Below are 72,089 nucleotides of genomic sequence, written 5' to 3'. Positions count from 1 at the left end.
TAGATTATTATGATGGTTTTTTTTAAAACGTTCTGAAAGAATTCTAGATACTGATGGATCCAGTCATCATCAGTATGCTTAAAAATAGCTCCTGGACAAACTCCGAATCTGTTAGGCATTAGTTTTCAAGTGGATTTCTTCCTTGTGGACAAAGTCGGGAATTCTAAATACCTAGCTCAGATAAAAAGGGAAAAAAGATGGTGTAAGAGGGTTTTGCCCTTCTTAACAGAGAGGTTATCTCTGTTGCACATGTTCGTATTCTGTGGGTTTGTCATATCTTGGGTATTATTTTCAAATTAATACTACACTGATAGGTCTCCTATAGTGATGAGCAAAGATATGCACTAAAATACCAATGAAATGGCATGTAGAATGTAATGATACTGAAAAAACATGTTATTACATTATGCTGGTATTACTGCCCTACTATCTTCATTACACCAAATACTTACAGATTGACACACAATTTTTGATTATTTTCTTTATTTCTTGTTCATATCTGTATCACTTTTTATCCTGCCATGAAGAAATCATGGAGGAGAGGGATTTCTAATAATTTAAAAATTTTAAGCACAGTGTTATATCCAAAGCACAAAGTTGATAATAAAATTAAAAATTCAATTACAAAATCCCTGTTTTTCTGAATAGTAGGTTATAACACTCAATTGAGATTATACTATGTATATACTGATTCTAATTCTGAACTGAGAGTAAATTATCTTCACTAACAATAAGAATGCCACCATTTATCTATGGTAAAACAATAAAACTAGTATAACTAAGCTTATCACACCTCTTTTTATAACACTTCAGATGTTTGAGAAATACGAAGTTACAGTTTAAAAAGTTACAATATTAATTATAATATTTTTTCTCATTAATGTCAGCTTTATTGCCATTAAGGCTTAAGTATATTTAAAAAGTTGAACTTCTAAAATTAAATTTTTGCAGGATTTTTAAAAATGTAAAAGTAGATAAGAATTTTTTTCTCAAGTATTATTAATAAAAGTATTTTCACAAATGATTTCCCAATATGTGATGAGATTATAATAACTGATATTTTATTATCTTCTGCCATATACAGAATGCACATTTATTATTTAATTTTCAATATTGTAAGATGCATGTATTAATTTTATCCATATGTCTCAGAAAATGAAATAATATAGAACTGCTAAGTCTCAACACACTAAGATAAAATTAATAAATTGAGAATTTATCCCACTTTACTGAGGACATAAAGATTTCAAATTTATAAATTAAAATTATAAATGTATTAGAATATTTTAAATAGTAAGCAACTATAAAGCAAGTTGTGTTTTTGCTTCCAAAAAGTTTATATAGTCTGAAACTTTTAGAATCATAGCTGTCAAATAAAGCAAAATACACTAGTAAGCATGTTTCCTTAAATTTTACATGTTATCTCCTTATGGATACCTTGGTAAGTGCAGAAATAAAGCCATAACCTTTATGAGAAGTCAGGCATTCTGTGGGAATAACATGTTCAAGCAATTGGAATAACATGGTAGGGATATATGGAATTACTTGGAATAAATGTGTATCTCTTCATCTGTCCAGTGCATGGTTAGGTATGTGGCCCTAGAGAAAACTTTTATTTCATTTTGAGTGCTCACAAGATGCAACGTACTACAGACTTTCAAAGCTATTTTCTAAGTGCTATTGTTGGTCAAGTTTGCTTTAGGAGTGAATAAGGAAAGTCCTGCCACTTTGTAGATTTTTTTAAAATTAAGCAATGTACATTTTCTCAAACTACCAAAGAATGCACATGATATAGAAGAATCAAATGTTGGAAAGTTTGCTAACTTTTACGTGGATAGTTTATCTTCCAAGTAAGAAAAACTTGGGGGAGTGAATTAATAATACATATTCAGGAGGTGTTTAAATTTTATTTAGGAAATGCACATTTCAAAACCAAAGGAAAATTAGTTCACATCGATTTTAATTTGAATAAATAGCATATTTTTGGAAAAATAAATGACCTTATATGGAAGTTATATGAAATGGATGTCAATTTCTTTCAATATACATGAGAGTACTAATACATTGTTTCTTGGCTGTTCTTTTGGGCATCTACATTTTCAAGTATTCATAAGAGGCATTTGGTTGTATTTTTAAAAATTTATTGAATCTTTAAGTGTACTAAATTATAAAGATTATTGTATAAAAAGAAATCAAAATATTCATGTGTTATTTTAAAGTTGTAAAAAAGTTCAGAAATGACATATTTTGAGAGACCAGTTTTAAAATATGAATAAGATCTAAAGGAAATTTTTAAAAATTCTGTAAAAATAATTCTTTGCCTATTCACTGTTCTTTTTCTGAGAGGCAGGAAATTTAAAATGTGTGGACAAGCTCCATATCTGGTGTAAATTGCTCTTCATATGGTTTATAATTATTTTTCAGTCTCCTTAATGGTCAAATGCACTCCTTATGTATTTCATCTTTCCTTATTTATTTGATTATCAAAATAGTTGTGAGAATCTAATTAACTCATATCGAATTTAACCATCACATTTAACATATCTAAAGGTTCTTATTTTTTTTTAAGTATAATTATAACACTTAAAATTTTAAGTCCTAGAAGTGACTCAGTTGTTTTAACGGAGTGTTTTGATCTCCCATTCCTTGTACTTAGTGGTTTTTTTAAATTTCCAAAATTGTGTTAAATTGTATTTTATATATATATATATATATATATATATATTTCTATTCCTTTAATATATATATTTTCTAACTCTTTCATCAAATGATGCTATTTTCCAGTTGGGAAGTAGCCTTTGCATATTCACTGTTAATAATATATTTGTCTTTATTTTTATAGGCCTATAGGAAAAGCAAAAGTACATAATCACTGCAAATACTCTTTATAAAACATCCTGTTTGCCTTACATTTTAGAGTGATGGCAAAAATTTTAGGACTAGTGTGTCCATTCCATAGTAGGAAATTTATTTTTTTCTAAAATAATAATTATCAATCAATAACATGACCTGGTGAGAAAAAAATACAACTATATTAATCTCAACTGCTTTAAAATTATTACCTGTACCTTGCTTTCTAAATGAAGAAACATTTAAACCATTTGAGTTTATTAGATTTTCCAATTTGTATTCTACCCTAAAGCAGAATCTAGGCAAGAAGTATAATTCATCTAGCCCAGAATCTATTGAAGTTAATTCTCTAGATAAATGATATCCAAAATAAAGCATCCAACATAAAGAATTTAAGTTATAGGTATGATTTCTGTAATATCAAAATAAAAGCAGTAAATATCAGGGTGCTTGTTGTAAATAATCAGAAAAAAGATTTTGTGACTCCTCTTAAGTAGTTAGGTTCATTAACAGAAAATTTAAAGAACATCAGCTAGAAAATATAAATCCCACAGACAAAGCATGACATGAGGAAAAAAGTGGACCTTGGAGCAAAGAGGGATTTGAATCTCAGTGTCACTCCTACTGTTAGTAAGGACTTCCAGTATCATGTGTAGAATATGGGCATCACAATTACCTCAGCATATAAGAATTAAGTGAGAATGTTTGTTTTAAATTCCTAATTTTCAGTACCTAAATTCAAACTCAAGGAGACAAGAGATTTTCAATAAATATCAATTGCCTCTAAAAATGAAAGGAAACAAATTCATAAACTGTATTTAACCAGAGTCTAGTAAAGTTTGTGAATACACTTTACAAAATGTATGCACCTGAAGGAGTCAAAGATAAAGATCTAAATTTGAAAACCTTAGACCTCACAGAAAAGTACCTACATACAATACAAACACAAGAGACGTTATATATTTTCTCATACCCATTTTTATTACATTTCCTTCTGGGTGACCCCCATAAAGATATTACAACAGATTTTTACTAACTAATCAATAGAATTCCTCATATTGACTAAAAGCAAACAGCAGCAATTCCCTAAATTAATCAAAGAGTAGAAAAAGTGATTAAACAAAGATGTGGCTTTTTAATCCTTGTTTATTAATTCAACAAAATTAAAATTCTAATTACAGGTACAAGAGGATATTTATGAACACTCAAAAAAAACACACTTTTTAAATATATTTTCCTGTGCCCATAAACTTCAATGAATAAATGAGAAAAACAGAAAACTTGTAATATTATGAATGTTTATAATAGAAAAACTTGCAATTAATAAAAAGAACTTCAGATTAAATAAACATTAACAATTGATGACTTTATTTGAGAAAATAAGTTCAGTGAACTGACAGGTTTATCAGATTGTCCATTAATTAGTCTTATTTCAATTTAAATCTTCCATAAACCCCTCCAAAAAACAAAACGAAACCCTGCTGCTGCTTTATCATGTAAATAAAAGAATAAACAATAAATAACTGGAAATTCACCAATAATTGTACTATGTTGAACATTAATAAAATCTGACATAATATCTCAGCAAAATTTTGTGTTTAGTGCTTAGCATTCTACATCTCAAATAAATAATTTCCCTGTATATTATTTTTAAATTTATTTTTACTTATTTAATCTTTAGTAAAGTTAGTATATAATAAAATTTTAAAAATACCACATACCACTATATTTAAAAGGTCTAGTGCACATACTTTTTTAAAAGTAAAAGGAAATTTGATTTGAAATTTTTAAAGGTAATAAAAATCTACTTCTAAGAAAAAACTCTTGAAAGCTAATGAAAAGATTCTGGGATATGACTGTATTTCTTAATGGAAGAATTGTAGGATAACAGATAAATATTCAGGTCATTAAAGAACTGCAATGATCAAAGATAAGTTTATACAATAAGGAAAACGAGAGGAAATTTGGCAGTCTTTGTGGAGTGTATTTTGTGGAATAATTTTAGCCATACCACATTACAGAGTGTATTTGCAGCTTGCATAGCAAATTTAAGGTTTAAATAAATCAGCAGATCCCTACATTTTTACAATAAGATCATAATTATACCCTAAAGTTTTCAAAATGCTTTGACACTGAATCAATTTAAATTGTTTTCTTCACAACAATCCCTTGAAAATGGCAGAACTAGTATAAAATGTTTTTTCCTTAAGCCATGATAAATTTTTTCCTTAGGCCATGAAAATAATTTACCCAATTTCAATACTGGGGAGAAGGGCAAGACATAACTATTTAGTCGTAGTGGGAACTTTAACACACACCACATTGTACTACAAAAGGTAGCTCTTGGGCAGTTAAAGATCTCATATTAGAATTTAAAAGTTATGGTCAGTGTTTCACCAGAATAGAAACAGAAAACAAAAGGTAATTTGGACAATCCCATGGGAAAAATTGACACTTCAATTAATATTAAGTGGGTCTTTGAATCCTTGAAATATCTGTCATTTTAGTAATAGCTATTGGTTGTGGGATATTTAAAACTCTAATGAGAGTATATTTTAGAACACTCATTCCCCTACATAATTTGAACAATCAATACCTTTGCCGAAATTGGCTCTTAAGCTCAGCTCCCATATTTGGCTAAGAAGCAATCATCATCATGCATCAGATTTAGTATACAGGCAAAGACTTAAAACATGGTTCAGTGCTTTTTTTCTACTAAAATGTGTTTAACTTTATTATGGACATAATAAATTACTAGCTTCTTAGAAGGATAATTACAAAAGTTACATGCTCTGAAGATATTTTTGAAAGGAATACAAAATGGAAACTCAAGGACACAATTGCTTTTTGAATGTGGGCAAGAGTTATTCACTGTAAAGGATGTATTTAAGCACTTTATAGAGGTTAACCAAATGATATTCAGTGTAACATATTACATAAGAGCCTAGATCTCTAGGATAAAAGTATATTTGCTACCTTTAAAATGTTTCCTAAGACCAACTATAATGGAAAAGAAGCAAATATATGCGAGCAGGAGGAAAGTACAAGATGGATATCCAAACTAAGCTAAGGCAGTGTTAAGAACTCTCGTTATTTGAAAACAAGAGGATTTTAAGAATTAAGTAGTTTTTTCATTTTTATTAAATTGAAATATTGGCAATGGTAATCTCAGAAAATTTTTCTTGAAAGCATTAAATTGAATACTGTGATTAATGTTCAAAATACAGTATTTTTCAAATGGTAAGAAAAGTTCTTTGAATTTAAAAAGTCTATGAAGATTCAGTTAATAGGGGAAAAAAGGGAAATTAATCATTCTCAAATTGAACTTTGAAGTCTAGTTTATTTGGGCATATTAATATTTCTAGTGTCTAATAAGCAATGGTAATCATCTTAATCATTTTTGGTAGGTGAATATATTCATTAAGAAGATAGAATAAGATAATGAATATCCTAGAACCTAGATATTTTAAATCAACAGTCTAAAATTATTTCTTAATGCCATGAATGTAATATAGTGACCAATTCTTGTTATCATGGCCAACAAAGATAGTTCTGAAACATAATTTAAAGAGTGAATTATGGAATAGTGTATGAAATTCTAAACAGTCTATAGTAAGTGCAGTAAAAATGAATTACAAATAGTGACCCTAAATAAAGGAAGGCTTATTTTATCAGAATTGATCAATAGTCTACAGACTTTACCCAGTGCCATAGGATTATCATACCAAATATTTTTAAGAACTAACTCTAAAGGGAAAACATATTTTTTAACTCTACTGAAATTTTAACTATGATTTTTAAAGGGTGAGGTGATTTTGATGTTTTTGAGGGAATTTATTTGTGATTCAGAACCCTTTTCTAACTTGGTCTTTGTGTGTTTAAAATTACTTCTAAGGCTTAGGAGGGATTGCATTTCATTCCAAAAGCCTATGTTTACTGGTGTAACTAACTAGCGAAAATGTTTTATTTTTATTTGAGAAATATATCAAAGTTATATGTAAAGTTGGTTACTATACAATCTTAGGAAACACCTTTTGTGTGTTAATAAGAGAAAAGCCATAGCATAGAAATGTACATGAAAAAATGATCCAGCTTTATTTTTCTTGCTGTCTAGTTTTCTCTAACTTCTCTGTCTGAAAATGATGTGAACATTATTCACTAGGGAAAATTACATACATGCAAAATATGAAGTATGGGCCTGGCATATTGAGAGAAACAGCAGCTCTACACTGTGGGCAGTGAGAAGACTGAAGATGATCCTGTGGGCTGCAGACAACAAAGATGAAGATGACAGTATCAACTTACATTTGCATTTTACTGTACAAAGTTCAAAACACTCCCAAGTACTTATCTCATTTGATTCCTCATAACCCGCCCTTTTTTTTTTTTTTTGGTACGCGGGCCTCTCACTGTTGTGGCCTCTCCCGTTGTGGAGCGCAGGCTCCGGACGCGCAGGCTCAGCGGCCATGGCTCACGGGCCCAGCCGCTCCGCGGCATGCGGGATTCTCCCGGACCGGGGCACGAACCCGCGTCCCCTGCATCGGCAGGCAGACTTCCAACCACTGCACCACCAGGGAAGTCCAAACCCTCCCTTTAAAATAGCAAAACTCATGTAAATTCAACAATAGGAAATTTTAAAATATACATCACACATAACAGGCTTTTAAAGCATCAATCAAAAAGATGATCATATACTTTCAAAATCTAGTCCATAAATTTGGTTCTCTCAAATTTATGCACTGTTCTCAGTTTTATACTGTTTTTAGTATAACCTTGAATTAGAAAAGAACAAAATTTTCTTTTGTTTATGAATTGACTTGTAGTATTGAACTTAAAAATATCAGAGGGGCAAAATTAATAGATATGAATGTTTTATGGGGACTAGCCTCTTCTCTTAGTATAAAAATCAAAGAAAGTATCTGGAAAATAAATGCAAATAATCCCATAGAGCCCACCTTTTCCCCCAACATTTAAGCCTAAAATTAATGGGTTTCTGTAGTGATGGAATTCAAAGGATAATAGGTAACCTTGTTTTACTTTTGTCATTCCCAAATTTAGAAAACAGAACATTTCTCCTGACCTATTCACAAATTTCATTTCTAAACTGATAAAGTTATTTCAGTTTCTGAATATTAGGAATTTTTACATCCTGGCTTTTAGCATAACCAAGAAAGATAATAAAAACTGCTTCTCACCACTTTTATCTTTTAAAAATTATCATAAATTTTATTTTGAAATGACTTTGAAATGAAAAGTAAAAACAAATTACATTGCATATATTCATAATGTGAATATCAACTAATTTAAATTATACCGATACCTATACATACCCTCGCATTCTATTATATAGTATATCTCAAAAAGAATTTTCCTTTATTTCTCTAAAAAGGCAAAAGAGTAATTTTAAATATGAACCCTTATATATATTTTACCTGAAGTTTTGACCGCATATATGCTGAATACCTGACAATTAAGGCCAGACCTATGAGGGTCAGTTAACTTTTATTGTGTATGAAGAATACGCCACATGATTCAGCAACGGTGGCAATAATGATATTTAAATGTGTAATGTGTTAAAATTTTAACCTGTTTAGTGTCTACCCAGACCCGCAGCTCTCAAAAATAATCCAGATTCTGAGAAGGTAAGTTAAAGTGTGCTTGGATTACACCCTTTATGTACTAAAATATTACTCATTATAGAGACCTGACTTTCAAGAAATGAGTAAATATCCACTCTTGACATAATAAAATTTTAATGGCCACTTGATGTTACATATTTCAAATAGCTCAATTAAGTAAATTGAGACATAGAAGGTGGGAAATTAAGTCTATGTAACACCTATTGTAGACTCTTTTATTAAATGTCTATTTAAGATTTTTTGCTTTTTGCATTAAACAAGCCCAGATCTGGGGACAATGCAGCTGACTCCAAGAAGTATGACTGGTTGAGGCCTGACTTTCCCCTTTTTTCCCTCAGTTTGGTCTTAAATGTTTGGTTTTTTGTTTTGTTTTTTGGTATTTTTCTGAATGATGTGGTAAAGCACGATAGGATAAATTTCCCTGATCGAATTTTAAAAACTGCCTCCAAATCAAATGCATAATTAAAAGCTTTGTAACAGCTCTTATTTTCAGGGAGGAGACACTGGAAGTTGCTTATTTTTAACAGCCTATAAAATTACTATATAAAATTAAATAATGCAGCAAAATTAAATAATGCAAAACTTCTGCCCCCTGTAGACATTGTTCACAGTCCACATTATACACAAATAGATATGGTGGTTCTGTTCCTAAGTACGAAGATGATCAACTCTCTTACAAAACTATGTGGATATAATTGTGATCTTCATGTTCATATATTTCTCAGCAACATCCTTGTTGGTCAGGTGTGAAAATAAACATGAGAAATGACTGGGGCAAGCACTACCTGATGGCAGCATCAAATCAATGCATATCTAGGATGGTAAGTTTTTACACTAATGGCCCAATACTGAACATCTCCTTTTAGGAACAAAGTACACAATTATGATTCTCCAGATCATGTGGAAGTTCACATTCAGATTCACAAAACATCAACCTTAAAGGAACAGAAAATCACCAACACCTAAGTGTTATTCCCTATGCTACCTTCACACTACAATGCACATTACACTTGTGTCACGTTGAGATCGTCATACTGAATAAAAATGAACATATGTTTAATTCCTGAAATTCAAACTTATATTTTTCCATATTAAATACCATCTTCCAACTTTGAAAAAATATGATTCAAGAAATACTCCCTAGTCCTTGGAGAAAGGATCTGAGTGAGAAATTTCAAGAAAATAAGAAGTTGCATTTTAAAAGGCTCATGTATTTATAATCCTTCCAAAGAAAGAATAGTTACAAAGCTAAATACGATAAAAATTAGCATCAAATAAGGTTCTTTTTTCGTTTAGTATATACTCTCTTGTTATAAATAAGGGAGAAATCTCAGAGTAGGGTAATGATGATAAAGCATCTTATATTTTCATAGTAATTTTGTCACATAAAAATACAGAGCATTTACTTTTATCATCTTAGAGTCTCACCAGTGCCACACATACAAGTTCATTGTTTACTCAAGTATTTATTGAGCACCTACTATGTGTCTTTCTAAAAGGCACAATAGATTCTAAATGGAACAAGAAAGATAAGGTACCTGCCTGATAGAGCTAACATTACAGTGCAGAGTAAAAAAAAACAAAGAAAACCCATAAACTATGGAGCAAATAAAACAGGGTAAAGAAATAGAGAGTGACATGGAACAAAGGTGGAGAGGAGTAACTTTAGAGAGAGGAGTTAGAGAAGGCCACTTAAAGAAGGCAAGACCTCCTGTACAGAGTCACTCAATCTGCCCTGTGAGTTAGAAAGAACCAGAGGTTAGTTATTCCCTAGCTGTAGATGAGGACAGAAATGAATAGCAGAAACTGCTTATTTTTGTCTGTGATTTTCATTCTTTAATTCAATAAACATTACATGCCTGCAATATGCTTGGAATTGGGATAAGTCTTGGGTTTATTAAAATAAAAAAGAAACAGATCTTGCTCTGACTCTGGAGGAAACATAAAAAGAAACCAAGGATTATAATATACTGTGGTACTTGATATAATAGCAGTTATCTATAGGATAATCACGAAATGCATAGGAAAATGCAAAGGAGATGCTGTTAGTAGATGGGGTAGTGACCAGGTAAAGTAGGCATTTTTTTTTTCAGATCAGTTAGTATTCATCACATGCCAAACACATGACAGAGTTGTGTGACTAGAAATCAAACCTCCTGATCTTCAGCCAAGTTTGCTTCCCAGTAATCCATACCACATCCATAAATCTAATTGGGGAAAAGTTCACTTTGATATAATGCTTCTATAAAAAGGAAACTGTATTTTGGGTTTTTTGTTTTTTTGTTTTTGGCTGTGTTGGGTGTTCGTTTCTGTGCGAGGGCTTTCTCCAGTTGCAGCGAGCGGGGGGGCCACTCTTCATCGCGGTGCGCGGGCCTCTCACTGTCGCGGCCTCTCTTGTTGCGGAGCACAGGCTCCAGATGCGCTGGCTCAGTAGTTGTGGCTCATGGGCTTAGTTGCTCCGCAGCATGTGGGATCTTCCCAGACCAGGTCTCGAACCCGTGTCCCCTGCATTGGCAGGCAGATTCCCAACCACTGCGCCACCAGGGAAGCCCAGGAACATGTTTTTAAGACCCATTAAAGCATATTATAATCCAGGAAAGAAATGACTGATAGTCTGAAAAGAAAAATACACATTTAGTGTTCTTATGTTCAGAGACCAGAATTTAAAAAGAGAAAGTTCATGGACATGAATATATAAACCCCTATATTAAGATCACTTCACAATCAGCCTTACAATGGTACAAGCTGAGCTGTACTCCCTTCTAATATTCGCAAGACCCAGGTACACATTGAGAAGAGTAATTGCATTTTCCAAAGCTAAACATACTGGACAGTGGGAATGGCCTTCACACTTTGAAACAGAGATAGTAACAATTTGAATTATCTATGCTTTTAGGAAGAAACATTCTACTTTCAAAAGCCAGCAATAACTTGAAGCACCAGTCACAACACGGTGAACATAGACTCAGGGCTAGGAGGGGCCGTGCGTAAGAGGTGATCCTATGAGTATGTGGAGCAGGCAGAGGCCTTTGGGTGTGAATTAAAGAGTCCACTGACCCAGAAGATCTCTTCCCTTTTTTTTCTGCCCATGTAACACACTCTTGACATTAACGGTCTCTGTCAAAAATGCAAGTTTATTGGAAAAGCCACAGTAAGCCATTCTCTTCATGCAAATTAATTTATTCTACTGACCTTAATGAAGGTAGAGATTTGAGTGAATAGAATCTGAAGAAGAATGTAAAACAAGAGAAAGGACCAAAAGTAAATAAGCATCCTAGCCCCAAAGACTTCGCAGAAGGATACAAAATGTTGGGGCAGGTGATAACCTGTTTATATCTGATTGGGGAAGTGTGAGGAGGGATGTCCTTAGAGAAATGACAGTGAAGAGACATTGGAGAAGCAACAATATTTTTCACCTTCTTCATAGGGTGCCTACTCATATAACTCTTGAGTGTTCTTACTTCACATCCTCTTTCAGATCTTTCCACCACCCGCCCCCTTCCCACTTTCTCTACCTTCCACTTACCAACTTTGTGTTCTAACTTTATCTCTTTCCACTCTCTTCAATTAAGAACACAGACAGAGTAGAGAACCAATCCCAAGCGTGTGTCCTGTATCAGGACGCAGTTTACCCTGATGACAGGCAAAGAGGAGAAGAAAGCTGGTTGCCAGAACCTACTCAAATAATCAGACTACCTATAATGAACCTTCCCTTCCGCCTTCAGTCATAGATCTGGCCTCCACAGGAGGCCATCACACTGCAGAGGAGGAAAGAGACCATGTTAATCAATGACTGTATATTTTATTGTCCAAACCAGTCCACTTTCACAAGTCAAAGTGTGGGCTATGAGTAATTAACAGTGCTACAAAACACATGGCCAGCATTTTCCCAGCAAACCAGAACATCTCGTCACACTAGTCAGTAGCTTTGAACCACACTCGCAGTGACAATATAAACAATTACTCTAGTCACTGATGTGAAGGCCTGAGAATATAAAACAGGCCACTGAAGTCAAGTAAAAGAACTGACGGAAGATGCCTGCTTTTTCTTCATTGTGGTGACACCAGGTTGCCTTTCTGAATACAGTGTTTAATAACAGTATAAGGATTTGGACAAATAAACCTTGAAAACACTGGTATGAAATATTTCTACTTCATAAGAACATCCCCAAATGTAATAACCGTCAAATTCTGGGTTTTAAAAATGATGTTTATTGTTTTGATAGGTAAGTCCTAAAATAAGGAACTCTCTTCCAGCATCCATTTGTCTTAGGCTGCAGTGAAGATTCAAATTTGGGAACAAAAGGAAATTGGGTTGGAATTCTACAGTGTTCCATTTTACTGCATTCCTGTTGTCTTTGGACCAGTTGATGAGGGAACCCTATGTAAAAATATATCCCCAGTGAGTTACTGTCATGAGTGTGATGTTGATACACAATAAGGAATTTACTCATCCCAATGAGCTTGCACACAGCCTCTGGAGCTTAGACAAATATCCAACACATGTGGGCCCAGTGGCTCCATTTGCCTCCTGAACTACCTCAGTCCAGCCATTTCCAGTGATGCACCCAGTCTCTTTTCTAGCACTTGACTCTGGAATATCTTGTGAATGAATTGCCTTTCTTTCTCTGTCCTACTACAGCACCTACCTTTATTTATTTATGTTGTCTTTAAATGACATATTAAAAAAAACCTCATCAGCATTGAAGTGTGATATAGAAAAGTTCCAAAGAGGTTTTTCATCAGAACTGGTTAATTATTCACAACCAAAATCCTAGTTACGAAAAGTAAAGAGACACAACTTGGAGAAGACATGACTGACAATAATTACATTTAGAAGGCCATGGTGGGTGAGTTACTAAACAATTGTATCCGATTTCTACTAGACTGGAACAAGTTGGAATAAGCTTAAATTTTAAAGAGAAGTTTTCAGGTCGAAGGAAGTAATTTGTTGCCTGAAATATATAAAACTATAATATTTTACCATAAATGGCTTCTCTTGGAACATTTCAAGAACAGAGTAGTCATATTTTCTTCATTCATTTCTGAGTTACCAAGAGGACAGACTTTCTATGGCAGTGAAATGCTGTAGTGGCTTTTAAAATTTTATTCTCAAGCAGATCTTCTCACACTCTGATAATTTTTCAGTCTCCTCTTACTGAATTTAACACAAAATTTAGAAATTTAAAGTATCTGAAGAAGTCACTTCCAAACAAGTTTTCTTCTAATGAATGGTTTCCAATCGTCAGCAAATATGCTCTAATAAACACATAATATAGCAATAATTCTTCTTAAAGATGGCATCCATGTCTCTGAACCTTGTACATGAGTATTCTGCTAATATTTGATAAGTACTGAGAAATGTGAAGATATACCTAGGAAGGAGAAAAAAAGATATTCATCCTAGGAGAGATTAGAATCCATTGTGTATTTATAATCTTGGATTAAGTTTATACATGTGAGGATTTTCTACAGTTGACATTTCTTGCTGGCTTACACCTTATATTATAATAATTCATTTGTATTCACAACAAATCCTCTACTTAAAGCACAAATAATCCTAAAATAATGAATGACTCTGATTTCCTACAGAAGTCAGAGTTAAAAGAGTTTTTTTTAATGTTCTAATTATATAATCTTAAGATTCTTGGCAAACACCACAGGAGAATTTCAGACTCACTATTCTACTATTGCTGATAAGTATACTCTCACTCTGTCCCATCAAGGTTTTCTTGATGGTTTTCTTGGTCCCTAAATTGCCATTCTTTTATTAAAGAATTTTTTAACTGGAAAAATTTTGTTATAATATAGGTCCACATAACTTTAGAGTTAGAAAAGAACATTTTAAAACCTCGTTAGAAGAACAGATGTTGAAGAAATGAATGACTTGCTGATGAGGAAACTGATAGCAAATTGAGGTAATGTAATTTGCCCAAGGTGACACAGCTTGTTCTAGAAGTAGAAAAAAGGCAGATTTCCTCTAGTATAGGGGTTGATACATAGTCTGGTAGTTCTTTCGACCATTCTACTTTGTCCAAACTTGATTTTCAATTTCTATGATGTGACTTGGGTCTTAGAACTAGGAAAAAACTTCAGGACAGCCCCTTATTATATATTACTGGGAGAAGTCACCGAAATTTTGATTTATCTTCAAATGAGTGATAATATACACAATCTAGCTAACTTTCAGAGATTGCTAAAATAAATGAGGTAGAATTAGAAATATTTAATCTGTGCTAGTTGTAAGGAGGCCAAGGAAACAAAACAATAGCCAATCCAACGTTGTATACTGTCATGTTTGCCTTCCATAACATTACATTTCTCTTTACATTGTGTTTAGGATGATAACATTTTCTTGCAACTGATAGTAATAGAGCCCAAGAAGCCAGGCAGAAATTAAGCTGTTACTACAAACAATTCAAGAACAGCCAAGATGTGCACACACAGATTTTCAGAAGAGTGAATAGGCTGCTTCTGAATGTGTTTTTCAATGAACTCCAAGGCACTGATGTTGTGAGTAGTAACTACAGGTACCTGTCTGACCTACGCACAAAAGTGGATCAGATTTGGGTACTCATAGGGAACTGCCTGGCATTTAAATTTAACTCCCAGGTTCATCAGATGTGATTGATTTCTTGTCAGCCTAATGAAGTATAAGCTTTCATTTTCCTTATTCATTAGCTTATGTAAATTCCTGCCAAAGTCCACTTATAGGCTTTACTTTGCTAACACATGAAACTAAGAGGCCTCCTGATGCATTTTTGCTTTGCAAGAGAGATTCCATTCCTTGGTATTACAGTTCATTATCTCTTCAATCATATTGACTTGTCTAGAATGCATGGTACACAGTGCAGGATCCAACATTTGGTGCAGAGTTAGTATATATATATTTATTGTGAAGACTTGTTTTCTGGGGAATCATACATAAAAATTATATGTTTAAACTCCTTTCATAGTTGTTGAATTTCAAACCAAATTTTACATAAAGTCTCTCATTTTACTCCCTGCCTCCTTGAAATCCTTAACCCTTGAAACCCTTGATAAGGAGTTTATTTCAAACCAAATTTTACATAAAGTCTCTCATTTTACTCCCTGCCTCCTTGAAATTATAAACCCTTGATAAGGAGTTTCTTCTCTCAATATCTTTTTTTTTTTTGGGGGGGGGTACTCGGGCCTCTCACTGCTGTGGCCTCTCCCGTTGCGGAGCACAGGCTCCGGACGCACAGGCTCAGCGGCCATGGCTCAAGGGCCCAACCGCTCCGCGGCATGTGGGATCTTCCCGGACCGGGGCACGAACCCGTGTCCCCTGCACCGGCAGACGGATTCTCAACCACTGCGCCACCAGGGAAGCTCCTCTCAATATCTTAATTCCTGTGTTTCCTCAGTCTTATTTAGAATATGAATTATTATTAAACCTTCCTAGATTGCCCTTAATGTTTTTTTCCTTTTTCTTCATATGTTTTAATCCTTTAGATACAGAATTTAATTATTAAGAAATCTCCTTCTTAAGTAAATGACCACATGTTGTAGGAATTGCCTTTCTTTTTTCTGTCCTTTCATGAATGCTGAAAGGAAATTCAAATCTCATTGTAGATAACAACTGCTTTATCCAGTTGGTTGTCTGTTGGAAAATCTTATGTTGCCACTCTATTTCAATCAATGGAAAACTCTTTCTTTTCATTGCATATACATTGTCAGGATGGCACATCTCAGACAGGAAGTAAACCCTCACAGAGCAGCAGCGCTTACTGTGAGTTATTTTGAACTTCTCCCTACCCTTGGTCCCCTCAGTTTTGTCTGGTTGGGATCTATTACAAAGAATAAAATGTATAAGAAAACTTATTTTTTTAAATCCTTTTTCTCGACAAAATGAATTTCTTATCCAGAATACATCATGAATACATTAACACCATAGCAAAATGGAGTTAAGGGAAGTCTCACCAAATGAGACCTTCATAGTGTAATCAAATCAGTATCATGAATTTTCTTCTCATGTATGGGTGACCTGGACCAATGCTCTGTGGACCTTGGGCTTCTTTCTTGAGGAAGCATAGATATATTTTTCTAAGGCTAAGTAGCAAACTAGTGAAAGAGCCTCTATTCTGAGGAGTTACAGGTTAGAAATAAAAATAGGTTAAGAAGTCCACAAGAAAATCATGATTGTTAAATCCTAATGACTGAGGGATACTTAATCATTATAAGCATAATGTACTTGTCGTATATGTCAGACCTTATGAAGTAAATCATATGGAGAATATTTACACCCTCCATTGAAATGACCTTTTGTGCTGCTGACTTTTGAAACTCCTGTCCTATTGTCCTCACAGCCCCAGAGATAACACTGGTCCTTACATAGAGCTAATGCTTAAATTAGTAATAAACAATCAAATAAATGAGTGAATGAATGAATGAAACATATTTCCTGAGGTTAAAAAATAATAATAAAAGAATTTTACAGACTCTAGCCAGATGGAAAATTGGTCTGACAACAGTGACAGTTATTTTGTTCTGAGGCCAAGAGCATGGAGGATAAAAGAAAAAGAACAAGTATGTTTAGAAAAGAGACACAAACCTAGAAACAAAAACCACTTAAAGGCATTTAAACTAATTATGTCATTTCAAAAGAGAAATTAACATATTCAAATTCACACTGACTACATGAGAATCTTCCACTGTGGGTGAGGAAACAGGTCCGGGTTTTAAAATTCATGCTGGAGTAATGTGACTCAAACAAAAACCGCAAGGGGACCTACAGACTTTTTTCCATCCCTATATGTGGCTGGCAGAAAGCAAGTCACCAAAAGAGAGAAAATAATTTGCTCTGAAAATAAAGTTTAACTGCAGTTTTCAACTCCAGTTAGTGGTTTGGCTTGATTATATAACCTTTCAGGAAAACAAATGGTATCATTTATAAAATGTTTAGCATTCTCCAAGCAGCACAAAAACAATGAGTAAAAAAGAAGAGACGTCAACAAGTAAATGTTAAACCTTACACCATATAACATCTCAATAATTGCACATGTTGGTGGGAGCTGCAATAAACACAGTCCATCTGTCACATTCCACTTAATCTACTCACAGAGGTGAAGCCTCTGTGAAAACCCACATTCCTCTCAAAGCTGTCAGAGGGGAATTAGGATGCTTATATTCCTGTCCCAACTCTGCCAGTGAGCATATGACAGTCATCAAGCTATTTAACTTCTCCGAGCTTTAAAGCCTGGTCTCTGTAAAATGAGAGAGTCCGAATGATTTCTAAGATGCCTTCCATCGCTAGACAGTATTTCGTTTTAGTTACAGAAATTAATTAAAAGGCCAGAATGCTTACCTACAGATTCACAAATAGTCAACAAAAATGATTAGTCTTTTCTCTTCATTCTAGATGCCATGATGTAAATTTGTCATTAATTCATCAGAATCAGATGAAGTAGTCCAAACTCACCATTCACATCTCTCTTTCTGGCTTTTTCGTCTTCGATGAAGTGACCTATCATTTATTCACTCTACCCTTAACTTTTCCCTCCTTTCCTGATTCCAAGCTTAGCTCCCCAAAGGAAAGTAAAAAACAGCTGGAATATATTGAATTCCTTACTAGTAAATTTTTATTAAACTTGCCCTAATAGCATGTTTGTTGTTGCTTTCGGTAATAGCTTTCGGTAATAGCATGTCCCAGAGACATAAGAATTTAAGATTCATATGATAGAGAACATAGCTGTTGGAATTCTGTTTAATTGATATTGACTTCCCAGTAGTAAACATTATTTTCATCATAGATATTATCTTCACTGTCATCATCTTTGCCATTAATCTCTGCACATCCTGTTTTTTTTCTATGATGTCTAAAAAGATATTATGCAGATTAGGCAAAAGCCAGGGCTTTTTTCTTGGCAACATAATTCCCTTCTTGGGAACCAACTGTCTGCTGAAAACTGAGTGGGAAATCAAATGATCATTTGCCTTTGGATTTTGCATATGAATGCTCTTGAGCTGCTATGATGCAAATGTAGAAAAATGACCCATCTCAAACAAGTCAGGTCACATTATCCCACTCTTAAGACTGAACCCCAGATGTTTTCTTAAGTGTCTGAACCTGAGAGTATACAACTGTTCTCTTTCTACTAAGGAAAGTGCAGTAAGAAATGAGATTGGTCTGTATTAGGTTTCATCTAAGTGCTTCCTGATTAAAAAGGGTTAGGCAAGTTAAGAAAAAGAATGAAAAGGTTATTGACACATCTCATTCTCTCCCTCGCCTTTCCAACTGTACTAGCCATATTTTAGAATGGGGAACACACCAAATTTAAACTTCATCTGATTCAGTTCATCAAGGCCGGTCTTGGTTGAATTTTTCCAAAACCTTCTCAAAAGCCATCTTTTGAATTCACACCCCAAGCTGCTGATCTGACTTCCAGTCTCAATCATTTTACCAAGGAGTTGTGACTGCCTGAGTGACAAGATTTCAGGAGCTCCAGGAAAACCAGCTGTTCCAAATGATATTTTAGCCCCAGCTGATGTATGGGTGATACTGTATAGAGCTCCACTTCTTTAATAAGATTTTTTATCTTTATGAAAATACAGTCACCCAGCCAGTGAAATAAGGTGAAACAAAGAAATAAAAGTCATAAAGGATTGAAAGGGAACAATAATGAGGCCTCCTTTCTTCACTCTCCTTAGTCTCCCAGGGGTTAACAACCCCAGATGTCGTCAGTTAGTTCATCCTTAGTGTATATGTTTGTTTCCCTAACTAGACAGGCACTTTTTTGGCCAAGAAACAAATATTTATTGAATGAATTTATAACCAATTCTGTTGAATTAACTCACACATTAGGCTCACACAAACATCCAAATTAATACATACAGACATATTCTGATAGACACTCTAACATAAAATAAACTCTTGTGACGGGTATTTTCCTAGTTTTCTCCCCATAGCTTTTCTCCTTAAAATAGAGCTTAATTTCCAACCCCTACCCCCTTGGGGAAGTAGTACATTAGTTAATAATACTATTTTCCTAGACTCTTTGCAGCTGAGGTGGAAATGTGACCCAGTTCTGGCCGGTAGATACTAGTAAAAGTTGCTGGTAGAGCATCTGTGAACCCTTGGTGAAGGGGACAGATGTAGACAGGCAAAATTCTTAAGCATAGAGAACATGTCTTAATTGTACCAACCCCTGACCCTTTCTTTCTAACTCTCCTTTCCTCCACTGACCAAGAAGTGTACCTGGCATACACTAAGTGCTCTACAAATGTACACAATTGAATCAAATTTAATGGAGTTCAGTTTTTGGTTTTCTTTTCAGCCCTGATTTTCACTCAGTATCTCAATATGAAGAGTGTGAAAGACTCTAAACTTGGTTTGGAGATTAATAATGAAAGAGATAATGTGGTATACTTTGTTATTACTAGCCAGACCTTGGTACCAACTACAAAATTTCTCCGATGGCTAGTGAGGGCTCTCTTGTTTATTAAACTCTTGATTTTCCCTGAGGGATAATCTATTCTGAGAAGTTCTGAGTACTTTACAGTTCACCAAGTTTCCTCGGACTATGCTTTTAACATTTCACTGATAAAAGAGCATCAGGCTGTTCATCTTCTGAGTGTACTCACAGATACCCTGTCCAAAGAGTCAGAATAGCATAACCCCAATTTCAAATGTACTGATTGGCCAATACAAATTTCCTTTAATATAGGTTAGGTTATTATTTCTCCCAAGAAAAGAGCACTAGTAAAGAATATAGAATAATATCATTTTAAAATATAAATATAGCCATTAGTTTGTCACTACTTTTAGCATAAATGGGGACATAATATTTTCAAATGAATATTATTAAAGTCTGGAAAGACTCAATACCAAAAAGAGAGGCCACTGCTTTGACTTCCCTGGTCATACCTTGTTAATTTATGCCTTTTATTTTTAGCATTCATTTCCATAACCCCCACTTAACATTTATCTGAGATATCTGATCCTTTCTTTTTGTATAATAAAGAAGACAAAATAACCAACTTCACTCTTGCTATTAGAGCGAGGTTCTCACTAATTGGGCTCATCTAAACTTTTAACAATCTACTTGGAGAAAATTTAATTGATAATTAAAAGCAATTCCGATCATCACCCCAAAGGACTTTTAAAAAATACATGAAAAGCATATGGCTCTTTGCTTGGATTAAAAGAAAGAGAAAGAGAGAGAAAAAGAGAATTTAAAAAAAAATAAGTACAATTAGGTAGAAAGACGATCTCAATAGCTTAAATCAAAGCTTACCGTGTTACTGAGATGAATGAAATCTATTACATGAAGTCCTCTTTCATGGCTAAATTAGCTTTTACACACGCATATTGATCACCCCACCTGCAGGAGCAACATTCCACGTGATTATTGTCTATCCAAACAGTGCAAATACCAAAGACTACCCCCTCAGAGGAAGGCCAATTAGACCTCCCTTGCTTTTCATCAGTAAATATACAACACAAAACAAGGTTCTTCAGCAGACAGACAAATGATACTTATTCTTCATAAACTTACATTCCTCAACAGGAACTTTTAACACAGTATCAGTAGGACCAAAAGGGGTCTCTTTATAAACTTAATGCATCATTTAAGCTCATAAATTACATGTAAATATTATGTGTGTGTATCTATGTTCATTTTCTTGAAAGAAGGTCTGAAGCTTTCACTAGATTCTCTAAGGAGTTGATGACCACAAATTTGAAGAATGACTTCCCTCTGTGAACAGGTACCACCATTGGGCCAGAAGAGCTAAGCAACTTCATCATGTCGGTCAGAACTCAGTGGGAAGCCCCTCTCTCCTAAGCTATTTCTTCTTAAACTTTAAAAATCACTAAATTCTTAAAAACAGCAGGTCTGGAATGGGGTCTAATATTCTTAATTTCCAACAAGCCCCCAGGGAATGTTGATGCTGCTGGTCCATGAACCACACTTGGAGTAGAAAGGTCTGTGCTTCATGTCACATAAGCCCTTAATCAGTCATAGGCTAATCAAAAGCAAATACTTACTGGACATCTATTTCTGCTTTATTGTGCTGGGTGTTGCAGGAAAAGAGAGGACATATAATTTTTGCATGAAAATTTTCACAATCTAAGTGCAAGTTTTAGCTAGATGAAGATAAATCAGCAAGTTATATCAAATTGGATATAAGTAAGCAAGGGATTTTGTGGCATAAATTGTATGTTCATAAGGGTTTAAATTAAAGGAAAGAAAAGCATAACTTCTAGAGAGAAGAATTAATGGAAAAAGGGTAGAATTTTAGCCTGAATTTGAAGATACTTAAGACTTAGGTTCAGGAAAAGAAACACAGTTAAAAAAAAAACCTACATAACCCTCATCTTAGCACCAGAAGTGAATTTAGGACAGTGAGAAGAGTAGCCTGATTGGAATAGAATTAGTTTGGGGACAGGGGAGAACAAAAAGGTAGCTAATAAGAACATCTACAGTTTTTAGGACTAACGTAATTATGCACATTATTTCCCACATAAAAGTTGAGTTGCATTGCCTAGTATCTAATTAGTTTTTAGCATTCAGTTCATGTTGGAAAGATTAAGGCAGTTTTTCACTTTTATGCATATGACAGCCATGGCACATTTGAAAAACCAAAGATAAAGCATTAACAATGAATCCATAAAGGGCATGATTGCGTTTTTGTTGTCAACTGCAGTAATTGGCTCCATTGCTTTGCTTTATTTTACTCACACTGTTTTCCAAAGTGTCTCACAAACATTTAAGAGAAATCAATTAGTGACTTATGCAACATTAAACTGCACAGAACTCTCTTATCAAAGGGTTAAAAATAATCTGGGGGAGAGATTATGAAAATTCTCATGAGAATAGGTTACATTAAATGATTTTCCTAAAGCAAGTGAGTGTGGTGCAGAGAGTGAACAAACCCTGGTTCTAGGCTCAGCTTTTCCACTAACTCTTATTTCACTAAGTTGTAACAAAACGGGTTGAATAGGTGTTCCCTGAGATACTATAAAAATCTAAAACCATGAGATGATATCACTTAAAGGTGTCTTCTACTATTTTAAAACATTATTGATGGACTTTCATTCCAAAACCAGACACCAGAGGGTCTGCTGAGTAAACAAGGAAAAAGTTTCTATTTTTTCATCTCCACAGTGCAGCCAAGGAGAACATTCATGATGGAAAGATTCTAAGCAGAGTTTACAGGGGTGGCAAGGTCCCTGCTTCCACTTGAAATTAGAAACACACCAAGGCCATGCCTAGACTTCAGATAAAGGCCTGACTGCTCTCTGAGGAAATCCAAATCCTTCGAGGGTCTAGGTTATCTTGCCCACTGTGTGTTTTGCATTAGGTTATGTTAGGCCCAAAGGTGGCCTTCCTGTCTATCTGTGTTTCACTGTGTCCCCTGCTCAAAACTAGGAACCAGAAATATCTCTTCAGTCCACAAACTGCCTCATATACAAAAGTTTTCGTAAGTAGCTCTCCTTAAACACAAACTCGTCGATTGGTAAGGATCCATGGAGATGAGAAGTAGTACATATTTTGGTGGCTGTGAAAAATGTGTTTGGTAGCACAAGGCTTTGTTGATTTTCATGGTGAGCCTCGAAAACCAGAGGACAGCACAAACCAGTGGGGTCCTGAGCAAAATAAGGGAGAAATCCAAAACACATAGGAATGTATCCAAACTTGGGGACATCCTGGACACAGAAATTAAGGTCACCCCCTTCACAGTTTCACCAGTGTCAGACTTGCATCTATTTCTGTATGGAAGATATGAACAGAATCAAGAGTCTTTGGACAGATGTGAAGAATAAGTGCTAAGAAATATGTGGCTAAGGAACACGGGACTGTCAAGCACCTAGTTCTGCAGGCTGTGAGAAGGATTTTTTTTTATCAGAGTTTCTGTTGTGCTATTAATTAACCTTTGTTAGAACTGGCACTGTATTCGATTGGATTCAGAAGAAAGGAGTGTACACATGGGTGGCTTGTGCTTTGTAACCTATTTACTGTTTTTATTGCTGTTTGAAAGAACATCATGCAAAATGGATCTATAAAAATCAAGATCCAAGGAGAATGGATCTGTTGCCCTGAGATTTTGCGCAGCATAGTCCAGCACCTGGTCACAAGCCAATTGACGTCAGCTGTAATATTTGACTTCACTAGGAGCCTGGCCAGTGAAAAAACTGTCAGATAAGCCCCAGAATTACTTAGAGCTCGGTCAGAGAAATGTTCTCTGGGCAAGAGCTATTTCTCCTCTTCCTCTGCATCCCACAGAGATGATCTGAGCCCAGCGCCTGCTTTGATGTCAGTAAGAACTTGGCAACCTGATCAGTTTCATGGGGAGCAGACTAAGACAAGCAAGAAGCGTAGAGAGGAGCCCCTGCCAACTATGAAAATTTCTAAAATGTAACTAAACACACACAGAGATGAAACACACAGCACTCACATACACATTTTGCCAATGAGAAATGGGATCAATATAATATCAATATTTTTCCTTCCCCCAATGCACAGATGTCATCAGAAACTATAGGAGAGTGCAGGCTGGAAATGAATACATCCTGTTTCACCAAAAAGAGAAAATAATTTTGGCTTTGAATAGCCAGAGTGAAGGAGGGGTAAGGAAAAGAGGTTGTAAATCCATTATGAATGTGGTGCTTGCCTTCATTCTTGTATGTTTCTTAAAGCTATACAATTATATTATGTTAATGCAATGTATAGGTCAAGTTATAATGGCAGCTAATGTGGTTACCTCTGACTGTGCAAGAGAGCATTCAGTAAAGCTGCTGACCCATCACATGCTATTCAGCCCAGCTTTTCCTGACCCAGAGTGGTTCAGGAGCAGTGTAAGGGTCACACAGTGACTGTGGTCCCGCCATCCACAGAGATTTCCTCAATTCCACAGGAGTGGCCTGGTCTCAGGCTTCAACATTAATGTATCCAGGCATTGCTTAGAACCAACCTCAGACGCTCTGATTTATTAATTAGGAATTAGGACTATCCATTTTGTACCTCTTCCTTTCGGGTTGTTCCCTTCTCTCTCCATTCTACCTCCACCACAAAAGACACACTATGGTGCAGTGAAAAGAAGGAATCGTTGCCAACATAACTTGACAATGAGGTGGGGGAAAAGTGAAGAGGGTCTTGTGTCAAGCAAAGAAAAAGTAAACTTTACCCTAGAGAAAGTAATTTTTGATTGAGAGAAGTAGAAAGTGGCATTTTTAGAAAGATTAACAAGGAATCTGCATGGAAAATTGATTCAGAAGGAAGAGGGCTGGAGAGACCAGTTTGGAGTCGATTATCCTAGACGGATGCAGAGGTGATGAGCATCTGAAGAAGGTAAAAGCAGGGAGAATGGAAATGGGGTCAGCATTCAAAGGATGTTTGTATGAAGACTTACCGATGATAGTAACAGCCAACACAAAAGTGGCACTTACTACACTTCTAAGTATTTTATGCACATTACAAGATTTAATTCTCTCATCCCTATGATGTGAATACCGTTAGGAAATAGAGGTACAGAGGGCTTAAGAAACTTGTCAAGATTACACAAGTCATTAGCAACAGAGCTAAGAAAAGAACCCAGGCAGTCTGTGTCCATATCCCAGCTCTCAACCAGTGTACTATTTATACTACACTGCCCTTCACAGTAACTAGTCATCTCCATATGATCTTGTAAGCTCTTACATGGTGGCACAAACAGGCATTATCAATTATTTTACAGATGGCAGGGTGGGAAGGTACAATCTTTGTCTTTACTATTGTAAAACACATGGCTCCTGGTCAGTGTATCAGTCCCCTTGGGGAGATGAAGCCTAGGTGCTGGCAGAACACACAATCCTTGACTTTTCTCTGTGATGGAGAAGCCAGTGCTTGAGGAGAATTGTTGATTTTCCAGTAGATCTAACTCCTTCTCCAGTGATGAGAAATATTGACCCTTTCAAATACACTTCTTGACTGCACCCCCTGCTGAGGATAGAAAATATCCACCAAAGGCAAGTTGAACATTTCACTTACTTGTGATGTGGCAGATTCCATAGAACCAGGATCAAATCATAATTGTTTACCCCTAAAGAATCCATTTCTATTCTAGCCCAATACCTGCATCCTAAAAGTACTGCTATTGACTTGATACATTAACTTCCATTTTACTTCTCATACAAACTAGTAAACAAACAAAGAAAACACAGAGCAAAACCCCGTCTCCCTCTTTTGGTATGTGACTCTGGTCCATTGTGGTTTTGCTGAGTATCTATCTGGTTCAGTTTAAAAGAAAGGCAGAAGACCCCTGGGATGGAATCACCAAAAGCTCAAATTCATTCATTTTGGGTATTCTATGATTTTGATGGATTTATTATATATTCCATTTTTGTCTTAAGCTGGTTGGGATTTACTTGCAATCAAAATTACTAATTCATTCAGACCTTATTAACTTACATCATTCTATTGACCTGGCCCAGATTTGCAAGCAGAGAATCCTACACACATCTTTCTTCAGCAGGCCTACAAGAACCAGGTGCCCCAGTGCATTCTTGGGCCAAGAGCTTCATCCATAGGGTGGAAGTTCAGAACGTGAAAACAGAGCTGTTAATAGGCAGCCATCAACACACTTAAGACGCCAATGGGTGTGGTCTAAAAGCAGAGCAGAGTTCATTACAAGAGAAATGAAGTCATTCTTGTTTAATGAAGAGGCACATCAGGAACATGAAAGTTGTCCAGCTTTGGGACTCATGAAAAGCCAAGGGGCACTAACAAATCTGGGAAGAACCGTTTAGGCTTATAACTGCTCTGAGTGCATTTGCATTGTCTCTGCCCTCAAGGAGCATTTAACCCAGTTGAATTGGGGCAGAAAGGAATTTTTAAGAGTCACCTAGCCCTTTTCCCAGAGTGCGGACAGAACTACCTACTCCGTTATTTAGAGAATCTTCTTTTTACCTTAGCACTGAGAAGTTCACTTCCACACAGGAAAGATGAAAACGGCGGATGTGTGTGTGCGCAAACATATGTATGTAGGTACTTAGATAAGAATACCCCTCACCTCTTCCAGAATAAATGTAAGTGGCTCACAAGGATATACAAAATACTAGCAGGGTGATGTCATATTTATCCTTCTGGAGTCTGCAGTTAAACTACGTGGGTTCACATCCCAGCTCTACTCTGACCTGGGAGCTTGGAAAGTCACTGAACCTCTCTCTGCATCAGTTTTCTCATCACTCTAATGAAGACAGTAATAGTTCTTATTATTAATAACTAGTACTGATGATAGCACTTATTATAGTAGCTATGACATAGAGTTTTCCTGATTTTAATTAAGATAACCCATAGAAGACACTTATTGCAGTGTTTGGACCTAGACTCCGCCCTCCACATGCTTGTTCTTACTATTGAAAGCCTACCTTTGAAAAAAAATCTCAATTCCTCCCCTAACAGCTAGAGGAAATACTAAAGTGTGCTGACCTTTTGTTTCCTCATATACGAAAAAGGAGATAATTGTTACTAGTATTTTGTAAGAATTAAATTAGTGCTATGTACTGAGCTCTTAACATATACCCTTGCAGGTAGTAAACACACAATAAATGGAAGTTGTTATTATTGTTATAAATATTATTATATTTAGCAATAACAAAATGGTGCAATTTAAAAGCAGGGGTAAAAAAGAATAATAAGGATGGAGATACAAAAATAAGCTGGGAAATTTGCTGAAATATATTTACAATGTCTGCGCACGGGTGTACCACAAAACTGGGTCTAGGTTTTTCTGGTTGTCACCATAAAATGGGAACCTTTGCAGTTACACAATCACTGTGTCTGCTCAACAAATACTAATAACTACAGAAGATAGAACTATGCTGGTTACTAAGAGCAGGGAGTCATCTCACTCATTGGTACTCTTAAAGAGCAGAAAACAACCTCCACAGCACCCTTGCAGTAGGCATTGCTGTGAGACCCATCTCTTATGCAGTGTGATAGCACCACACCAAAGTATAATTTGATAAAACAACTCTATAGGGGCAAAGGGTGGCAGCTGCACATCTCCAAGTACCAGCTCCTTCCAGATCATATTTTATCCCAAACTGCATAATATGGAAGAAATTCTTCATAATGAACTTCAAATTCTGCAAACAGTCCTTCCTAAATAGAGTCTCTCTTGACAGAATTTTTGATAAATTTGAGCAATAAGATTAAATCGGCAGGCTGACAGAGTGTAAGAGAGAGTAGAATTTTAAATCCTACTGTGATGGAGATCATATAGTTTCCCTTATTAACTAATTCTAAAACCCAACAACTCATTATCAGGAGGAAAGTCTAACTTGAATTCTATTAAAAGAGTATAAGCTGGGACTTCCCTGGCGGTCCAGTGGTTAAGACTTTGCCTTCCAGTGCAGGGGGAGCTAAGATCCTACAGGCCTCGTGGCCAAAAAAACCCAAAACATAAACAGAAGCAATATTGTAACAAATTCAATAAAGACTTAAAAAAAAAAGTCCACTTTAAAAAAAAAATCTTAAAAAAAAAAAAGAGTATAAGCCAATGCATACTTCTCTGTCCTCAGAGATGATGGAGAATGGTCAATATTACTGGTACAATGCCATATTATGTACTGGAAGGTAGCTCAAAATTTCCTTCTGGTCCTTTTGATACATGTGGTGACCATAAGTTACTTGTTTAGATGGATTCAGTGAGCTGTGATTTATCATGTATACTTATATTGAACTTTGGAAGATGAACTCATCTTACCTGTTGAATATGATTTACACAGATTATTGAGACAGAATATTTGCCCGGTTATCCTGATAGTAAAGGCAAAAGCACACACACTTCCTGCCAGATACAGTAATAAACACTTTATTCAGGCATACAGATTGCATCTGAGAAGCAAAGCTCTAAAGAGTTGTAACGAATACATATCTGTAAGAAGAGCTAGAAGTAATTCTTCTTAAACAAATATTATAACTGAGCATGTTAAACTCCTTTAAGCTTAGTTCAAGCTTGCTTAACAGTATTTACCTTGGGGCTGGATGTATTAAATTCTGAAATGCAATTCAAGTCAACAATTCAAATTCCAAAAGATCATGCTTGAAATGGAATGTTCTCTTTTTAGAACGTAATTTTTCAAATTGTTTTTAATTGGCCTGCAGATTTCTCATAAGCATTAGCTGAAAATGTGATGAACCTTGAGTCTTCACCTTGCTGAAAAAGAAAAAGTGTGATTTCAATATGCCTATCAATTTGCTGTGTAATAAGGCAAGATTGGGTGGATCTTTTCAGTTTTAGAAAAATTATTCTAATTTCCATGAGACAATTTGAGGCACTGTTTAACAGGCTTTTACCTGTCAGACAAAAGCACAGGGGGAAATTGCAATTTTTGGCTTCCCCCATGCAAATGACAGGAAGGAACACACTCCATGGTACCTCACTGACACAAGGGCTCAGGTTTGTGTAGCTGTTCTACTCTCCTTTCCAAGGCAGGGCAAAAGGCAACAATGGTTCTGCTTCAAAACGAAAAAGAACATAAACAGCAGCCCAGAAAAGAAGCCTCCAATGTTTTACCTACAAGAAACAAAGTAGTCTTTGCTCCAGCTTGGAAAGGAGTAATTCTCATGCTTTCTGAGGCTCACACCCCCTCTACCAAGTGCTCCTGGATACACAGATTCATTTCTGGCACAAACTCAGGTAGGAAAGGACTGGAGCTGCTGACCCAGAAACCAGCTTTTTTTGGCTGTCTTGGAGCAGGGACACAGTTATTGGGATTTCCTAAGCCTAAGCACATATATTTATCTGGGGAGTGGGGAAGGGGATATAGAAAAGTGTTTTTTGGTTTTTGTGTATTTTGTACTCAAAAATTTTTTTCTTTTGTATTTTTAAGTGCATGGTTGTTACACAAATCATTAGCAGGTCATAAAACCCCTTCTTTGTTAACAAATCTTTTTGGCTTTTATTCTTTATGGGTATTTGTGACTTATGGGCAAGGTATAAACACGAAATAAACAAGCAGCTCTCATGTTGTTAGAAACAGGACCTGGGACAGAGACTGAAGAGTGTTCTTTCCAAGTAATATTTGACGTTATAATAATGTCATTCCTAAGGTTTTGTCCAATTCCATTTCTGTCTGTGTCCCTCCTTCCCTGGAATTATGATTCTAGATAATTAGGGAAAATGAACATGTAATTTTTTTCTCTAAACATCTACAAGAGATTGTGTAAAAACCCATTCTTATTTTCCAAGAAAAAGTGGTAAATACAAAGAGAACACTGAAGAGCTTCCAGTATCATCTTCATCAGAAATATTAAATTTCATCAGGTAAGGTAAAGAAATGCTACCCAACTTGGGGAAATGGCCAATTATAGATAAATATGAAGAAATCAAATCTGGTCAGAGACTCTGAATCCAAGAATGGTAAATATAGTGGTAATAGGTATTTAAATACTTCCAGTTCCAGTTATCTATTGCTATTTAACAAACCATTATATATTTAGTAACTTAACACTATTTTATTATTTTCACAATTCTGAGGGTTCAGTGGGCAGATTTTCTGATGCTGTCTGTCACTGGGGATCAGTCATGTGGCTACAGTCATCTGACAGCTCGACTGGGGCTGGAAGGTCCAAGACAACCTCCTTCACACATCTGGCAGTTGGTGCTGGCTATTGGCTGGGGCCCCTCACTTGTCCTCCAAGTGAACATTCACTCTCCAGTGAGCTAAGTTAAACTTTTTCACAGCCTAGTATAGTCTCAGGGCTCTAAGATAGTGAAAGAAGAAGCAGTAAGGCCTGCCAAGATCTGGGCTCTAGAATTTGCACACCATGTTTTCTGCCACTTTCAGGTCAATGAAAATCGCATATTTGGCCCAGATTTAAGAGGTGGGTAAGTAGATTCCCCGTCTTGATGGGAGGAGCAACAACAAACATTGCAAAGAGCAAGATTCACTAGGGGTCGTTATTCTAACAATCTACCACATTGCTGAATTATTTGATTGAAATAAAATACATTCTATCAAACAAGTTTTTTGGTTTAAAAAAACCTTCCATTGTAGTCATTCAAGAAATAAGATAGGGGTTTCCCTGGTGGCACAGTGGTTGAGAGTCTGCCTGCTAATGCAGGGGACACGGGTTAGAGCCCTGGTCTGGGAGGATCCCACATGCCGTGGAGCAACTAGGCCCGTGAGCCACAACTACTGAGCCTGCGCGTCTGAAGCCTGTGCTCCGCAACAAGAGAGGCCGCGGTAGTGAGAGGCCCGCGCACCGCGATGAAGAGTGGCCCCTGCTTGCCACAACTAGAGAAAGCCGTCGCAAAGAAACGAAGACCCAACACAGCAAAAATAAATAAATTAATTAATAAACTCCTACCCCCAACATCTTCTTTAAAAAAAAAAAAAAAAGAAAGAAAAAGAAATAAGATAAAAATCTTGGTAGATGAGACTCTATCAACGTTACACAGATTATAATTTCTGGACGAGCAGTGCTTTCTGCTTCCAAAATGTGGCCATTAGCAGCTACTCTGTCTGTACATTACTTGGCACTTAGCAGAAGCTCAGTAAATTTTTGTTGAATGAATGAAAGAATAAATAATGATATATAATCCAATTACAAATACAAAAAATCAAATCAGATACAAGTTTGAAAAGCAGTTTTTTAATTCTTTATCAAGAGTTTGAATTAGACTTCTAGCATATCTGTGACTTCCCTTCTTTAGTTCCTTGCCCTTAGATATTTGATATTGAATAAATATTTGTTCTCTGTAAAATAAGCTGATGAATTTAGGACTTTTCTCTGAATATAAAGAACCATTTTAAGACAAAATTATTGATTTTCATTGATTCAGGATAATTAATCCATGTAATGTTAACATAATCTCTCTGTTTAAAAAAAAAAAAAAAGGCTTAAAGTTTATCCCAAACTCCTGACTTATTGTCACATCAACTAAAAAGTACCTGTTGGAACTGCAACCACCATGAGAAAAAAAATTGTTGTTTGGTTACCTACAAGAGAACTATAGAAAGGAACATTCTTTCAAAAATGATTTTTGTATTAATAAGAAACATATAGAGCACTAGGTAGTAAGGGTGGGATTGTTGTTGGGGATATGTGTATGAATATATATGTGTGTATAAATGTATATGGGTGTGTGTGCTGGCTATCCAGCTTTTGAGCACTCCTTTGAGTTTTGAGGCATCCCCAGTGAAACTTGGTGACAGGAAGCCAGTTACCCTCTATCCTCACTTCTGGCAGCTAAGATATGCACCTTCTACTCCTCTGGGTCTTAAAATCTTGAGACAGTGAAACAAAAACACATGGATAATTGATAAAATATTTACCACAAATGGCAGCAACATTCCTATGAGTCCATCAGGGTAATGGGAAGTTGCCAGGAGCCTGAATGGTGTTTCCTACCCAGATAGTTATGATATCTCGAAATTAGCTCATCCCCTGATGCTCAGACACCCTTAGTTCCATTATCAGAGCCTGTTTTTCACAGGTATCAAGTCTGTGAACCACCTATTGTCCTTCCAGGAAATTTTTTTCCCTACTTAATTTTGTTGCCTTCTGATACTTGCAATCAAGAATTGGCTGACAGAGGGAATACCATATTTTTATGTTTTCGTCATTTAATTTAACTCTTCAAACTAATTTTAAGTGAATCAAATAGATAAGTTGAATGAACATCTAAAATTCTACTACCTAATTTTGAAATCTTCACATCAGGGATTAATAGGATGTAATAAACTTCCTGAAGGATTAAAAATTTTCAGAGAATTTCTTTTGACCAGAATTGACTGTGGTATGAAAAAGAGCTATTGCATCCATATATACTTTTGGAGGTTTGAGGATACCAAGTACTAGCATATCATCCTCAGTAGAGCCTTTTCCAATGAGAAAAGACAAAGGAAACCAGATGAGATCAAAGCATCTGCTTTATTACTCAAAGCAGAGGACCCAGTCATTACAAAGTAATGCCTCTTCTTACACAAAATGCAGGGCAACATTGCACAGTGGAGAAAAGCTAGGTTCTGAAGCTACACTGGTTGGGTCCAAATTTGGTTCTGCCATTAGTACATGTGTGACTTTGATGGAGTCACTTTCCATCTCTGTACTTAACTTTTCTCACCTAAAACTCTATAGCCAAGGGTTGCATGAGGATTAAATGACTTAGTATTTGCAAAGCACATATGCTTAGCACATGGCTGGCACTACATGGGTTTACTAAATAACTAACTGAAATGCAAAAGTAAGTGCTGTTGAACTGTATAGCATCTTATATAATTGTATGTAATCTCAAAACATGTTATAAATAAAAAACACAAAAAAAGGCCTCTCCCTTTTTCATAGTTATGAAAGTTAGGCATTAAAATAGGATGAAGTCCTTGCTCAAGATCTGTAGGATAAAGCATTCATTCATTCATTTATTCACTCAACCACAACATAGTGAGGGTCTGTTATGTGTCAAGCACTATATTGCCCTTTATACTTGGTTGGCATGGAAGGCAAATTCAGAGTTACTGTCTTCAAGGAAGTTTCAATTAGAATTTCTTAGGTTTAATTTAATTTCTTAAATTTTCTTAATTTCTTTCCTTACCCTCAAATAGCTGAAATAATCAAAAAACCATAAGCGAGAAATCTATCTATTCCTTTATGCCCATCTAAAGAAGGAGTTTGCAATTTTTTTTTTCTGTAAAGGACCAGACAGTAAATATTCTCAGCTTTGTGGACCATATGTTGTCTCTCTGTCACAACTATTCTACTTTGCCATAATAGCACCTAAGTAGCCACAGACATTATAAAAATGACAAACAAAGACAGCTGAGGACCAGATCTGGCTCACGAGCAATTGTGTGCCATTCCCCACTCTAAAGGCTGGGGGAAATCCTGTCATCCTTATAAAAGAGTTAGTTACTCCTGAATCACAGGAGGAGAATACTCACCACCCATTTTATTTATTAACACATTGTCCCCAAGCCTTGGGCAATAACTTAGAACAGCTAAAATAACAGAAGAAAGGACAAAGAAGCAGAAACCTATAGACACCCTTTCAAGCCTTCTACAGTACATACTGAGCAGGGGAAACTTCAAATTCTGAGCTGCACATTTCAATATGTTGCTAATTATGATTAATTCCTTTTGTATTCATTGTAGGAACATTAATCATGATTAATTAATTTGGTATGAATGTGGATATAGCATTTAATTTCTCTCAAATTTCAGGGAAGCCTATATCAATGAAAAATTGAACAAAAATGAGTTGTAGAGAAAGGCAACAGAAAGTTTGCAATGCCAACCACAAAATGCAAGATGAAACAGTATTAATATAGCATTAAAGCACTGCTTTAATGCTATATTAATGAGTGACGAGTTCAGTAGGATATAAACATAGTATATGTGCCTCTTAGTAATACCTTATAGTGCATGAATATTTGTAGGAATATAAGAAACTCCAGAGCTAGGGAATGACACATCTCAGGTTCAGGCAAAATTGGTACTGGCTCTCTACTCCTCACCTCTGATCCACTTTCCAGAATTTCTGACAGAGTGACATTTCTCAATCACAGCAGAGAAAAATTCTCAGTTGAAGAGACTGAGGTCTGAAATTGTTTTTTTATAATTCTTTCTTTTACAAGGTCAAAACAACAGTTTGTCGTCCTCCCTTTCTCTGTCTAATATGCATACATTAGTGTCTTGGCAGAGTGTCAATTAGTGGAAAAACAATATCATTAATTGATCTGTGCCTTCCGTCCCTAGTGCCAAATCGATGGTTCAGTTTTTTAAAAGTGTCCCTTTTCTCTAGGTAATACCAGAAATTATATCAGGAATTACCATCTAGCACAGATTGAGAGTGGGAAGATATGAAACGTGCACAAACTAAATTCTATTACAACAATACTCTGAACCAATCACATTCTCTCAATAACTTTAATTGGAAATGTTAGTTCATTCCTTCCCATTTTCTGCTACAGTTGGTGATATTTTAAGGCCAGGCCTACTGAAAAGTTTCAAAACAGAAAAAGGAAAGGCTTGAACAATTAAACCCCAGGACAAACAAGTGCAACCAGAAAAGAAACAAACTGCATTTCCTTCGCTTCCTCTTTCCTTCTTCCCTCCCTCCCCACCTCTTTCCTTCTTTTCCCCTTCTTCCTTCCCTTTTCCCCCCTTCCTCCTTCCTTCCTTCTTTCATTCCTTCTCCTTTTTTTTTTTTTTTTTAAATCCATTTGCCTTCCCTACAACATAGCTTAGCTAGGACACACCATTCACATTCCAAGCCCACCTACTAGTTTAGGCTATTGTTGCCTCTGTAAGAACCAGCTCAGATATGGACTCCTCATATTTCTCTAGGTTGAGTCAGTTGTTCTGGTGCACCTGTGGTATTTCTCTCTCATCTCCATAGTCTGTCACGTGGGACTGGGATGATATCTCATATTACCTGTGCTTTAAGACTGCAAGCTCCTTGAGAACACGTTCTCACAGTCCCCAGCTCATCTTTGTGTCCTCTCTCCCAGTTCTGTGCCTGACACATGGTCTAGTCCACGCTTCACACGTTTTGTGAGATGGTTACCGCACATCCTGGACACTAGCTCGCCTCCCTTCTGCCTGTCTGCTTCTTACATTCGTCACCTCTCCTCTCTAACCCATGGGATACAGAAGAGAATTTTTAAAAATGTAAGTAGCATTTTTGCCAGGCTAATTTTCAGTTCAAACATTTGCAGCAGTTTGATATTTCATATTATTAGAGAGCCTAGGTTTTTCACGTTTGCTATCTGTCGCTTAGTATCATCAAAATAATTTCTATTACTGCTATACCCAAAAGAATGTGCACATGCTTCCAGATTATTGATTTCTCCACTTTTACACATCAGCTTTTCTTTTCCAACTCTTAGCTATTTCCTACTAAAAAACAAAGGAAACAAACCAACAGCAAGAACAATAAAACTGCTCAGACTTTCTGTTCTGGGACCCTGCCCTTGTTTATTTCTTATCGGACAAATAATTCCGTAAGTTGTCTTTCTCAGCTCTTGTCTGCTATCTCTGTTTGAATGTTGCTTTGTGTGTGCTCTTAAAGCCACAGCATAAGTGTGGTTTTTTGCTTCATTATCTCTATTACATATTCCTTAGTGGAAGTACAAGCAGGAAAGTTGTAGTTGTTGTTGTTGTTGTTTATTGTTTTGAACAATATCTTTGGGGGCAACATCTCTCCTGTCCATTCTTACCCAGGTGGTTGGGTGGAATTGATCCACCCCCAATACTAGATGTGGGCCATGATTGAGCCTTTTCCCCTGGCCAAGAGATTGGTTCAAGGATGGGGATTCAATCCTATCAGATTCAACGATTTAATAGAAGATATTTGTTGGGATTCTAGGGAAAAGGAGCTTCTCTCTTCTCTGAGACTTAAGAATCAGTCTTTCTTTTCTGGTTGGTATGTCGAAGATGTTCTATCCAGAACCACTGAGATGTATTTTGCTAGAGAGTTAGAGCTGCTGTGCCCAACAGAATCCCCTTTATGAAGGACAAGAGTGGATTGACTGCAAGAAATTATGCCCTTGGTGATATCATTTAAACTGCAAGAGCAAGCTTCCACTGAAGCCAACCTCTGGCTTTTTCGGATGTGAGACAATAAATTCCCATTATGGTTTAAGCCATCTTGCATTGGGTTTCCTGCCACTGAAAACTACAAGGTTTCTTACTGAACTATGGGTTAGCATAGAGCTGTATTTGAATCCTGACTGCATCACATTACAACCTGAACAGTCAAATAAACTCAGAGTCTGTCCTGGTTTTCCCCTCTGAAAAATGGAGATGACATCTACTTACTGAGTTTATATACCAGTAAGAGACATTTATAAATATCCTGGCTCATCAGGGGGCTCAACCAATGTTAGTTGCTGTTATCATTAGCTATCAATTTAGATTAATCTCCAAGTCCTAGTGCTTTACACAGTTACAGACACTCAATACAATTGTCAGCGAAGATTGTTCAAAACACACAGACAGATGTACATCTGTGTGTGTGTGCATGAATGCTCATATATATACGTTTCTATGCCACATGTCTGAAATGAGTCATAATTCACCAGAGGTAGGTGGCGAATAGCTATTTGCAAAGCTGGATTATAAATCTCTGATTTAATAAACCTTTCTAGAGCTACAGAGTTTTATTCCCATTTGACAAAGATCTGTAGAGCTTTTACCAACTTGTGACAAGAGGCCATTTTTCCCCACTTTGATGAGCTCATACTGTTGCTGGGCTGTACCTTGTAAATCAGGGGAAATCATCATACAAATTCTTCTGGAAGAATTGAATATGTCAGCTGATCTCGACCCCATTAATTTCCAGTTGCTCATTTTACACAAATTATATTAGTTCTTCCCTGGGGTGGGAGCCCGGGGGCAGAAAGAGGGAGAGGGTGGGAGGGAGAAGAGGTTAATGGAAAGCTACACTATGTTTTCTAGGTTTTCACAGCTACAGTAAGCACAGAAGGAAACCTCTTACCATGACAGATGTGTGGTTCAGACATTTCCGCTATGGAGACTAGAGACTTTTAGTCTAATATCAGAGACTCAACCTTGATTTCTAGATCTTATTGGTAATATAGTAAACACAAGCTTAGTCCTTCTACACCAAAAGGAGGAAATGTAGTCACTGTTTTCCCGGTGATGGACCAACACCAATGAGTGGAAAGCAGTATCAGAAGTGTTAAGGGGCAGATGGTTGATTGCACAATCATCTAGAACCAGGGCCTGCTAAGTGTTTACCACTCGGCCATGGGAATGAGGACAAGGTGCCGGGGACATAACCCAGGTTTATCTGATGGCTTGTCAGCAAACGCTGTAACACTTTCATCACCCAGGCTGACAAGTTTTGCCGAATCACGGAATAACTTGTTTTAAGGCATGCAGATGTCTGTGTGTGTCTTGTAAACAATCTGGGGGGTTGGGGAATCAAACGACAAAGGGCAGCTTTGCAGATCACAGCCCAGGATGATTGCTTGACAGGTCTGTGCCAACTCTGCTGGTGAACAAATAAAAATGAGCCATTCTCCTTCTCTGAGGACTCTGTATTTTTAAAGGGGGATAATAAATGCAAAGCTGTGCAAAGCCTGGCTGGGGGAAATGTGAAATCCATCTCCCATGATTTGCATAACATAATCAGCAGTGCTCTGACAATCAGGCTGGGGAGGCAGTTGGAACATGTGCTCCAGGGAGAGGTCCTGGAGCACAAGCCCCAGCGCGCCTGCTGCAAATTCTTGATCTTGACCCCTTCCCGGTGACTAGCACCCCTTAGACACTCTCCCTCCCCAGAGTTGAAGACCGCTAGAGCTGGCACCCTCTCCTCACTGGTCCCTCCACAATAAGTGAGGACCACCCCACAATAAAGTCTGCCTGCATTACCTGTTCCTGTCCCTTGAAAGAAACTGACGTTTGTCCAACGCATATCTATGTGCCCGGTGACATGACTGAGGGAGCATTTCACACCATTTCTTGCTTTCTGCATGAATGACTCATTTTTCAGGGATGCCGTTCTGGCCATTTCAGAAGGTGTCTCGAAACGAAGGTAATTCATATCATTGTAATTCTACAGCACGAAGTGCTACAGGGTCCATTTTGCATTAATGTTTCCATGGCAATCAGATACTTGACATTTTATTTAAACTATTAATCTAGAATTTCTCACCAACCTATGAGAGGAAAGTCAAACCACACGATTTCACTTCTGGAACCAATACCAAACCAATAGGTTAGTTGCATAATTAACTTTCATTGTTTCAAAAAACCATAGTCCCGATAGGTGCTAAATACATCACAGAATTTAAGCTCACCCCCAAATGCTCCCTTTGGGGCCTCCTTTTGTTGCTTACATTCAAAAGAGATTGCACAGGCTGGACTGGGCTTCCCAAGGCCACCCCCACCTCCCCCTTGCTAGGGCCCTCCACACCAGCCCCTGCACACTGAAACTCTTGAGTCAATTCAAACTGCATATGATTAAAAGATGGAAATATTCCCCATGGACATTGGGCAATTTATTTGTGAAAAAGATTTAATGAAGAATTTCAAAGCAGCCAGTGCCCTACAAAGAAAGCTCATTTGTGAATCTCTATGTTCTCTCTGCTGCCCTGAGCACAGCAGAGGGGCGGAGGAGGAACCAGTGCCCTGCAGCTATTGCCAAGTGTATCACATGTGAGTTTCTCAAGATATAAATATTCCCAGGCAGCTAAAGGCATTAGAACAGGCTGCATTTAGATGGTCACCTCTAGGCTGGGTTTCCCCTAGCCAATTTGGGAGAGAGGCTGTCTGCCTTCAGTCTGCTTGCTCTACCTTCCCAGCCCTTAATGGTATCCTCTGACCCAAACATCCCAAGACAAAGCCACAGAGTCTCTTTCCTGAAGGGCTCTGCTTCTTTCAGCATCACAAAATGACCTTGCTCGATCTTCCTATCATTTAGTATTTGGATTCCAGCTGACACAAACTCCCCACACTCATACAATAATAGACAATAAAGGATAATAAAATTCAGTTTCCTGGAACATTGAAGCTTCAGAATAAGAGGCATTTGAATTCGAATCCTCCCTTACTAGCTGTCTGACCTTGGACAAATTATATGAAATCCTTGGGCCTCATGCATCTCAGATGTAATTTGGAGAAAATAATTTCTCACTTAAGGGTTTCTTGGTGTGTGTGGACTTAATAAGATTATGAATATAAAGCTCTTAAATCCACTTTAAAATGCTGGTTATTATTTGTAGCAGAGGAAACAACATTGGACACAACATCTTGACCCAAATAAGTAGACTTTAATGCAGAACTGACAGGACCCTCCAAAGTGCAAGAGAGGGCCAGTCAAGGGGATGCCTTTCAGGGCTCTTCAAATTGCCTCAAGGAAGCGCTACCCACAATGCAATATGATCTGAATCAAAACTACTGCAGAATTTTTGTAGAAATTGACAAGCTGACTTTAAAATTATATGGAAATGCAAATGACCTAGAACAATCAAAGCAGTCTTGGAAAAAATAGCAAAATGGGACTTAAATTGTCTGATTTCAAGACTTACTATAAAGCTACAGTAATCAAGAGTAGTACTGGCATCAGGGTCAACATACAGATCATTGGAACAGAATAGCGAGCCCAGGAATCCACCCATGCTTAGATAGTCATTTGATTTTTGACAAAGATGCCAAAGCAAGCCAACTGGGAAGGAAAAGTCTTTTTAACAAATGTTGCTGGAATAAATGGATATCCATATGGAAAACAAAAACAAGACCCACAAACCCGCATCCTACCTTATTCTGTACAGAAAAATTAATTCAGGATGGAACATTTCTAAAGGTAAGAACTTTTAGAGGATAACACAGGTGGGTATCTTCATGAATTGGGGATAGAGAAAGATTTCTTAGGTCACAGAAAACAATACCATTAAAAAAACTGGTATATTTGGCTACATCTGAATTTAAAACTGCTTATTTAAAAAACCCAGTTAAGAAAATAAAAGGTAAGCCACAGACTGGAAGAAAATGTTTGCAAAACGTATCTGACGGAGGACTCCATAGCCAGGGTATATAAAGAAATCATACACCTCAATAATAAAAAACACCAACCACTCAATTAAAAATGAACAAAATATTTGAAAATTTTGCAAAAGAAGACATACAAATGGTCAATACACACATTAAAAGGTGCTCAACATCATTAGTCATCAGGAAAATGCAAATTAAAGCCACAATGACATACCTCAAAACATCCATGAAAATGGCTAAAATGGAAAGGACTGATGACAGCAAGTGTTGGCAAGATAATAAAGGAACTCATACATTGTTTGTGGGAAAATTGTCAGTCACTTTGGTAGAAGTTCTGTAAGTTTCTTGTAACACTAAACATATGTCCTATAACCCAACAATACCTATAACCCATGATTCCACTTCTAGGTACTCACCCAAGAGAAATGAAAACTATGTTCACAAAAACATTTGTACAGGAATGTTCATGGACGCTTTATTCATAATAGCCCCAAACTGGAAATAACCTGGGGGTCTGTCAATAAGATAATGAATAAACTAATTATAGTATATTCACACAATGGACTAATACTCAGCAGTAAAAAGAATTAACTGACATATGCAACAACATCAGTAATCTCAAAAACATTATATTTGAGTGGAAGAAGCCATATACAAAAGAAAATATACCATATGATCCCATTCACATGAAATTCTAGAATAGGAAAAACTAACCTATGGTGGAAAACTGTGTAACAGTCATTGGAGATGCGGATTGATCTTTAGAGGCATGGATACCATTATCCGGATAGACATTTGGGTTACGTAGATGTGTGTGTTTGTTAAAAGTTAGTGAAAATACCCTTGAGTGGTACATTTCCTGGTATACAAATTTTATATCCAAAGAAAAACGTTAAACCTTGAATTTTGGTTAACAATATGCACACTGAAGTGTTTAGGAGGAAGTATATGGCTGTCTGCAATTTCCTTTGAAAGGTGTAAAGAATCAGATGGATATAAGTGTAGGTAGAGCAATGGATAGACCAACAAAATATGTGATAAAGTAAACACAAGGAAATGTTAATGGTAGAATCTGGAGGGTGTTCACTAGAAAATTCTTTCACCTGTCTGTTTGAAAATTTTCAAAATAAAATGTAGGGGGAAAAAGTATTACTTACTGTTTCTGTTTACTTGCAGTTACTTTAAAGAACTTTCCAAAGGCACGTTACATGCTTTGGTGTTTAGACTGATTAAATTCTACATGTTCATTTATTCAACAAACAGTTTGGGGATGGGTGTTCTGCTCTATAGTGGGCACCAAGATAGGCACTGGAGAGCCAGTAGTGAATGAGATAGTAATAGACTCTGCCCCATGGAGCTTCCATTCTGGTGGAGACCAATATATAATGAGCCAATAAATAGACTAATTACAAGTGGTGATCTGTTATAAAGGAATCAATCACAGGGCTGAGACTGAAGGGGGCTGCAGGACAACCCATCTTATGTGGGATGGACACAAAGAGCCAGCCATGTAAGCTGGGGCCATTTGGAGAGTCAAGAAGAGCAATCCAATGGCAGGTACAAGGTGTGCGTGACTCTGGGCACAGGCAAACAGCTGAAAGGCCGGTGGGGCTGGCCGGGGAGAGGAATTCAAAATGAAGATGGAGAACCAGACAGGAGCAGGATGAACGGGGCTTTATAATTCATGGTAAGGGGTATTCTAAGTGCAGTGGGAAAGCGAGAGTTCTCATCAGAGCGTGACATGATTAGATTTAGGTTTTAAAATCAGTGTCCCTGTTATGGTGGGCATGCACTCGATAAGAGTGCTACAAGTCCAAAAGGAGAGACCAGTTATAGAGCCTGGGTGAGAGACGGCGGTGGCCTGGATTAAGGTGGTGACAGTAGGGTTGGAGGGAAGTGGGTTGCTTCCCAATGTGCTGGGGTCGGAGGCTGAACCTGCCTGTTCTGGTTCTAGATACGTACACATACATACATATATGAAAGCAGAAAGCAGACTCATAACTAAATGTCATAATGATGCCCTGAAGTCAGGAGGGAAATGAGTTTGTAAAAAGTTTTTCAGTCCTGCTGGGAGGGAGATCGGGGCAGTGGAGGTGAGGCCTCCTTGTTCTCATCTTCCAAACCAGCAGTGCTGGTGTTTTTTGTCATCCTATTACTATGTTAGTGGGCTGTACATTAAGATCTTCTAAAAATTAGTTAACAAAAGTAACCGTTAAGAGTCTTGTTTGTGTCCACATGGGCTAAAGAGGGGTGCTTTTAAAGTCATCGGTATTACTATCAGTGAAGCTCCGTTAAAGACCACTGCTGTTGGAGAAAATCAGAGTCTTTTTTGGTTGGGTTTAAAACTAATCCTCCAGATTGCTTGTCAGTCTGTATTAATCAAAATCACTAGATAACTTCTCAGTACTGTTCCACTTTGCTCACATAGACAGTCATAGTATTTCATCTTAAAAAAAATTGTGAAATAAAAACATCATGGCAATCTGGCTCCCACATCTGTCACCGTGCTGTTGGCCAGGGCTAATTTGGCTCATTTGGTGAAGTTAGTTGGCCAGGGCCGCAGCTCCACAGTGGTCATACTTCATCTTCCACTCTCAGAAGCTTTCCCTTCTGAGGACAAGCTTCTCTGTGAGAGAAGCTTGCAGGGCTCTTCTTCCCTTTGAGACCTCTAAATCATATTTTTAAACCTGGCTTTGTCATGGTTAGGACCAAAGACTGACTAGTTTATATACAAAGAACTTACTGCAATTCTGTTTACCCTTCTACTGTGAGGAGGATTCATTTCGGTTGAAATGAGAAACCTCTGTCTTAATTGGATATGTCAGGAAAGAAAGATATTAAACCAGGCTAGATATGTAAACTTGTTTTCATTAGGTAATTGCCATTGGAGTCTTAAAGAAGGTAAAACAACCCTTCCTCAAACAAGCAAATGATCACTCTACAGCACGCAAATGATCACTCTACAGCACGCAAACAAAAGTCTAATTCATGGATGCACCTACTGTGTCTTTATGCCTCACTATTCCTTTCTGTGGGCCCAATATACTTTTGTGCAGAGCCCTACCTCATATGTCAAGGCATACAGTGACCTTATAGAGAAGGAGGCTGGCTACCAAGTGCAGTTTTCCACCTAGAAGGACCCTCTTACCCCTCCCTGGGAAGGGTCTGTGCTGCTGAGTTATTCCCCTGATAAAATACAATGGATTTGCTCTGAAACATCTGAGGTTTACCTCATGGTCTCCCTTGCAACCAGGGTACCTGCCCGCTGGGTGGCTTAGCTGTTGTTTGGAGAGTCGTACACACAGGGATTGGAAAAAGCTCTTTGGTTTCCTCTCCCTTGCAGTCCAGGCGAGGTAGCAAAGGTCATGCATCCCCCATTGTGCTTGTGTTCAAGGAAACTGCAAAGTTAAGAAAGAACAGGGGCTATCAAGAGGGACTTCCGGGACTTTCATTTTTAACCCGAGTTGAAAACACGGGGGCTTGCAGACCTTATTGGTAACCCTTTAAACTGAAGTCAAAGGGTTCAAAAAGAAAAGGAAAGTCTGTGAAATATATTCTAAAGGCAGAAACCACAGTGAGAGAGGGAAGTAATATGTGATTTGGGATAGATGCCTTTGACATATTCATTGATCTCAGAGACTTGCAGAGTGCTGATAGCACTCTGGCCTCAGGGTGAGGGGCCTTGCCAGCTTCCAGATCAAAGGAGCGCCTAGGTGCTGAATCCCTGGCGTACTCCCAAGCAAAAGTGCCTGGAGCCACATTTGCTAATTACAGGTTGTGTTCTGCTGTTTCCAAACAGGGTGAAAGTGACAGAAGTTTAACTGTGAATAATTACACACTTGAATAAGTATGTGATTAGCACTATTTGTTGTGGTTGGGACTGGAGTGACGGGACAAGAATGGAGTGATTGCATTATTTACAGCTTAATTGTAGACAAGTAATTACTTGTGTAAACGGATGGTGTGGGGTGAAAGAGGACCTGCAGAAGAATGTAGATGATCTGAAATTCAACTTCTTAAACCAGTCACCCTGGCCCCCTCCGCCAACCCCCTCGGAGCTTGATAAAGAGAATCAACTATGCATTTCTTGAATGAAATCCTTTAGAATGTTAAATGTCTTGTTCAGTCTAAGCAAAGGATCAGCAGAGACATTTTTAAAAAATCTCAGCTTCGAAAGTAATAAATCACAAATGCCACCTAGTGGTTCTTTGTATCCGGTGGCTGCATTATCTCTAAGTGTAGCCATAACCCTGTTCCAGTGAGGATTTTTCTAGTGGAGGAAGGGGTGTTCTAGTTGTGGAATTGAATTGAACGGACCAGAACTCCAAGTCCATCACTTCATCCCCAGTTTCTCTCCTTACCCCCGCCTGCCTCACCAATCCGCCTTAAAACCCGCCTACACAGATCACCATAGTCTGAAATTCGTCTCCACTTTACACCATCGTAACTTCTACAGATACAGTGGAAATTTGACGGCAAATCACTTTGTAGTTTTTCCTTTCCCCAAGCCACTAAAATAATAAATGAAAAAGTCAACAGTTTTCTTGATTTGGGAGTAGACTCATGGCTGTGTTTCCCTGCCTCTCACTTCTCATTCACCAGGTGGTTTAAAGCCACTTTCTCAATTACTACACCCTTCGTTTCAAGTGTTCACATCTAGATTTGAATGCAGAGGGGCCCTGGTGCTAAAAACTCTCCCAGGGAAAGTGCCTGTTTGCTAAGTGCTTTGGAGGGGAGGAGCAGAGAGAATAATTTTTTGTTAAGCCTTGTTTCTTTTCACACGCTCCCTCTCCCTGAGCTTCTTCTCATGATTTCATTAAATAATAAATAGAAAAATCAATTTTCCTTAACAGGTCAACATTGTACAAGTAAAATTCCTTGAACAGGGCCCAGAGGCTATTGCCGTAAGCCCAACAGTACAAGCTGAGCTGAAAGCTGCCCTGCTGTGTGGCTCTGCGCAGATGCCATCTTCCACAACCAACAGGGTTGCCTTCAGAGCCTCTGTTTCTCTGGTTGTAACACCAGGAAAAATTGTAGTGGTGATGCGCCTGTCTCAGGCCACCAACCTAAGGTGCCCTTTGTATCAGGTGGTCACTTTCCATTTGAGACAGCTACAATTTCATATACAGGTTGTCATTTCCGACTGTGGGTCCATTTCCTTGTGTGATTACCACTCTCAGCAGGATATCTGTGCCATTCCCTTTGTGAGACACTCCCCTGCCGGTGACCAGGGCGACCTCTCTCCTTCTCAGGACTGCCTGCGCAATCCCTGGATCCTATCACCCCTCAAGCACATCACCCTTAGATGACGTATTAATGATGCTTCTTTATTTTCTGTGTTTCCGATGCTTTGACAGTTGGGGCTTTGCTGACACTGTAGCCAATCCCTAAAATAGTAAACAACTCACCTGCTAGAGGACCTTTCACATGCAAACTAACCAATCCAGAGTCCACACCCTCCCCCGGCCCCTCTCTGTTAGGTTCTTACACTCCATCCAGGCCACTATCCCCACCTGCAACCCCTGCCCTACTACCAGACAACTAGACACAGTCTTATACCCTCGAGCCCACTGGAATTATTCAAACTATCCAATCCTAAACCTGCTTACCCTGCCTTGCCCCATTCCTTCCCTCAGGAAACGACAATAAAAGTTCACGTCCGTGCTTTCCCCTTCCTCCCCCTGCTTCCTGATCAACCGTGGTGCATCCTGGTGTGACCATGCACGGCAGGCGTGGCACGGCCCCTCCTCACGGGAACTGTGAATAACAACCATCTTTTCAATGGCACTAGACTCCTGATCTGTTGACCTCACCAAACCTGAACGATGACAAACATAAATGTTAATACGGATAGCCCTCATGCTTCTCCAGAATGCTTATTCCAGGCTATTATCACTTTTTCCTTTTTCCTGGGAGCTCTCATCCCAAATGCTCATTGAACAACACACCCATCTTATAGTAGGGAAAACTCATTTCATCGGAAAACTTGTTGTGCTGGGCTGCCACATGCCAGCTTATTCTTAGCTGTTCTCCTTGCTCTGTCACAGACCCCATTCTGCCCACAAGGGGCATATTTCACTCTTTTTAAAAAAACAATTTTATTGGAGTATAGTTGATTTACAATGTTGTGTCAGTTTCTGCTGTACAGCAAAGTGAATCAGTTATACATACACATACATCCACTCTTTTTTAGATTCTTTTCCCATATAGGTCATTACAGAGTACTGAGTAGAGTTCCCTGTGCTGTACAGTAGGTCCTTATTAGTTACCTCTTTGAATATGTCACTCTTAAAAATACTGGCCACCTCAGCCTACTCTGCCTACCCAAGGGCGTATCTCTTTTCTTAGAAATGGTTGGCCTGACACACATACTCTTAAATTCCCTGCTAATTTGAGAATGACCCTTTTGGAACTATTTTTTATCTTCTTCACTTCACCATTCTGATTTCATGCTTCCGTTTGTTTTGAAATATCTAAAATCGACTTCATATTTGGAAAAACAGAGACCGGCCTTCAGCCAAAGAGCAAAGGGCTGAGGCGGAAATGTCAGGATGAAAAAGGAAGTTTGCTGGAAGGCCAGCTTGGAGCTTGGCCCCAGCTCTACAAAGGACCGGCAGAGTGAGTCTGGCCATGTCACAACTAATCAAAACCTTATGTTTCTAAGTGCAAACTGAGAAGCTGAGTTAGGTGACCATCCTTGGAAGGCACACGGTGCACCCTTAGGAAGCAGCCCCTCCTGGTGTAACCTCTTTGGGATAATTCCAAATATGTCAAAAAGATACACACTCCTGCCCTGAATGAAAAATCTCTTTCCAACATGCTCTTTGCCTTCCATGTCGTGATGTCTTCTCATTTTCAACTTTTGTCACCCATACGCCATTGACCCTACTCCCTTCTCCATTACTGCAACTCCTTGCAAATTGGACAGACGTTAGTGCCCCAGGAGTGACCAGCAAATCTGGCTGAATTGCATAGCTGGTTCTCAGGGACCCAACCTAGGCAAGGAGTCTCCAATCATCCCATATCCACAGGGACCTCATTTTGGATTTGTATCCTTCATGAGACAGACAAGGGTGCCGTTCATGTCAGGGCTGATTCGGATCATTCTTTCCAAATGATGAAGTGAGCAGCACTTCTTAGCTCTTCTTCATCCCAGATCTTCTCCAGTCAGTGTTTTCTGTGATACAAACACCAGCCCTATTGTATACATTGCCACTGCTCCGGAAATTCTATTCTTACCATAATGCTTTCCCTCAAGCTGTGCTTTCTAAAACCATAGAAAATGTGTGCTTTGACTGAAAGCATGTTGAAGGTTGCTGGACATCAGCATAACCCTAGTCATTGCCAAAAAAGTTCATTGAATAAATAAAGGGTGTTTTTACTTTCTCAGCTGTGTTAATAGTGAGCAAATAAACCGTCTATCCTAAAGGAACTAAGCCTATTGTATTTTTTAAAGTTAATATATGTTAGCTATTTTGTGGAAGGTTGGGAGGATGGTGAGAGGCTTTGGGTTGTCTTTTGCTTTCATTTTATAGCCATGAGTGCAAGATGTTCTATCCCTCGTCACTTGAACAGCCAGCCATTACACACACCAATCAGAAGAGAATGCTAAATTGCTGGTGACTGCAACGGCATAAGCTATGTTTAATCATTTACTTTGAATCTCTTTAAGATGATAATACCCTAGCCTACAAGAGAATCAATAGGTTGCATTAAAACAGGATTTGATGTCGCATAATACAATATTTAAAAGCACAATGGAAAAGATTCTCACAAGAACAATTCAGCCCTAAGTAGAGACAGATGATGACTACTATGATTTCCACTCTCCTGTTTTTAAAGGAGAAGTGGTTTCTTTTTTTTTTTGAAAGGCATATTTTTGAGAATGTTCTGTTCTATCAAAAGTTGTAAATGCCGTGAGACCATTGAGCTTAAATGCTTTTAGATTAGTTTTTAAAGAACCATATAATACGCCCAGGAAGCAGGACAGTGTGATCTTAATCCTCATTGTAGTGAAGGTGAAGCTCAAAATGTCATGAGGTGCCATGCCAAAGCAACAAGGGAACATCCCAGGGTACATGTTGATGGGAATTATCACTCTTCCTTACTCATTTTCTTCCTCCAGTCAAAACAGCAGGGTCTCTGGCTTGAAACTGGGCTAAAAGGAACAGCATCAATTCATGAGAGGATGAATGAAGGGGGAGTGGAGTGGAGATCAGGCCACCTCTACAAGAGCTTTTAGGTGGTGAGTCAAATGGCTCTGCACCAAGCAAATTGGGGAAGCAGCTGAGCTCATCAGGGGAGTTTCTAAGGCATGTATCCTCCAAGGTCCCTCTAGGTACTCCTCTGATATTGCCAAGTATTTGGGTTGAGTAAAAAGAGGACTTACTTGACTGGGATTCAGGTTTGGCCACTAATTTTCTGAGTTTAAGGCTTCAGATCTTTTAAAATTGTGTACAAAGCCATTTCCTCTCCCACAAGGACTTCCTGGTGTTAGTGAATCAATGGCTCAGATGTGCTTTGAGTTCCTTGGCTAGGTTTTAACATCCCAAGGTGTTACTCTCTGTGTAAGATTTCCTGACTCCAGTCCGTTCAACAGCAGTTACACCCAATGACAATCTCTTTGAGCTGGGACAGGTAGAAAACTGGGATTTCCTTTGTTCAACCACTCTATGACCTACGGCAGTCTGGCACAGAATGGTGTTGTGGATGGATGAGCATCTGTTCTTATTTACAAGGATGCTATAGAGTACTGTCATGCTCATTTCCTACCTCCTGGGACTTTTGTGAGGTTTATCATGATTATTCCAGCAGTGCACCAGAGAAGACAAGAGTTTTGGAAGTATAAAATATATTTAGTGTTTGCTGATGACTAACAGTACTTTTGATTTGCCACTTACTTTAAATTTGTAATTTTCTTCAACATGGAATTCATGCTGAATGTGCTCAGGAGGTGAAAGTTGGTGAGGCCAATTATCTCAACATTATTTTGGTGATATTTTTTTTTAAATTTAATTTTATATTGTTTAACTCACAGGTGCACAAGAAGCTTGTATATAACATCAATAGACACACTTTCAGTGTGGTTCTCCTTAGTTAGGATGTTGTCACTTCCCTGATCTCTATTCTCTCTTCTCTTTTCATCTGCCTTTTCCTCGGTGAGCTTTAATCTACATTCATGGCTTCAGCTGAGCTCAGATGAGAATATACAGCATGATGTTCCATAGCTGCCAACCAAAGAGTAAACTTTTTTTTTCAAAATAAAATTTGTTTTTCTTCTTCCTAACTTTGGAATTTTGTAATTACACTGAAATCTCTCTTTCACGTCCCCAAGGTCCATTTAATTACCACGTTGTGATACTCTATCTACTAACCATCACAGATATCCATTTTGTCCTCTCTCTCCACACTGCCACTAATGTTGGGGATATTGTAGAAGCTTCCTAACACTTCTACTGACTCAGTCGCGCTTACTTCCAATCCCTCTAGTTGCTGTCAGAGTAATCTTTCTAATACAAAAATCTCATCATGCTTAAAATCCTTCAATCGTTCCCCGTTGTTTTCGTGCAGAATCTGTTCTGACTCTTCTGTCCATTTTCATCTCTTGTAACTTCCTAATACTCACATTACGCTCCCAGTCATACCAAAGCACTTGCATTTTAAAAACAGTCATGTTGAACTTCCCTGGGGGCACAGTGGTTAAGAAACCCCTGCCAACGCAGGGGACATGGGTTTGAGCCCTGGTCCTGGAAGATTCCACATGCGTGGAACAACTAAGCCCGTGCGCCACAACTACTGAGACTGCACTCTAGAGTCCACGTGCCACAACTACTGAAGCCCGCGTGCCTAGAGCCCGTGCTCCGCAACAAGAGAAGCCACCGCAATGAGAAGCCTGTGTACCGCAATGAAGAGTAGCCCCCGCTCGCCGCAACTAGAGAAAACCTGCGCGCAGCGACGAAGACCCACCGCAGCCAAAAGTAAATAAAAATAAATAAATACATAATAAAAACAGTCATGTTTTTTCATGCCTCTGCCCTTGGGCCAATTGTTCTCTATTTCTAGAATGACTTTCCAACTACCTTGACTTATTATTATTATTATTTTTTTAGGATTAACTGACTTGCCTTTCAAGATTCAGTTCAGTTATTTCCCAGAGATTCAAATCAGAAGGTCTTCTCGGAATTCCCTGATCTGAGCTAGATGCCTCCAGTTTTGAATTCCCAAAGTACCCTGTGCACACCTGTCACAGCAACTATCACACACTGTTGTTTCACAGTATCAGCCCTCATGTGTCTCTCTCTCCACTGCACTATGGACTCTCAGAGTGCTGGTTTTCACTTTTCTTTTTTAATCTTTTTATTCCTGAAGTCTAGCCTAATACCTGGCACACAATAGGGGATAAAACTAAGAAGAAACTTAGATTCTGAGGGAGATACACTTCCTTTTCCTATAATGGAAAGTACATTTTGCCTGTTGTAAAGAATGACCAACATAAAGCCCATTTAAATAAAAATGCGTTGGGATAGGATTCTGATTTCATATTCTGGAGGACTGAGTGGATATATCATCCAAAAGATTTCTGAGGAACTTGGAGAAAGCAGATCTGGTAATCTAACCTAAGAAGTGGATTAGAATTGCCTGTAAAACAGAAAATAGGAAAATGTTTGGAGGCCCAAACATAGTGTGGCTGAGGGAGGAATGCTCACCCAGTCTTCCATCAGCTTTCTTACCTTTCCCAGCACCCTTGCTGTTAGACAGGGCCATGTACCCTATCCAGTCCTGGCTAATGAAATGTGACCTGTGTCATTTCCAGGATAAGGCAGTGAAAAGCCCATGCTTGAGTCTTTCTCTCAATGATGCCAGGGCAATTGATGAGATGATGCTGTACATGTTGTATTTACAAGAAGGGAGAGTTCTATCAGTTTGGGTGACAGTATGGAACACAGCATTGTGCAGACTAATATGAGAAATAAAGTGAGTGGTATCATACCTCTGAGATTTTGGAGGGGGTGTTTGTTATCTCATCATAATCTAGACTATCTTAATAGAGAAATGATTTAGAAATAAGACAAAGAAATAGAAATGTCCTTTTTTAAACTGGATGACAGTAATTTGATGCAGATAAGTGATGTCATCCTTCTCCAAGGACATTTAAACCTGAATTCTTCTATAGAGTACTGCTGAGAGACAGTTCTCCATGGATCTCTCACATGTCTGCATGTCTTATGAGCAAAGAACTGACTTCCTTGTTTTGTACTGTCTTTTCAAGGATATTTTCTCAGTGAACATCCTTGGAAAATAGAAATAGTGTCCTTTTTTGGAGCAAAGGGCAGGGTTACTTTCAGCCTTGGAAGATAGTGTGTCACTCTGGAACAGTGGACAGACATGCTCATGCCACATCCAGTATATGAGATTATGTTCCTTAATTTCATAGTTCCTCTTCTGTATTGTAATCCATTGCATGTGCAGGTGTTACCTGGCCCTCTTCATGTTGCCCTCTTGGAATTGGGGCTTGGTGATCAGTACCAAAAAATGCTGAAATGCTGGCTACTTCTATTTCTGTGAGTAATAAAGATTTTTGTTTCTAACCCAGGGTTTTCATGTCTTGCCAGCATCCGTGAAACTGGAATGTAGTATCTTAGTTTGCGAGTCATGTAAAATCTCAGACATTCACAGTGCTTGGCAAATACTAGGAAAATCAAGTTCAGTATAGGGGCAGGGCTTGACTTAATGGCAGTTAGTTGTATGATACCATTCCTGAGAATCAAACAGATCATGGATAAAGGAGAGACTTCTCAGGGGCTCAGAGCTGCTGAGGCCTCCATCAGAATACAAAGGAACTGATCTCAAAGAGAGTGCTTCATAGCCCAGGTGGAAAAATGCCTTTCATGTGCAGTAGATAAGGCATTAGGAAAGAACTTTTAGAATCAGTGCAGCTTCAAAGTACAAGTGCAGTGCTGAGAATTCTAGAACATGATGGTATTTCTGGCCGCCCGTGGGAGTAGGAGAAGAGAAGGTATACAAAGGAAGAAATCACTTTAGAAAATATTTTGGCATTATATGTAACAACATGCACACATGCTAAGATCTAACAATTCCACTTCTAGATATATTCTCTACAGAAACTCTTGCAAAAGTGCATCAGGAGGCCAGAAGAATATTCAGAGCAGCACTTCTTGTTAAAATAAAATATTAGAAACTACCCAAATGACAATTGACAGGAGAATGTATAAATAAATTGCATTATGATCCTACAATAGAATATTATGCAGCCGTGAAAATAAAGCAACACAGTTGGACCCTAGACCATAAAGAATAACTCAGTACAAAATACATACAGTGTTTTACAATTTTTATAAAGCTCAGAACAAAACAAAATTGATAATATATTGTTTAGAGCAGTGTTTTAAAAACTTTTTGACAATTGGCCAAAGGAAGAAATACATCTTACACTGTGATCCATGGACCACTGTAAGAAATGATTTCACACACATACTATAATACACACACACACAGAATGAAACAAATTTTACCTACCCTTATCATGTCCATCATACTCTGATGTTTTCCATTCCATTGTATTCTATTTCATTAGAACCAAATTCTGATCATGATCCATTAATTTGATTACATGGCCATAACCTGAGTTGAAAGACTATTGATTTAGGGATACTTATGTATGTGGTAAAGCTATAAATATAAGCAATAGAACAATAAACACAAAATACGTGATAGTGGCGAGTAGCAGAAAATGGGATTGTGGCGGGAGGAGCTCACAGGTAGTAATAGTGAGATTGATAACATTTTAGTTTTAATTATGGTGTTGGGTTCATGCATATTTATTTCATTATGTTACTTAATGACATATTTACTTTGCATATATTATGTGCATGTATCAATTATAACAAAATATTTTAACAAAGAGAAAGAATAAAGTGAATAGGGGAGGGGAAGAGGGTAAGAAAAGAAGGAAATGCAGATAGTTTCTAGAAGGGACTAAAGATCTCAGTCCCTTAGCTGTCATGATGACCAGGGATTTTTAAATCTAGAAATCTTTATAGGCTTGTGAAATATTCAAATGTTTGAACCTGGATTTCTGTCTTTGACTGCATGTTCAACTGAAGATGACTAGAAAGTGTCTGGAGCTCAGTCCTATTGTCAGAAACCACCTTTCTCTGAAGCCAGTTGGGCCCAAGGGCCCCATCAGAACTCTAGGAAAAAGAGGACAGGAAGAGCAACAGACCAGATAAAATATGGGGAGCTCTAAAGAGACAGCACTGGAGCCAACCATAAATGTGGTTCACTTGTAGCCTAGGCCATTTCCTCATGGAGAAGAGGAATTTGTACTTTAACCAGATTCATACTTCTAAGACCAAACACAATGAAAAAAAGAAGGGGCAATTAATCTACAGATAATCAATGAAGAAAATTAGTCCAAATAAATTGAGATTACAATGTGGATCTGAACTTTTTGAAATAGTATGAATCTCCATATTAATTATATTGATTGAATCACTTTCACGCTTACCCTTCAACTTTTACTATTTCAAAACTAAATCAAACAACAGATATCTGGGTACTCCTGAATTGTGGGTTAAATGCAGAAGATAAGTGATTTTCTGTATTTTCTTATATTTGAGACTAGCTCAGAATATGAGGTTTTACATTTTCTTTTCCGTTCTACAAAATACAAACTCTGGGTCATAGGATGTGTGGAATATCAAAGTAATGATGCCTACTAAGGTAGTACCTTTTTCTCCTAATGAGTTTTTGCATGGATTTATTCTAAAAGTGATTCAAGTGTGTTGATCATTGTATGCAGAAGTGCTAACTGGATAATACACTTGCAGTGTGTATCAAGAACTGGCCATTTTTCTATAGGTGATGTTGGTTGAAGCCAATCCTTCACTGTCTGGCCTCACTCTGTTGTATTCAAGTAACCCGAATTTCTGGAATTAAAGATGGCTTCTTATCCAGGGACCTGATAGCATAATGATAAACAGAAGTGATTCTTAAAGAAAAAGAACCTAAGACCTCGGTCTGTTAACATTCATTTATATTACATAGAAGGACTCTCCTAGGCATAAGGATAGGACTTCCAGTGACTCAAAATTTGAAATACCTCCAGGAGAGTAGTATCTAAATATTATCTCTAAGGTAACATTGTAGAGTGGTAATTGGTGCTGCTTTCTGATTATTTCCAGCTCTTGGCCTCCTAAACACACAGTAAGGTTGCACTTCCTGCCCCCCTTGTGGATGTAGGGGCCATGTGACTAGTTCTGGATGACGCATTGTAAGGGGAAATGATATGAGTCACTTTGGAGCTGAGCATTTATTTGCATGAAGTCCTCCAGATTTTGCTCTGTTCTCTGGCACTGTGCTCAGTAATGTTGGAAAGGAAGCTGCTCTGTTAACCTAGGGTTTCAAATGATAATGATATTGAGAATCTATGTATCTTGAGCAAGAAATAAAACTTTGTTGTTGACTGTGGGTTTGCTTGTTAACTCAGTATGACCTAATCTGTCATTACCACCTATAATGGTTCTTATCACCAATTCCAACGTGTGTGTGTGTGTGTGTGTGTGTGTGTGCGCGCGCGCGCGCGCACGGGGGGGATGTTCCCAAACATCCAGCAGTTCTCCAGACACTAGCTGGGTGTCCTACAATTCAACTTAATTCTGACACTATCTACCAGGAGATACTGTCAGATTCCTCAGGTTAAAGGCTCAGTCCCACAAGACTGCCCTCTACTTCAGAGACTAGTCACAAGCCCAGGTTATCACTTATACTTCTGACCTATGGGCTACAGATTGGAGGTTCACATGAACCACTCTGCCCCCTTTGGGTTCAATTAATTTGCTAGAGTGGCTCACAGAACTCAGAAACGTTTTGCTTACTAGATTATCTATTTATTACAAAGGATTACTAAAGGATATAAATCAGTGGCCAGATGAAGAGATGCCTAGGGTGAGGTATGTGGGAAGGGCTAGGATCTTCCATTCTGTCTCCAGAGCGCCACTCTCCCCAAATCTTCACATGTTCGCCAACCTGAAATCTCTCCAAACCTTGCCCTTTTGGGTTTTTATGGAGGCTTCACCAGATAGGCATAGTCGATTAAATCATTGGTCGTTGGTGGCTGAACTCACCTCCAGCTCCTCTCTCCTCCCCTCCCCAGTGGTCAGGAGTAGGGGTGAGGGCATGGGACTGAAAGTTCTAACCCTCTAACCACATGGTTTGTTCTCCTGGCAACCAGCCCCCATCCCTAGGTGCAGTCCAAAAAGTCTCATTAGCAATAACACAAAGCACATTTTATCACTCTCATCACTTAGGAAATTCCAAGGGTTTTAGGAGCTCTGTGTCAGAAATGGGGACAAAGACCAAATATATTTCTTATTATAAATCACAATATAATACTATTATACCTTCAATGGCCTGAAGTCACCTTGGCAGTTATACAGTGGAAATGCTACAACTCTTCTGTAGTACGGTCATGGTAAATATTTCTGAATGATCTCTGCACTCTTTCCTGCTACCTCCGGTCTCTGCCTTTTATCCTTTTCATTATGGCAATCCAGGTAACCAATATCAAGAAATTCTTCTATTTGAATGGGGGCAATTCTTTTGCTTTATGGAACCCTGAAAATACTTGGCAGGGAAAGGATGCATAGAGAAATCCTTAATGGAAAATGAGAGGAGATGGCATTTCTGGGACATCTACTCTTACCTCTTGACAATACCAGAAAAGGCGATATTGATGAGATTGGAATGATGGCAGAGGCAACACAATTGACAATTTACTTGGTAAGGTTTGAGATTGACCCTTATTGTACCCAGTGCATTGGGTACATCGAGTAAACTCACACAATATTTCCTTTTATATATGTTAAATATAAAGGAAACAGAAATCCTGAGAGATTAAAAAAATGTTAAGAGAAATACATAAGCCAAATATTTATTTTCAAAACCACTAGCCATTCAGTGAAAGAGAATTTAGGAGAACAAGTGGATCATAGAATTTTAGAGTTAGAAAGAATGTTAGACATCATCCAGGTCACTTTCTTGATTTCACAGATGAGGAAATTGAAGTCTTAAAAGGTTAACTGACTTGCTCAGAAACCAGACAGTTATTTGATGGAAAAACTTGATTTAAATCCATTGCTACTTCCCCTATATCATACAGTTTCAAGGTTTTCATAAAGATAAGATTCCTGTCTTCTGATATTGCACCAAGACCAAAAGCCACACAAACAGAAGTTCAATTATAAATGACACAGAAAGCTTCAAGAAAGAATATGTCCTTGTACGTGATATATAGTATAGATATTACTCATTTTAGATGAAAGATAAGAAGTAACTATAATTTTTTTAAAATTTCCTGACTCTTCAATATTAAAGACTTCATAGAGTAGATATACCCTACTTCAGAGAGTAGGATCTACTGGTCAAAGGTGGTATTGTGGCTAAGTATTAACTAGATACTCAAGGTATACAGACAAATATTAGATTACTATATCTTTTGAACTTTGAGTGAAATCATGGAATCCCTCAGAATAAAAAAAAAAAATTTCATAACCTTCGAAGCAATGGTGTGTTGATGGTGTCCCAGTCCTTCAGCCACTACAGCGATTCAGATCCAGAGTCCAATTGGTTTCTCCTTCAAAGGTCTCTGCTATCTCTCCTTTCTTTCCCAATGGCTTGTTTATTAAATTCCAAATCCTCAGTTTGTTGTTTATACAGTAGTACCCCTTATCCTCAGCGGATACATTCCAAGACCCCCAACAGGGTTCTGAAACCACGGATAGTACTGAACCATATATATACTATGTTTTTTCCCATACATACATACCTATGATAAAGTTTAATGTATAAATTATGCACAGTAAGAGGTTAAAAACAATAGCTAATAGTAAACTAGAACAATTATAACAATATACTGTAAAAAAAAGTTATGTGAATGTGGTTTCTCTCGAAATATCTTGTACAAATTTAATGCCTTTTCCATCATTACTAAGCACTCTTCACACCCTGTGGCCATAACTTTTGCAGTTTGGGGTGCGACAGCAAAACTAGCATGAATTTCTTTTTCCTTCTTCACAATTTCATGGATAGAAGATTCGTTCTTCCCATAGATCTTAGCAACCTCAGCATACGATATATATTTCTTCTTTCCTTATTAAGTTGAGAACTTTCATCTTTTCACTCAAAGGAAGCACTTTTTTGCTTCTCTTTGTCATATGCAAATTGCCAGCATCATTACTCTTGTGCTTTGGGGCCATTATTAACTAAAAATAAGGATTACTTGAACACAAGCACTGTGACGCTGAGACAGTTGAGCTGATAAGCAAGGTGGCTACTAAGTGACCAATGGGTGGGATATGCTGGACAAAGGGATGATTCACGTCCTGGGAGGGGTGGAGCCGGGCTGCATGAGATTTCATCACGCTACTCAGAACAGCACACAATTTAAAACTTATGAATCGTTTATTTCTGGAAATTTCCATTTAATATTTTTGGAGCACCGTTGACCACGGGTGACTGAAACCACAGAAAACAAAACCAAAGATAAGGAGGCACTACTGCATTTCTCCATATTCCTGCTGCACTGTAACTCCCTCACACACTCACAAAACGAATCACATATCACAACAGGATTCTCAATTTTGCTCAAACTTTCCTTGTTGTAGAATAAGCTTTGCCCTCTTTTACGTCCATTGAATCCTTTAAAGGTCAGTTCTAAAACCTACCTTTTCCCAAAGTCTTCTCAGGCTCTTCTGGCTCACATTAATCCCCTCTGCTTCAGGGAGTGTGGATTGCATATTAGAATCCTTTTTATCAAAGTTTCCATTTAATGAAAATACCAATACCTGGAACCGCCTCACCTCAATTAAATCAGATATTCCCCTGCCACCATCACGTTTAAAAGCTCCTCAGGTGATTCTAAGGTAGAGTCAAGACTGAGAACCACTGTTCTAGAGAATTCATAAACGCTATCATTTGTGTAGGTATTTATTCATAATATGCGTACTAATACTCAAGATCTTCTTGTGTGCAAATTTCTGCTTTTCCAAGTGAGGCAAATATCATGGTTAGGCTTATTTTGAATCCCTGTGACTCTTGGTCTTGAGATGAGCACAGCTAAAAACTCTGAAGGGTAAGGTCCTGTTAGCAATATGGAGCTGACCACAGTCTGCACATGTATGTATGTATGTATGTATATATGTATGTATGTATTTATTTATATTTTCACTTCTTCTATACTTAGAAGTCTCAACATGCTTAAGGGGCAGAGGTCTTTCCTTTGGAAAGAACCCCTTTCATAATATTTATTTGAACCCAGGAGTAATTTATCTGGTTTTTATTTAGTAACTCAGCTGATTTTGGTTTATACATTTTATAAAATCCTTTGTAACTCTTCTGCATCAAAGCTTTCCTGCTGCAGCTATTAGGAGTTTTTTCATGGTTAGTTTTAGAGCCAAAAATACATTTCAGTTAGTTGTAGCCTTCTAGAAATCAACAAAAAGTGGGAATTAAAGATAATTTCTAGAACAGCGATATTCGTCTTTTAGCCTATTATGATCAGTCAGGCAAGATGTAGTGCATAATCTAAATCCAAACTCACAAAAATCTGTGTATCTCACTCTAGAAAGAAGTTTTATGACATTATGAATGTCTGTCACACCCACAGCCTCTGGCTTCCAAACAATACAACCAAGGAGCCATTCCTTGGATACGATTTGCTGTGCTTTATATTGCAAGACTCTTAAATTGAGCGCAACTGATTAGACCAGGGATGGGTGCCTGAGTTTAAGACTATGAATAGGTTAGATGGGGACCCTATGGAGGCTTTGGATTGGGAACTCTGTCCAATAGATGCATCATTTCCTACAAAAACAAAGCACACAAATAAAAACAAGGTCTAACTGATTTAACCAGTTTTGGGGCAGGGGTAGGTTCAAGTGGTAGAGGAAAGAAGTAGAAAGATAGACACTGGGGCTAGAGAATAGAACACTTCTAGATGGTTGTTCTATTCTGAATGATGATTCAGGTCCTCATAAGCTCGGTTTTCTAAGGCTAGACAGTTCCTGAGCTACATTTCATATTCCTGTAAGATTAACTCCTATTATCTTGGGTAACCTGGGCATGTTATTGTGTCCTCAGGAACCAAGAAAGCTCGAGTTTCCTCTGTGGGGGACATACTCTCATTTCCTCAGTCTTGCTCCCATAAGCAAATACCAACTAGAGCTCATTATATATGCCCACAGTGTTCCTTTCCAAATTCCTTTTCAAATAATCGTTAACACAACTAGGGATGGGAAAGATTTACCTAGGAGTACAAGATACTAGATAGATCTGCAATGTGACTTTTGCACATAGTTCAGGACTGAGTTTTGAAATTAAGTTATGGCACTCTTCTTATTGCTATTGTTGGTTCCTCCAAAAGCCTCCTCCTCATGATAACTGCTCACACAGAGTACTCACTATGTTCCAGGCACCATTCCAAACATCTGACCTACATTAACTCTTTTAATCACCACAATAAACTTATGAGAAAGGTGCTGTTGTCAACATTACCATCTTTACATTTGAGGGCACTAATACCCAGCTGCGTTGCCTCGGTCTCATAGCTGGGAAACTGTGGACCCAGATTCAAACCCAGGTACTCTGACTTCTGGGTCTATCATCTAATCCCTTTGCTTTAGTGTTTCAAGGATTTATATCAGCAGTACACGCCCTGTCTTCCTCCTACTAAGGAGAAATGATTTAACCCCATTCAACAGTCATCAACAGAATCATCACATAGCTGGCAAACAGATGAATTTCCAATCAGGAATTTGAGCATTAAACCATTGGACATAGTCAGTAGCCTTGCATTTACAAAGATTGGAGTTAAATTTCATGTTTGCTGATTAGCTACTTGGGAGTAGAGAAGGGTAGAAAATATATCCTCAACTGACTGAAGAAAGCAGGATTAATTACTTTTTTTGTTTTGTTAAAGTATATTGTGGGCAAAAAAAAAAAAAAAATTGAGCTTAAAAACACCTATTTGTTTTTTTCTCCAGATCCCATGGGTTTATGAATAAGCATTATAAACACAACATTCCCCCTTGGTCTCTGTGATTGACTGGTGTCTATACGTTGCATGAGGGCATTGCTTTCCTTCATCATGTCTTCATGGTTAAATGAGTTAAATCTCTAACAGCTCTCACTACAGTCCTTGCTTGATTGACCCATGACGCATGATCCATCGGGCTTGCACTAACACTTGCTTCCCCTTTCCCTATTCACTGATTAGCACCCAGCTAACTTCACTGCCCTAGAGGATCAGGTGAATGAAAAGCGGCAGATGGGCAGAGAGTGAAGAGAGTGACTGAGCCTGAAACTGTAGCATAGCATTATCCACACGGGCTGTTTTATCTGTATGCAGACTGCCTTTTTTGTGACCCCAGATAAGGGAACATTGTAGCCAGAAAAAGATGAAAGCAGGGAAACCCAACCATTGTAGGCATTTGTTCTTATCTTTTATTTTTGTAAAGAATAACAAACGTTCCCAGCAGATAAAATCAATGCTTCATACGAAACCCAAATTCACAGTTTGTGTAAGTGCTTTTTTTTTTTTTCCCACAGCCACTAATGTTGTGTAGATGCCCTACATTTCCATTCCTTCCCGTGCCCAGGAGGGGAATTTAGAACTTGAATAGACCTTTGAGATCACGTAGTCTCACCCTCCCTCCTGTCCCCTCCTTCTCCTAATAAGGAAAGTGAAGCCCCAGGAGGTTAACCGACTTGCACAAGGTCAGAGGAGCTCAACTGTCTTCTAAACTCCACACAGAACTTTTTTCATTTCCAGCTTTAAATTATTTATTCAGTTTTTTGCCATTTTCACTTCATTGAAATGAACTCTCTCTTCTTGCTATTACATCCTGGAAGCTATTTATCCAGCCTGATTTAATTGCATTTTCATGCAATTGTATTACATTTTGCAATTGCTATTACATTTTATATTCTCTGTGTTTTTATGTCCTGGTGCCAACTGTTAGCATCCTCTGTGTCCTGCTTTATTTTTAAATTACCCCAAGTGTTTCTTCGGCTAGTTTTACTTATATCGCAGCACAGAGTTAAACATACTAACATAGGCAGCATGGTTCAAATCCTAACTTAGGGTCCTGTGAGGGGAAGAAATAGAAAGCTAAGGGTTGTTATTGTAACTATTTTAGCGTTTGCCACATTATGACTACAATAAATTAGCATCCTTGGTCTCTGTGTTTCCAAATTCCTCTCCCGTCCTTTCTCTTTCTTATAGATCCATTCAGAGAAGAAGCTCTCTCCTGGAACCACCCCTGTCTTCCGAAATTAGCTTTAGGAAGTCATTGCAGACGCCGAACATTAAGTAAATGAACCCCAGTTTAAAAAGAATTTACACAAATTAGATGGAAAAGCTCAAGGGAAACCAAAGCGCTCCTCATAGGTCAAAAAGCCTGAGAAATTCTTTAAATATTCACTTGTTTTCTCAGTGGGCAAATGGGTAAATATAAACTGAGGCAAAGTTTGAGAGCTTTAGGAAGGGAAGAAATTTTGAGACATAAAAAAAACAAAACACACACACACGCACACGCACACGCACGCTTCCCTGGTGGCGCAGTGGTTGGGAGTCCGCTTGCCGATGCAGGGGACACGGGTTCGTGCCCCGGTCCGGGAGGATCCCACATGCCGCGGAGCGGCTGGGCCCGTGAGCCATGGCCGCTGAGCCTGCGCGTCCGGAGCCTGTGCTCCGCAGCAGGAGAGGCCCGCGTACCGCAAAAAACAAAACAACAAAAAACCCCAAAACACCTTTAAAAGTAAAGAGAAATTCATTACAGCGAAAGTCGATAAAATATGTAGCCAAGAAAATTACATTTAAAAAAAAATAGCTCAGTAGAATAATAGCGCTTGCCAATTATGGAGGAGATATTTTGATGCCTGCTCAGGCGTGGCCTTTATTTAGATGGACTCCAATCCAATCCACTGTCAACTGAATTACATGCGCCATGGACTTCAAAGGCTCTGTGCTCAATGGGAACGTCCAGGATGGAGTGCTGTGAGAAATAAATGATTGTGCTGCAGTGCAGGCTGCCAAGCTGTGGCGATCCCTTTTCAGTCACTGGAAAGATGCGGTGTGCAAATGGACGTCACGCTGTGATAAGGGAAGTCCAAAAATATAGTTGCAACACAGTAAGCAAACTTAATGGAGGCAAATCTTTCACTTCCCTTGGACAGCTACACTCTGCAGGTGGTCTTACTGATGGACACATTTGTGTATGTGGATGTATAAATATACATGCTTGAACACTCCTTTCTGAAATATGTATGTCAGAGTTGAAGTCACAGCAAAACTTGAAAGAGCTCGGGTGAAAGTAAAATTTGCTCCAGGTATTTGCTTTGGCAGTTTACCCTGACTCCTGGGTAGGACAAGGTTTTCCAAGGGAGCTCTGACTACTGTGACCACTTTTGGGAGCGGGTGAGTCCTCCTCTACTGACTTCTGAGAGGACATGTGTCCACAGACACTGCCAGGTGAAGGATGAAGGCTACAGCGCAGTTCTCAAACTCTAAGCTGCATTCGAATTACCTCGAAGTCTCCTTAAAGTAGATTGTTGGGACCCCCTACCCCAACTCCCTGAGTTACTGATTCCATAGGTCTAGGGTGAGCCCCCCAAATTTACATTTTTATCAAGTGGCCAGGGGATGTTCGTGCTGTTGGTCTAGGACCCCACTTTGAGCACACTGATCCGTGATCTGCCCCTACCAGTCTGGATGTTTTCATGTGTGTTACAAACACAATTCCACCTTAAGCAAGCAAGGTGCCTCTCTCTATTTGCCCGACTTTACATGTTTTGTTGATGACAAAGTACATGATGAGAAATGCCAAATTATAGATATTGCTGTTGAGCTGCCGGGACTTGGAATTCCTCATCTCCCCACTTCAGGAGAAGGCTGGAAGGAGGTATAATTGTGATATTTGTTGGAAGGGTTTTACAAAGGAGACACTTTCATGCAGTGCTATTGTCGTTGTAGGGCTAAATATTAGACTCCGCAGAAGAAGATCATTTTCCTTCTTTCTCCAACTATTCTCCAGAAACCTGACCTTTAACATATCCAAGTGGTTCCTGACTTTAAAACAATATGTTCTTGGTGACACTGACTTAAAATAATTATTTAGGGGAAAGATCCTCACCAGCAAGGAGCTCTGGCCTTTTGTGGTAGCAACTTAGCAACTTCCCAATAAGGGAGCAGGTTTCAGGATAGAGATTAAGTCTAATGAGCCAACATTTTCTTTAGGAGTAGACAATGCAATCTTACATTAAAATACAGCAAAGGAATTAATAGAAAAAGAAGTGGACATATGATTTAAAAAAGGTGCTCAGTGTCACTCTATACTCCCAAAAGTTGAATTTGGAGCAACAAGGTACCACTTTTCATGTGTCAGATTGGCAAACATGAGCACACTTGATCCACTGATGACCAGGGTGGGTACGCTGAGTGTACACTGGAACAACATTTTGGAAGTCATGTTGGTAATAATGAAGAAAATTAGAAAATGCACATGACTCAGAAATGTCACTGCTATGAACTTACTTAATGGAGACAATTGCAAACTTCTGTACAAGGATATCTATAGAAGTACTATTAGAGTCACAATTGGGGATGGATGAAGTTTATTTTGATAGAGCTATATAACGTATGCCAATTTAAAAGAAAGCGGGGGGCTTTCCTGGTGGCGCAGTGGTTGGGAGTCCGCCTGCCGATGCGGGGCACGCGTGTTCGTGCCCCGGTCCGGGAGGGTCCCGCGTGCCGCGGGGCGGCTGGACCCGTGGGCCGGCTGGACCCGTGGGCCGTGGCCGCTGGGCCTGCGCGTCCGGAGCCTGTGCTCCGCGATGGGAGAGGCCGCGGCAGTGAGAGGCCCACGTACCACAAAAAAAAATAAAAATAAAAATTAAAAAAATAAATAAATAAAAGAAAGGGGGCATCTTTTTACTGGATGGTTGTACATATTTTTCTTTGGCTGCTCCACATCTGACCTACTGACTATATATGGGGATCCCCAGCCTTCAAAATCAGGCCCCTATTGACCACAAAAGGAGAAAATGTTGGAAACTCACTTTTCAAGCTTCCCTTCACTTGGCCTGGGCATAGGTCTTAGACTCTTCCATTCAGAATGAACTGCCTCAGACTTTGAAGTGGAAGCTTGTGATGTAAAGAAGCAGGGCTGCACAGAGTCCATTCTGATGAGAGGGGTGACAGAGGTGAAGTCTGCTTTTCCCACAGGGGCAGCAGAGGCAGTATTTCTGGCAGCAGCATCGGGGCAGCGACTGTCATGTCCACTGAGGAAGCAGCAGTGGCTGAACCCAGGCTTTAGCAGAGAAGCTGGGCAATGAGGTTTTGGAATAATTCCCTGATGCGGGATCTTGAGGCATGATTCTCAGGCCATCTCAATTCTGAAAGCACCCATTTTACTTTTCATAAATGTTGTTCTCCTTCAATAGGGCAGAATTCTGTTGCCTACAACTGGCAACCTTGACTTGGTGCAATCTTTATGTACTCCTATAGCAAAATCTAAAGATAGACTTAGTGAAAAGAAAAGATGCTGAATAATAGAGTATGAAGTATATGATTCTTTATGTATGAAGTATATGATTCTTTATGTACTCCTATAGCAAAATCTCAAAGATAGATTTAGTGAAAAGAAAAGATGCTGAATAATAAATAGAGTATGAAGTATATGATTCTTTATGTATGATTGAAAATTTTAAGATAGAGAGATATATAAAAATAGTTAATAATGGTTTTATTTTTCATTTTGAACACATCTTCTGTTTTGTGTTTTTTATTGTGATGTAGCAATGTTATGTAGTAAAATAAAAATTTAAATAAAATAACATAATGGTACCCAACCAAAGAATTTCAAGGTATTTTATTCCTATCTTTTTAATTCCCTGGAGCTCTTATTAAACTCACATAAACACAGTTTTCTTTGGAAGTTCTGGTGAATTTGTTAACCAGAGCTGGGCTGTGGTGATGCCCCCTTGGGGTGCTGACCAGCCTTGCCCCTGGTGCGTTTGTTTTCTGGTGTTGGTGGAGAACATCTCCCTGCAGGGTAACTTCTGATTCTGGCTGTCAGAGCCTGAAAAGGAATACCAAGCGAGCTGTCTTCCCTATAATGTGGGTCCTCCCCTTAAAGAGTGAAAATCACCAGTTCTAATTCCAATCTGGCTGGAAAATGTGACCTGAAGGACATGGAAAGAGCACATTCACCTGCTTGTCTCTCCTAGATTCACCACAATCCAGGCAGGGGGACAAAAATACAACTTCAGGACAGATGTGTCAATTCTCTGCCTATAAAATAAAGCACAAGTACCGAGGAAACTAACAATTGCCAGTCCTGTGCTTTGTGGCAGATGCTGTAAGGGGTGCATGTCCCTTGTCTGTGCTGTAAGGCAATTCCCACAGGGAAAAGAGCTTGGGCTTTCCAGCCAGACTGCCCTGATGTTGAATTCTTGTTCTTCCCCATCTGGGTTACTTGATTTCAGAACTTCACCTGTAAAAAATGGGGAAAATAATATCGAGCTCATAGAGTAGTTTTAAAATTTGGAGATAATACATGTAAAGTACCTAATAAAGGGCCTAGAACATAGTAGGAGCTCAATAAAGAGTAGCCCTATTCCCAATGCTATCCCCAAGAAAATCTCTTAAGTTCTCAACAAAGTTAATAGGGAAACGAGTTCCAGATGATAAAATTTTCTTTATAGAACACAGTTACTCTGTATTACACAGGATTTGTATTTGGAGACATGACAGATAATTTTTGGAGGCATGGAAAAAAAGAATAATTATATAGTCTAAATTTCCTACACCATTACTCAAAACCATCTGCAGTCTCTTCTCCCAAATATATTAGATGAATTTCTGAAATTTTTGAAACTTTGAAAGATTTAAGCTCGACAATATAAGTTATTCCCCCCCATCATGATCAAATAATTTTTCTTGTCAATCCTAATGCAAAATGGCACACAAGAACATAACACTTTTTCCCTCAAACTATAGCTGAAATATATTTCATTTATCAAACCTTAATAAAACTTTTGCCAAGCCTATTAATAAAGCATTGCTTTTAATAATTTGACTTCCATTCTTACAAGCATCATAGTCTTGCAAATTGGCGCGAGGTAGATGAGAAAGCCCGTCTGATAGCTCCCTATATATCAATATGCCCAGCAGGGGAAATGGCATTGCTTCTTATTGAACAACCACCTCCTTGAGTGGAAGTTAATCCAGGGCCTCATGGGACTATCTAAATCTGCCATCTTTGGAATTTGTAGATTAGAATTGGTGGTTGTGTGGCCATATATTTAAACTTAGGCAGGAATCAATTCAGAAGATGTTAGCTTCAGATTCTGATTAGAGGCTCTGTGGATGTGGCTCTGTGTACTGAGTGGCAGAATCCTGTTAGAAGGGTGTTAAATAGTTTTCTCAGCTTCATAAGGAGTGTTGCCGCTTTGGGGCTCTAGCATGCAACTGAGTTTAGTAATTGATGTCTTCCTATAACTTACGAAAAAGCTTTTCCAACTCTTAAACTGCCTTATTAAGAATCTGTGTCACACGTTCCAGAGCAACCAGAACCTAGAAGATCTGTATTCGTTTCTTTAGAAATTGAATCTTTTATTTAAAAAAAAATTGTATATGTAATATCTTTACTCAGTTAAAAACCAAAAAAATATAAAAACATATAGAATTTTAAAATGTCTCCCTCTCCTTTCCATCTGTCTTCCAGGTCCTGTTGTAACCCACCCCCATAAATAACACTATATTTACATGTAAAAACAAACATACATCCACATTCTTATTTTCCCTTCCTTGTAACACCACAGGTAGCATGTTTTACACACTGTTCTGAACCTTAATTTTTTTTAACTTAATATATCTTAGAGATTTTCTTATAACATTACGTACATTACATATTTTCTGTGTTAGTCTGAGAAGCAGACGTGAAGACAATATTCAGGACGAAACTCCTGCAAGAGGGGGTGAAAAGGAGCCAGGAGGGGCTAGGAGAGTTGTCAGATCACAATACAAGACTGACTCCGAATGAAAGACAGAGAGAAGGAAAGCTGGATGGCTGCATCTTAGATTGCAATCCAGTTTGGCAAGATTGTCAGGGAGCCCTCAGCCAGAGTCACCTATCAGAGGAGTCCATCTCCCAGCAATGGGCCTTCCTCAGTGTCCCAGCTGCATTGGCTGGAAGCAGCCAGGGAGAGCATGGACTCCTAGGAAACATCCAGATGGATTTCAGAGTCAGCAGCTGGGGCCTCCGTCAGTTGCACCCCCTGTAGTTGGAGGTTTGCCAGGCACTTTTACATTAGGTAGCCCACTTTTCCCAGAAACCTCCTATTTACAATACATCTTGTTGTCAGGAGCCGGGTCATAAAATTATTCCTACCTGGAAAGGAGGCTGGGAAATTGTGGAATCGAAAGCACTGTTTTGGGCAGAGGCTATGATGTCACAAAAAAATCAGGGTACAGTTAGCAAGGAACACAGGCTGATAGGTGTCAGTAACTGCCGCATATTTAGCAAGTTTGTTGGATGAATTAATGAAGGTTTTAGGGCGTTGGCATTAGAGCTTCACAGCACCCTCAAGGCTCTTCCTTGGAATAATGTGCCCTCTCATCACCAGCCGCCTCAGTCTGCATGTTTCCTCCAATGAAAGAGAGAAGAGCAAAAGCAAAACAAAACAAAAGCAAAACAAGACAAAAGCAAAACAAATAGTCCCCCCACAAACACAAAATAGTAAGAGTAATAGCTTAAACAGATTTAGAACTTTAGCTTTCCCAAAGCATTTTCACTCTCATCATCAATGTCTATACCTCTAGGTTTCCACATCAGAAACTTTCAATTACTGTTTACAGGAATCTGGTCTTTTTTGTTTGCATTAATAAATTCAGGCAATAGGTACATTATCTTTTGAATTAATAAGGTAGGACAGACTTGAATCCAAACTGCCCCAAATTGCCTCCAGAATCTTCCAGCCTCATGCCCCTCACTTTTCTACTTGAGACTCTGTTCCAGCCACACTGACTTCTTCCTGTTTTGGGGGTTTTTGCACACTGCATCCCCATTAGAATGCTAGGAATGGTCTTTTGGGCAATTCCATTGTGTGTGTTGGTGGCTGGCGGGGGGATCTTCACACCAACAACAAGCAATGCTCTGGACACAAGTTGGGTGGCCTACAATTCAACTGAATGTTGATACTATATACCCGGAAATAGTATCAGATTTTACAGGTTGAGGGCTCAGTCCCACAAGACTGCTCCCTCTCCACTACTTTCCACTTGAGATGCCAGTGACAAGCTCATCTTGTTACCTGTTCTTCTGACCAACTGGCTATAGATCAGAAGTTCCCACGACCCCCTTCTTGGGTTCAATTAATTTGCTACAGAGGCTCACAGAACTCAGAAAAACATTGTACTTACTAGGTCACCAGTTTATGGCTTATTATAAAAGGCTATAAGTCAGGAACAGCCAGATGGAAGAGATGCATAGGGCAAGGTATGGTGAAAGGACAAGGAACTTCCATGCCCTCTCCAGGAGCACCAACCCTCCCAGCACCTCTATGTGTTCACCAACTTGGAAGCTCTCCAAATCCCGTCCTTTTGGGGTTTTATGGAGGCTTCATTACATAGGTGTGATTGATTAACTCATTGTCCATTAATGGTGGAACTTAATCTCCATCCCCTCTCCTCTCCCAGGAGTCCAGGGGGACAGGACTGAAAGTTCCAACCCTCTAATCACATGGTTGGTTTCTCTGATGACCAGCCTAGGTGATCTAGGTGTACTTCAAAAGTCATCTCATTAACATAACAAAAGACACCTTTATGACTCTCCACACTCTTATCACTCATTCTTCTTACTTAAGTTTCTGCCTTTCCCTCCCTCTTTTGTCCAGCCTTTCACACAGTCTTAGTAAAATTTTTTGGAAAAAGAAGAAAAGATAATAATTATTCTATTTTATCCATGAGAATGTTGAGATTCAGAGAGACTTTGACCCAAGTTTCCACATCTAGCTAATGGCAAAGTCTTGTTATATTTGGGCAGTAAAATATGGTATTGAGAGCATGAACTTGGAGGTAATACTCCCAAGGTTGGATTCCCAGCTCTACCCCTTATTCACCACCTATCCTTGAACAAATTAACTTCTCTAAACCTCAGTTTCCTTCTCTTTAAAATGGAAATAATGATAATATTCCCACATTAGAATCTTGTGATAACCTAAGTGTTGACATGTGACCTAGTGCCCTGCATGTAGTGACTCTGCAGGCTTGTTCTTTTCAGGATGGCCCAGCTCTCTCAGATGAGGTGGTAGTAGAGGTAGTAGTAAGGTGTTAAGTTAGGAAGGCGATACAGGCGTTGTAGTGGAGGCCGATTCGAAGCAGGAAAGTACCAACATGTATACATTCATTATTTGCTGAGTTCCATTGGACTGAGAACTGAGATTCACTCTATTACAAACTTTGGGCAGTCAGATGCCCTGCCTGGGGTGTGCAGAATGCATGAAGTTTGGCCAGGTTTGGAGTCTTTTTCATCTTGAATAAGCCTGTAATAACCAGTCAACTCTGTTCAAACTGGAGCTACTTCCTGGGGGAGAGCATCTCTGTGCAGGGAGGTTGGATATTTTCAAATATTCCTAGAAAGGAGATTCCATCACTTCCTAGAATCATATTAGAAAGTCCTAGCAAGATATCAGTCATTTCCACCAAGGTGCCCTTGATTTCTTCATCACCTGCCTAAACTTTGTAGACCAGGCTAACTGCTAAAGGTCTCTGGGTGACTTTTTATTATGGAGTTCAGGTTTAATAAGTAGTTTCTAATCTGACTATTGGATGCTGGCGTTACTGAGAGAAACAGTGCAGTCTCGGCAACTCATCTCCACTGCGGCAGCAATTCTGAGATGCACCTGCCTGTTGGTGACATTGATTTCTATGAATTGTTTTATTCTTGTCAGAATCGATTCATCAGTCAGTGGCCACCTCATCCTTGGATGAGACTTCATCATGTTTCCATCTTCTCACTTCTCTCCAGCCCCTCCAGCCTGTCAGGAAGAAACAGGTTACCTTGGAGACAGGACATTTGGAAAATGTATGAAACCACTACCTCTGATTCAGTTATTAGATATAGGTGATTCTCTATGCTTAATTTAAATATTCTTTAGAAAGGGAAGTAATGGTTGCAAAATGGAGGATTTTTTTTTTTTAGACATAGAGTTAGGTTTGTTCAAACAAGTTTAAAAATCGTTTTTTCCATTTTTTAAATAATAAGGTAAACAATTCCCTGGTTGCCCTGAAGATCCGTTTTATAGTAGAGAAGAGAGGAATGGGTGAAAGAACCTCTCAAAGTTCCTTTCTGCTGAAAGAGCCCAAGAAAGTGAATTTATAGTGGGACAGAAGCCTATATGAATTTAAACTCTTTTATTCCACTGTTTTGAGAAATACTATATGCCACTACTTTTTTATACAGAAAGAAAGGTAAATAAAAAAAATTTTAAGCATTTGGTTTACCATTTTAAGTTCTGTGTGTGGAAATAATATATAAGGGTTTGATATGTATGTATTAAACATGCGTATATGATTACTCCAAAGGTAGATATCACACTTGCCACACTTTTAGCCTCATAAGCATTTCTCTTTATCCAATCTCTCCTTCTAAAGGGTGACTTTTTTCTTATCACTTGTGCATTAACAGCTGACCAGTGGCCATTTTCCAGAATTAGGGACTTTTCAGAGTCAAATGCTTATGGAACCATAAATATTAGGCTATGGCTGCATTCCAAGAATTTCCTGGCATGATGAAAGGAGGGTCAAGCTTCCTACTACAGACAGGGTTGTTTATACAGCCCAGGGAATGCCTAAGTTAACTCTGCTTCTGCAAAGGGATTGACCCGGCAGGCTGTAAACCATTCACCACGGTGTTCCTTGAACCACAAGGAATAAGCACAGATCTCATTAGGGAGCTTTGCACTTTAATTCTTGTCATTGAGTCTGCAATTGACCCTACTGCATGTTCCATTCAGGACTTCAAAGTAAGGTCATTAACCACCAAGGGTGAAGGACCTGTGCCGTGATCTCCTTAAATAAGTGGCTTTAGTTTTAAATGCAAAACCATGGGAACTTCCTCACCTACATTTTAAGGATACCTCGGTGGAAACTGAAGCCCTACAATTTTCTCTATAGTCTGCATCTTTGTTCATGCCAAAGGCATTTAATCTCTTTTCAAAATTACTTTTCCTGAGATGAAAAAAAAAAAAAAGGCTGCATCAGAAAGAGCAATTCAATTCCATCCAGTGAGTTAAGGTGGTAGCCTTTCTGCACAGGCTTTATTGTTTCCTGCTCCTTGAAGGGAGAGAGAGGGCTGTGTTATTCATGGAGCACTAGATGTGTACCTGGTGGGCACTGCACTGGGTGGTTTACATATCTCCCCCACTTACTCTTCACAGAACACTTTCAGTTAAATTTTAATCTATCCATTTTATAGATGGGTAAACAGAGTCCTAGAATAGTTAACTTGTCCAAGTGGAAAGAAGGTAGAATTAAGTCTACGTGAGCCCACAGCCAAGGTCCTTCTACTAAACCACTCTGCCTGTCACAGTTAGAATGCAGGGTTGTCTATCTCCAAAGACCATGTCCATCTTCCTCCCTTTCCTTCTTCTTGCCTCCTCTATCCTCCCCACTTTCCTTTCCTTCTTTGTCTCAATTTTGTTTACTAAATATTTCAAGCACATTAAAAGATTAAAAAGTGATATATCAAATATCTATGTACTGCCCCAAACCAAAGTTTATAAATATTAATATTTTGCCATATTTCCTTTAGATTTTAAAAAATAACCAAGATATTATATATTTGATTAAAGGCACCTAATCTCATTCCTAGCCCATCTTCCTAATAAGTGAACATTATCCTGAAGTTAATATGTATCCTTCCAGTCAATTTTTATATCATTAAAACATATGGACCTATCCAGTAACAATATATATTTTTGCAGTGGTTAATATTGTTTTATGAGATTTAAAATTTACATGGTGATGCTATACAGCATGAATCTTTTACATCAT

Source organism: Physeter macrocephalus, chromosome 11 (assembly GCF_002837175.3).
Source record: "Physeter macrocephalus isolate SW-GA chromosome 11, ASM283717v5, whole genome shotgun sequence".
NCBI classification, from domain to species: Eukaryota; Metazoa; Chordata; class Mammalia; order Artiodactyla; family Physeteridae; genus Physeter; species Physeter macrocephalus.
Note: the sequence above shows the minus strand (reverse complement) of the source record.